This window comes from Salmo salar, chromosome 16 (assembly GCF_965601325.2).
Source record: "Salmo salar chromosome 16, fSalSal1, whole genome shotgun sequence".
NCBI classification, from domain to species: domain Eukaryota; kingdom Metazoa; phylum Chordata; class Actinopteri; order Salmoniformes; family Salmonidae; genus Salmo; species Salmo salar.
In genome coordinates this window covers 66,995,083-67,067,171 of record NC_138306.1, presented here as the reverse complement: position 1 = coordinate 67,067,171, position 72,089 = coordinate 66,995,083, and the positions used below count along the sequence as shown (strand labels likewise).

Sequence of the window (72,089 nt, the reverse complement as noted above, 5' to 3'; positions counted from 1 at the left end):
TGAACACTGAGGCTATACCCTGCTTTAAGTTACAGTTTTGACAGTGGCCAAGTAGGCTACTGTGGCTATCTGATCCTAATGTAGGCCTACCAGAGTGGCCTACCATCAAAAAAACTATGGAGAAAATGCTTCCCATAACTTGGAAATAGCTGTTCAATCATTCAGACTACAGTAGCAGCCAATGTGTGGTGCTCAATATAGGCCTACATTCCATGAGACTTTTGAAGAAGAAAAAAATGCAGGGCTTGACATGAACCTGTTTCTCCACTTGTCCTTCAGACAAGGAGGTGACTGAAAATGTTGTTGTCTTGTTTGATGCAAGAAACCACTTGACCATTATTACAGAGAATCAGACAAATGATGCTACCCTCTTAGCTTTATTTTATCCTGCCTCAAAATACAACACTGCCCCTTTTAAGACAAATAAAAGCGGTTTTCTGTTCTACCTGATAAGGAATTGCACCCACCTGGTGTCCCAGGTCTAAATGAGTCCCTGATTAGAGTGGAAGAATGAAAAAAAAATCTGTGGAACTGGCTTCCAGGTCCAGATTAGGATTTGATGGACACATAGCAACCACAAAGACAGACACACAATCACCAAGTCCAGTGGGTCTACTACTCTCTTTGCCGACGTGATGCCCGGCACCAGTACAGCACTGGCGGGTCAGACTAGTGGCAAACAAAAGACCGATGTTCTACCTTGTTGAGCAGCAAGCCCAATCAGAGACACATCTGGCTGGTAATGTGACCGCGACGAAACCCTGATGAAGGCGGCTTCGCTGTCCAAACGTTGATTGTTGTTTATTACATCTACTGCACTGGAGCCAATGAGAGGGCGTTGCCTAACTTTTCGGGTAGTGCTACTGTGTCAGTCATTCACCCTCTGTGGTTCTAAGGTGGAGGTAGGGGGTTCCTGGCTGATTCCCTCCCAGGAAAAGGAACGGCCAGCTGAGCACTCAACCTGACCTGGCTCTGCACTGCACTGCACCTGACCTGCAGTGGTGACGACACTGCACCAGTCCCACGGTACAGTCCTGGTCATAGTGACCTACATCTCTCCACCGCTCTCGATTTGAGCATGATGGATGTAGCCCTGCACTAGCACAGCGGCAGGCAAGGAAGAACTCCCTAGAAGGAAGAAACCTCGAGCGGGACCAGTCTCAGAGGTTCACTCTTAGAACAAAAGGTGCTATCTGGAACCTAAAAGGGTTCTTTGGCTGTCCCCATAGGAGAACCATTTAGATGAACCCTTCTGGTTCCAGGTAGAACCCTTTTAGGTTCCACGTTGGACCCTTTGAACGGAGGGTTCTACGTGGAACCCAAACGGGTTCTACCTGGAACCAAAAAGGGTTCTCCCTGGAACCAAAAATGGTTCTCCTATGGGGACAGCTGAAGAACCCTTTTGGAAGCCTTTTTTCAAAGAGTGTAGACAGTGGCGTCTTATCAGCCATTCATCTCCCTGTAATGGGGATACATCAACCAACATGTCCTCTGATACCATACACTGTCTGTTGAAAACAGGAGGGCCAGACAAGCTGCCTGCCACAGACTCAAAGGCCTTATTAATACCAGCCCAACATAATATATAATTCATTGAGGCTGAATGGCTACAAGTGCAGGGGCAGCTGTGAGGGATCTGTACAGAACAGGAGGCCATCGCTCTCCCCGTGTCACAGAGGATCCGGCTGGGCTAGCCTATAATACTTCATCTTCTCAGTCAGCGCTGCGGAGAGGTAGAGAGAGAGAGAGAGAGAGAGAGAGTGAGAGAGAGGAGTGAGAGAGAGTGAGGGAGAGAAAAAGATAGGGATGGAGACAGGAGAGAGAGGAAGGGAGAGAGAAAGAGAGAGGGAGAGAGAGAGCGAGAAATAGAAAAAGAGAGAGAGAGAGAGAGAGAGAGGCCAGACCAGACTGCTGAGACTGAATTGTAGGGAGACCATACTGAGGATCATTTGTTAACCGCTTTACACCACACGTGATATACAGTACACAGATAGCAGGAACTTGCACATGCATGTCTTGCATTGTTTATTCTTATTCACACTCCCATCACAAACAAACACAATGGCATGCACGCACATACACAAACAGTGTGAGGAACACTTGCTGAGATGCTAGGGAATCACACAGTGTTGATCTGAGCGGTGTGTGTAGGATCTGTTTAACGGGCACCGTGTCTCCTGGCCTGTTCACCGCACGCGCACACACACACACACACACACACACACACACACACACACACACACACACACACACACACACACACACACACACACACACACACACACACACACACACACACACACACACACACACACACACACACACACACACACACACACACACACACACACACAGTCTTCCGGCCTGTTCACTATCTCTATTAAAGAGACCGGTTATGAATCATTAAAAAGGACCACAGCACCATATTACAGACACGGGCACAACCCCCATGTTAGAATAATAACACAGGGGGGACAATCGGGAAGTGAGCAGCAACCGGCTCTGTGTCACAGAGGGGAGGAGGGAAGAGGTGACGCAGGACACTCATTTGCTTGTCTCATCATGTGAAGGAGATCGGATCATGCATGATATCGAAACTGAACATATTAGTTCCCCCCCCCAAGACAAAAACGACAACGATGTGAAAGGAATAACGTCTAGCCTGTGTTTACCCACTGAACGACTGTAACGATGTACTAACGTCATGATATTTGTTGTCTGTAGCAGGTGCTGGTTTGCTAATAACCGCGGTGGTCAAATGAGAGATACAGGGGGATCCTGTCTATTGAAACAGCATTAAAGGCATCCTGTGGTTTCTTGGCTTTGGCCAAGCATCTCCAGCAGGCAGAGATAACATTTAGGAGTCCAGTAATGAACCAGTGTCCTTTGTTCCCCGGGTTGATTAGAGTGTTGGAGAGAGATGAAGGCGGAATGGAGAGAGAGAGAGAGAGAGAGAGAGAGAGAGCGGGAGGGAAGAGTGGGACCACAGCCAGTCTTCGGAGAGAGGCCTCTGAAACCCAAACGAGCTCGTCGGCAGTAACTCCAGTCCTCAACCAAGAGGAGAACAGTGGACACAATGTACTACACAGTGACTTCTACTATTCAACTTTTTTCTCACATAATGATCACTCACATAATGATCACTCACATAATGATCACTCACATAATGATCACTCGCCCTTGTGGATCGAAGAGTTTATGTTTCTTCAGTCATTTCCGGTAAAATATTTTCAAGGTTACTTGAAATTCAACGTCTTTTGACCCACGGGCTGTGTAGCCTGGCAGAGAATTACTGGATCAACTCAGCCGTCAGTCATTCAGTCAGTCAGTCATTCCGTAGCTCTGCGCCTGCGTCGTTCCTCTGTGTGATTGCCTCAAATAGAGGAGAGCCCTCTCTCGCTCTCTCCCTATTAGCAAGTTAATGAAGTCAAGGGTAGCGGTATAGCAAAGCAGTTTGAATATAAACTGAATAATACAAACAGGCATATTTGCATATTGGTTTAATTTTGCCTTTCAGTAATGTAGACGGTGTGAAAAAAAACAAGCATTTCACTACACCAGCAATAACATCTGCTAAATATGTGTATGTGACCAATAACATTTGATTTGAAATGTTTTGCCCACTGAGCACCCGTAGCTAGTACCCGTACCTAGTACCAGTAGCTAGTACCCGTAGCTAGTACCAGTAGCTAGTACCCGTAGCTAGTACCCGTAGCTAGTACCAGTAGCTAGTACCCGTAGCTAGTACCCGTAGCTAGTACCCGTAGCTAGTACCAGTAGCTAGTACCAGTAGCTAGTACCAGTAGCTAGTACCAGTTGCTAGTACCAGTAGCTAGTACCAGTAGCTAGTACCCGTAGCTAGTACCCGTAGCTAGTACCCGTTGCTAGTACCAGTAGCTAGTACCCGTAGCTAGTACCCGTAGCTAGTACCCGTAGCTAGTACCCGTAGCTAGTACCAGTAGCTAGTACCAGTAGCTAGTATCCGTTGCTAGTACCAGTAGCTAGTACCAGTAGCTAGTACCCGTAGCTAGTACCCGTAGCTAGTACCCGTAGCTAGTACCAGTAGCTAGTACCCGTAGCTAGTACCCGTAGCTAGTACCCGTAGCTAGTACCAGTAGCTAGTACCCGTAGCTAGTACCCGTAGCTAGTACCAGTAGCTAGTACCCGTAGCTAGTACCAGTAGCTAGTACCCGTAGCTAGTACCCGTAGCTAGTACCAGTAGCTAGTACCAGTAGCTAGTACCGGTAGCTAGTGCCCGTAGCTAGTACCAGTAGCTAGTACCAGTAGCTAGTACCCGTAGCTAGTACCGGTAGCTAGTACCGGTAGCTAGTACCCGTAGCTAGTACCAGTAGCTAGTACCAGTAGCTAGTACCCGTAGCTAGTACCAGTAGCTAGTACCGGTAGCTAGTACCCGTAGCTAGTACCCGTAGCTAGTACCAGTAGCTACTACCCGTAGCTAGTACCCGTAGCTAGGCCTACATGTATGTGAAGAGGGACTTGAGTTAAACTAGAAAGGTGAGAGAGGACACTGGACAGAAGCTCAGGGAGGGATAACAGTGAGAGGCTGTGTTATATTGATGACAAGGCAGAGAGTCCAAGGGCTGGGAAGGGACAAAAGCACCGCTCTTTTCTTTGCTGCAGTGGAGAGAAGCTTTCTGGTGAAGGGCAAGAGGTTGGGAGGTCTACACTGCTCCTGTCCTGAGAGGGTTATATGATCACCCTGTCTTAAGCTCTGTCTAGTCCACCGTCCACAGCACTGATGATACATTGTTATACAAGCCAGTTGGTCATTTTAGAAAAACCCTACTAAAATGTCACACAATGGACATCTGTCAAATAAATCTTATTTTCCATTCGTTTACCCATCAGTGTTGGTGTGCCTCCCTCTCATAACCTGTTAACATGACAGCCATATACGATCATAGATATTCCACAGATAGCAATAGAACAAAGTAGCCACTATCACTTTTAATAAGTGAAGTGATGGCATTCTCTCTTTGCAGTGGCAGTGTTGGTGTTATCTGAGAAAAAGGAGAGGAGGATAGATAGAGAGAGAGAGCGAGCTTGGAGGATAGAGAGAGAGAGAGAGAGAGAGGATAGATGGAACAAATTCTTATTTACAATGACGGCCTACCGGGGAACAGTGGGTTAACTGCCTTGTTCAGGGGCATAACGAAAGATTTTTACCTTGTCAGCTCAGGGATTTGATCCAGCAACCTTTCGGTTACTGGCCCAACACTCTAACCACTAGGCTACCTGCCACCCCTATATAGCTAGCTAGAGAGAGAGACAGATAGAGAGAGGGGGAGGAGAGAGCGAAAGCCAGAGGAGGAGAGAGAGAGAGGGGAGGAGAGAGAGAGGGGGGATAGATAGCTAGAGAGAGAGGAGGAGAGGGGGAGTAGAGAGAGACAGACAGTGGAGGAGAGAGAGAGGGGAGGAGAGAGAGAGGGGGGGATAGATAGCTAGAGAGAGAGAGCGAGAGGATGAGAGGTAGAGAGACAGAGACAGAGAGAGAGGAGGGAGAGAGAGGAGAGAGAGAGAGGGGGGTAGATAGCTAGAGAGAGGAAGATAGATAAAAAGAGGATAAATAGAGAGAGAGTGGGGAGGATAGATGGAGAAATGAACCTGGAGAAGAGTCCCCTAAGCAAGCTGGTCCTGGGGCTCTGTTCACAAACACAAATAGACCCCACAAAGCCCCAGGACAGCAACACAATTAGACCCAACCAAATCATGATAAAACAAAAAGAGAATTACTTGACACATTGGAAAGAATTTACAATAAAACAGAGCAAACTAGAATGCTATTTGGCCCTAAACAGAGAGTACACTGTGGCAGAATACCTGACCACTGTGACTGACCCAAAATTAAGGAAATCTTTGACTATGTACAGACTCAGTGAGCATAACCTCGCTATTGAGAAAGGCCGCCGAAGGCAGACCTGGCTCTCAAGTGAAGGGCATTTTTGTACTTTAACTATTTGCATTACAAAACTGCATATATACATAATGACATTTGAAATGTTTTTATTCTTTTGGAACATTTGTAAGTGTAATGTTTACAATTTATTTTTTATTATCTATTTCACTTGCTTTGGCAATGTAGACATATGTTTCCCATGCCAATGAAGCCCTTAAATTGAATTGGCAAGACGCTATAATGGAGGTTTGATTCGTTATAGAAAGAGGCAGTGAGCCATGCAGTAGAACCGCACAGTACAGCCCTGCAGATAAGCAACTCTATTTGTACAATATTGTGGCTGTAAAACAAGGCAGACAGGCTAATATGCTAACAAGCGACACTAATCTTCATGAGGCTTAAATTGATTCCTTTACAACAGATCTGTTGTTGTCACCAACACTAACTCACACCCACCCACACACACAAATCCCCAATTACAATCAAATGGAGAGAAAACAAGTCACCTTGATTATAGTATTATTACATATTATATTATTAACAGTGTACAACAATGAAAGAGTGAAGGTTGCCTTATATCCCTACAAAACACAATGAGAAATAATTGAAAGAAGCCAATAACACTGTTGCCTGATGCTGAGAAATATGGCCACATTGAAATTCATAGTCGTAGCCCTGGGCCTACAATTTTTTCCCCCCCAAAAAATGGATCCAAGTTTGACAGAGTATTTTCCTTCGCACAAAACCCCCAGCTCTTATCAGTAATTACAAAGGATTCACTGTTCTGTTCTCACAAATCATTTCCTGCCATTTAAATGTCACAACGAGTGTGACAGAGTGGAAAACAACACAGCTTTTCTTCTTCATCACGTTTTACTGCTCGCTGCTGTGTGTGTGTGTGTGTGTGTGTGTGTGTGTGTGTGTGTGTGTGTGTGTGTGTGTGTGTGTGTGTGTGTGTGTGTGTGTGTGTGTGTGTGTGTGTGTGTGTGTGTGTGTGTGTGTGTACATGTACATTAACGTGTGTCTGCCATGCCAGGCCTCACCCTCAAATCAGCAAGACTGTTGAAAGGTTGCAATGAGCTGACTTGCCTAAATAAAAAGCCCCAAGTCGCCTCACTCTCGACAGCTATAAATACATCAATGACTTCCGCAAAAATGGTCCTAAGGACCACATGAAAAACACAACCTGTTATCATTCCATGACAATCTCCTCACGTAATGCTACAGCCATTTGACCAGTAGTTGTGTTTTTTTCTCCGGCAATACAATACAGCCTTTATCCATTTGACATGAGAGCACATCATGCCAGGACATTAAGAGAAAATCTACATTACGACCCGGAGAATTACAAATGCTGTGGTGCATTATAATCAGTTAATGGGGACTAGTGATGTGGGGGGGAAATCAATACAGTTACATATCGGGATATTGTTTTTGATGATTTATCTTATTGTTTTGGCAATATCTTAATATCATTTTTGCGCTAGTTTGCTGTACCTGCACCAAAACTCCAGTGAAGCTTGTTCTCCATCTTCTTTTTAAATAGAGAGCCCATTTGTTTTCAGCACTTTTATTTCCATCACTGATCAAAACACATTTTCTCATGGCTGTCTCTTGTCCGCCTGTAGCAGATATATGGTGAGCAATATGTTTGGAAAATCAAATCGCAATAAAATTACAACACATCGAATCGTGAGAGTTGCAGTACATACCTTATCGGCACATACTGTAAATATCGTGATAATATCGTATCGTGAGGTCCCTGGGAATTCCCAGCACTAATGGAGACTTCATTAATTTACTGTATAAAAGCCTTGGTCTTTAAGCTGTTAAATACCTACATGTGTTCTGCATTATTGGGGCATCAACAAATAACACCATCCATGACAAATGTATTGTTGTCTCCCTAGAAATCGCACAATTGTCCAGCAACGTGAATAATCATTTGTCCTCCATTTCTGTTCCATAAAATGGTTTTATACAGCAGAGTAGCAGGTCCCCATATTAGGGATAGTCTCATAATAATGATGAGGACTAGAAATGGCTTACTATGGAAGTTAAAGGTCAGAGAGACACATTAACTGATGGAGAGGCTTCACAACAAGTTCCTCTCAAATCCATAACCTCTAGTTCTGACTACACTCTCCCCTCCCCTAATCCCTACTTGTCCAAAGCATCCTTCTCCTCTAAAATCACTCATTTGAAGCCACTAGTCTACTTTAAAGGGGCTTATAGAATCACAGAAAAGGCCTCTCGAATGTAGGTGGAGAGGACTTTTAGCTGGCCATGTCTGTGCCTATCGACGGAGAGCTTAAGCACTTTTCAAAACATGTTTACAAACTACAATAGGTAGTCTATATATATATATATATATATATATATATATATATATATATATATATATATATATATATATATATATATATATATATATATGTATATATTTTTTTTTAATCAAACGTTCAAATCTCCAAGTCTCTCAAAATTGTTAGGAATTTGTGCCGCTAGTGTAATTCAAAAGGCTGATTGTGGACCTTTTTATTGAAGAATTTGTTTGTTTTCTATGATTTGTGTTTTGCTTTTCATGCATTGATGTTAATATTGATGTGTATAGTGTATATTGATGTGTATACTGATGAATATTGATGTGTATATTGATGTGTATATTGATGTGTATAGTGTATATTCATGTGTATACTGATGTGTATAGTGATGTGTATATTGATGTGTATAGTGTATATTGATGTGTATATTGATGTGTATAGTGTATATTGATGTGTATAGTGTATATTGATGTGTATATTGATGTCTATAGTGTATATTGATGTGTATATTGATGTGTATATTGATGTGTATAGTGTATATTGATGTGTATAGTGTATATTGATGTGTATATTGATGTGTATAGTGTATATTGATGTGTATATTGATGTGTATAGTGTATATTGATGTGTATATTGATGTGTATAGTGTATATTGATGTGTATATTGATGTGTATAATGTATATTGATGTGTATATTGATGTGTATATTGATGTGTATAGTGTATATTGATGTGTATATTGATGTCTATAGTGTATATTGATGTGTATATTGATGTGTATATTGATGTGCATAGTGATGTGTATATTGATGTGTATAGTGTATATTGATGTGTATATTGATGTGTATAGTGTATATTGATGTGTATATTGATGTGTATGGTGATGTGTATATTGATGTGTATAGTGTATATTGATGTGTATAGTGATGTGTATATTGATGTGTATAGTGTATATTGATGTGTATATTGATGTGCATAGTGATGTGTATATTGATGTGTATATTGATGTGTATAGTGTATATTGATGTGTATATTGATGTGTATATTGATGTGTATAGTGTATATTGATGTGTATATTGATGTGTATATTGATGTGTATAGTGTATATTGATGTGTATAGTGTATATTGATGTGTATGGTGTATATTGATGTGTATATTGATGTGTATGGTGTATATTGATGTGTATATTGATGTGTATGCTGTATATTGATGTGTATATTGATGTGTATACAGGGCTCATCTGTAAAAGAGACCTTGGTCTCAGCATTACTCCCTATCAAAATAAAAAATGAAATACAACTTCAATCAACAATAAACCAAGATGAATAAATTAAAGAATTTGATCAATTCACTTTTTTTTTTAAACAACAAAGATAAATCTCATTACTGAAACGATACAGAATAAAAGATGCAATTTAATAAAAGCAAGAATAAAAGCTATTTAACTATTCTACACAACAACCAGAGACTCAACCAGGTTTATAAACGCACAAAGTTTGCATAGAGCACTGACCTTGGTAACACACTGAAACACCAAATAAGTCAATTGAGGATGTTTGGAGCCCTAGGCATTAACCACTAACTGTCAAAATGCCAATAGGTTGACTGATTGAAAAAACATACATTTTTGTCCACTGGTGCTTTGTTTGGAGTGTGGCGCTGTGAAACTATTTACCCTATGTGATGTCTTCATTTCCTACTTTAAACCTGACCCAAGATAAGCCAATCATGTTTTTGATGAAAGAAAATTGGAGAAAGTGTAATAGATTCATTTCAATGTACTAAACATTGAACTTAATAGGGAATGAAATCAAAAAGCGTTTAAATAACAGACAAAAAAAAGTGCTTGAATCAACAACAAAAAACTCCTGGACCAAAGAGAAGAGGTATTCAGCAGAGTTATTCATGCTATAGCCTACATTAGTAATAACACATTTTACCTATGTTTAGTGATTCTTTCTAAAGGACAGCAATCACTTTCAGGCTACAGGGCAGCGTGTAGCCTAGCAGTTAGAGTGCTGGGCCAGTAACAGAAAGGTCGCTGGTTTGAATTCCCATTGCTACAAGGTGAAACATCTGTCGGTGTGTCCTTGAGCAAGGCACACAGTAACATTGCCATAGCATCCTAGTCGTGGATGTATACAGCACTGTAGCCTATTTAGGAAAATGTTAACTTGTATGCCCTTGTCCACACCTGCCCTTATGGAAAGTCAAACTACAGATGCAATTGCCATTTAGCCTAATAATTGTGACCTCTTCTGGTATCAGAGAACTGTTATGTGGTGAAGAGGTGTAGCAAGGTTCCTTTCAAATAAAATTAAACCATCCCATGATGACGGAGATTTGACTGAAAGTTTCTAATAGGCCTAATATCACAGTTAATCTATTTAGAATATAGGCCTGATGATCACCATGGTGATGCTAGGGGATGCTATCTCTGTAGTGATGGGAATAGCTACCTTAATTAACACTGCATGCGATGTGAAATCCAAAATACACAAGTTTTTTTTTTTTTGGGTTTGGGGGGGGGGGGGGGGGGGGTTATGCAATTTATTAAAGGACATTAATATAAACAAAGCGTGTAGCCTAGGCTACTGCAATTCACCAGAATGGCTATTTGAACAGATATGTAGACGGTAAACTATAGCCTACGTAGGATAATATAATAAAACATGACTAATCTCGTATACAATACATCATATAAGACGCCGGTACTTACAGTATCTGAGGCAACCAAAGAGGAATTGTTCTTCTCACAGCTTGATCAATCTACAGTCCCTCGTCCTCTGTCAAAACCCGCTCACTAGACAATTGACCCGTGATGTGTGTCCAGACGCGCTTACGCTGAATACCACTGAGCACAACAATGGTGATGGACCGCAACGAAACTTGGCAGGCAAAAAAAAAATCTACGCAGCCAGAAATAAAAATTAAGAGAAGCACCGACTTCATTGGATAAGGAAATGTTGGAGCGATGCTGTTGCTTCCTTATTGGACACAAGTCAGACGATGCATGTCCCGATTGGATAGGAGAAAAGAGGTGGATACGAATAAATTGGACAAGATTGGTGAACTTTGACAAATGAATTGCGCACGGCGATTGGACACAATCATCCTCATCGCTGACTGTTTTCAAACGTGTAACTATTTAAATGATTCTGACATTAAATGTCTGTATAGATCATTGATAAAGGCTTTATGCACTATACATACATGCTTCACAAATAATTTATCAGTAGTCATCATATATAAAGCATTCATAAGAGCATAGACAATTACCTATGTATATTCTGAGGCATGATATGGTTTATCAGAGCCAATTTGCCCAGAGCCTCATAAAAGGTTATAAAGGGTTTATGAATGCTTCATTATTTGGGACCATTATTCCCTGGTTGGAAAAAAAAGTGATAACAGACTGTTAAATAGTTAATAGTCAACATCCTGAACTTTTGTATGAAGTCCTTCAATGTCAAGAACTTCCAGGGCAAAAATATTTATTCCATTGCCATGGCTGTGTTTATCTTAATTATGGTTCAACATCATTCTTAAGTGAGGCATCCTCTCAATCATGTAGGCACGTGCAAAATGTCAAAATTCCCTTCCCTCCTCATAATCTCCCAAATACTGTATCTGTCATCCACTCATGAATGGAACATTTAGTACTGTGAAGCAAAATGTCTCCTGAACAGTGACACTGAATAAAGCAGAGTTTGACATTCAATTTATTTCAGTTTAATTTGAGTGAAACTCTACACTTTATAATAACTGACTATCTTTGAAGAGATCAGGTATAAATGATTGTATACTGAACAAAAATATAAAGGCAACAATTTGAAAGATTTTACTGAGTTACAGTTCATATAAGGAAATCAGTCAATTGAACAAAATTAATCTAATCTATGGATTTCACTTGACTGGGAATACAGATATGCATCTGTTGGTCGCAGATACACTACCATTGGAAAGTTTGGGATCACTTAGAAATGTCCTTGTTTTGAAAGAAAACTTTTTTTTTGTCCATTAAAATAACTTCAAATTGATCAGAAATACAGTGTAGGCATTGTTAATGCTTTAAATGACTATTGTAGCTGGAAACTGCAGATGTTTTATGGAATATCTACATAGGCGTACAGAGGCCCATTATCAGCAACCATCACTCCTGTGTTCCAATGGCACGTTGTGTTAGCTAATCCAAGTTTAGCATTTTAAAAGGCTAATTGATCATTAGATTATGTTAGCACAGCTGAAAACTGTTGTCCTGATTAAAGAAGCAATAAAACTGGCCTTCTTTAGACTAGTTGAGTATCTGGAGCATCAGCATTTGTGGGTTCGATTACAGGCTCAAAATGGCCAGAAACAAAGAACTTTCTTCTGAAACTCGTCAGTCTATTCTTGTTCTGAGAAATGAAGGCTATTCAATGCGAGAAATTGCCAAGAAACTGAAGATCTCGTACAACTTTGTGTACTACTCCCTTCACAGAACAGTGCAAACTGGCTCTAACCAGATTAGAAAGAGGAGTGGGAGGCTCTGGTGCACAACTGAGCAAGAGGACAAGTACATTAGAGTGTCTAGTTTGAGAAACAGACGCCTCACAAGTCCTCAACTGGCATCTTCATTAAATAGTACCAGCAAAACACCAGTCTCAACGTCATCAATGAAGAGGCGACTCCGAGATGCTGGCCTTCTAGGCAGAGTTGTAAAGAAAAAGCCATATCTCAGATTGGCCAATAAAAATAAAATATTAAGATGGGCAATAGAATACAGACACTGGACAGAGGAAGATTGGAAAAAAGTGTTTTGGACAGACTAATCTACGTTTGAGGTGTTCGAATCACAAAGAAGAATATTCGTGAGATGCAGAAAAAATGAAAAGAGGCTGGAGGAGTGCTTGATGCCATCTGTCAAGCATGGTGGAGGCAATGTGATGTTATTGGGGTGCTTTGGTGGTGGTAAAGTGGGAGATTTGTACAGGGTAAAAGGGATCTTGAAGAAGGAAGGCTATCACTCCATTTTGCAACGCCATGCCATACCCTGTGGACGGCGCTTCAACAGGACAATGACCCAAAGCACAGCTCCAAACTATGCAAGAACTATTTAGGGAAGAAGCAGTCAGCTGGTATTATGTCTATAATGGAGTGGCCAGCACAGTCACTGGATCTCAACCCTATTGAGCTGTTGTGGGAGCACATCAAGTCAATTCAACTTGTGGGAGGTGCTTCAGGAAGCATGGGGTGAAATCTCTTCAGATTACCTCAACAAATTGACAACTAGAATACTAAAGGTCTGCAAGGCTGCAAATGGAGGATTCTTTGATGAAAGCAAAGTTTGAAGGACACTATTATTTCAATTAAAAATCTTTATTTATAACTTTGTCAACATCTTTACTGTATTTCCTATTCATTTTGCAACTCATTTCATGTATGTTTTCATGGGAAACAAGGACATTCCTAAGTAACCCCAAACGTTTTAATGGAAATCTTTTTTAAAAAAGGAAGGGGCATGGATCAGAACCAGTCAGTATCTGGTGTGACCACCATTTACCTCAAGCAACACATCTTCTTCGCATAGAGTTGATCAGGCTGTTGATTGTGGCATGTGGAATGTTGTTCCACTCCTCTTCAATGGCTGTGCGAAGTTGGCGGGAACTGGAAAACGCTGTTGTACACATCGATCCAGACCATCCCAAACATGCTCAATGGGTGACATGGAAGAACTGGGACATTTTCAGCTTCCAGGAATTGTGTACAGATCCTTGCGATATGAGGCTGTGCATTACCATGCTGAACAATGAGGTAAAGCGCCGGATGAATGGCACAACAATGGCCCTCAGGATCTCGTCACGGTATCTCTGTGCATTCAAATTACCATCAATAAAATGCAATTGTGTTTGTTGTCCATAGGTTATGTCTGCCCATGCCATAACCCCACCACCACCATGGGGCACTCTGTTCACAATGTTGACAACAGAAAACCGCTCGCCCACACAACGCCATACACGTGGTCTGCTGTTTGTGAAACCGGTTGGGCATACCGTACTGACACGTTCCCTAAAATGGTGTTGGAGGTGGCTTATGGTAGAGAAATGAACATTCAATAATATGGCAACCGCTCTGGTGGACATTCTGCAGTGAGCATGCCAGTTACACAGTCCCTCAAAACTTGAGCCACTGTGGCATTGTGTTGTGTGACACAACTGCACATTAGAGTGGCCTTTTATTGTCCCCAGCACAGGGTGCACCTGTGTAATGATCATGCTGTTTAATTAGCTCTTTGATATGCCACACCTGCCAAGAGGATGGATTTTCTTGGCAAAGGAGAAATGCTCACTAACAGGGATGTAAACACATTTTTTCCCAACATTTTAGAGAAATACGCTTTTTGCACGTATGGAACATTTCTGGGATCTTTTATTTCAGGTCATGAAACATGGGACCAACATTTTACATGTTGCGTTTATATTCTGGTTCAGTGTATAATTTAGGCATATTTTAATATTCAATTTGGAGCTGAATAGGATGATACTTAGTCAAACAATAACTACAGTATGCTCATTAATCCTCGCATTGCACATCAATCAATAATTTTGAATATCTGTAAATATGCTGTCATGGTCACATTTGCAATCAACTGGCACACATAATATACCTTAAACGTGCTACTTTTCTAGCTCTGCTATGTCATTCATTATTGGCAGGTCTTCACTGAACAGTGAATGTGCTTGGTGAATACTGTTACGAAAAGCAGTAGGCCGATTTGCATGTTTCAATATTTACATGAAATCATTAAATAAAGGGCAGATAAATAAAGACTACAGAATAAGTGTGTGTGTGTGTCTAAGATTCACTGACTCACCTCACCTGCCTGGAGGGAGAGCGACTTAGCGACTAGTCATGTCTGCAAATAGCCCTGAAGACGTTCCACAGGAGCCAGCCAGCCAAAACACTGATGAGCAAGGAAAATGTGTTCAAACCACACACACACACACACACACACACACACACACACACAACACCGCTGGCTTCCTGTATGAATCACATAATAGCTACACTCTGGTATATGGTGAGTCACTCCCCAATGTCCTGAAGACTACAGCCGACAACAGAGAATTTGTGGCTAACAGTCACTTCTAGTTAGTTAACCATCAGATCCACTAAAGACATGGAGATATGGGAATACTTTAGTTTCTTTAACGCTGATGGAGTAATTCTGCATACTACTGTATTCAATAATGCACAATTTCCTCATTAATGAGTAGATTACTAGCAGATGACTGTGTAGTACATGAGCCTAATAAAACAGTCATGGATTATGTTTTGGTTTTTTTTTATATAGCCAAGCCTGCCCAGGATGGTACTGCAGATGCACAATAAAACGAGTCATGCGTGAGAAATAGGGCAGCTGGGCTTGAGGAACGGATATAGACACAACAGACAGACATTAAAACTTCCCGGGTCTAGAAAAACATCTACAAACCACCCAAGGATATGTGTTCACGAAAATGAATAGACAAGACAACACATCGCACATGTAGAGCAACAGATTATTTGCAGTTTAGCTGAAAAACATATCACACACTGTGCTCTCCCACTGACATTGGCCATCACAGTAACAGCCTGCTACCCAGTGTACCAGTGGAAGCACTGCTCATTTAAAGCCCCTACACTGGACGGGAGACTAGAGCTATCACTCACAAGGCTGTGAGAGTAACCCTAACCTCACACCCAGAACCTCTGTTACAAGAGGCTGGTGTAACCCTACTGACATATACAGGACAAAAATCCCACGTCTCGTTTTGAAATAGGCCGCGGGAACTGAACCGCTTTGCTTCTTGTTACAAAGTCATGCCCAGTATTTGAAATTAAAACAGGATGGATAGGTGGTGCTGAATGGTAGTGCAATTATCACAAAGACTGTAATGATTAAAACATTAGCCTGTAACCGGGGGATAATAACAACGGATATTTGCACTATAAACTGCCATAAGCCCATGTAATGCATTAACTCTTCATTGAACGCCGTAGAGGCTGACATGATTCATAACGGAGTAACCTAGACCTACTCCCTCCATCAACAAAATATAATAATAGATGCTATTTACCAGACGCTTTTATCCAGAGACAGAGTCATGAGTGCATACATTTTACATACGGGTGGTCTCGGGGAATCAAACCCACTTTCCTGGCATTGCAAGCGCCATGCTCTACCAACTGAGCTACAGAGGACCACAGGATCAGTCTACTGTCGGTCCACTGGCTATCAGTCTTCATTCTGTGTTGATATGAAGGACAGAATGTCCCTGTTACATGCAGAGTACTAAGCACGTATCGGCTACACATCTCTAATTAGGACTCGCCCAGCACTATTGTCTATAGATATTCCTCCAATCATATCATGCATTACTAATGAATGCTAATGGCCTGTGCCAGCAATAAACATACCTTCTATTAATTGGCTATTTCTTCTTCTCTCAAACGTAATCAGATTGGTGCCTGAATGGGCAATGAACCTCTAGGCCCACCCCACCATCTCTGATCTTTCTCCGTTCCCTCTGGCTGCATCCCAAATGGCATCCTATTCACTATAATGCACTATTCTTCTTGACCTGGGCCCAAAGTAGCGCAATGGTGAATAGAGGGCCATTTGGGACGTAACCTCTGTGGCTCTAACAGGCTGAAGTGTCCATCTACATCCATGTTTAGCATCAGTTCTAGGCTGAAGATGTTTCCTTTCTATTTCTGGACCTGCGTAGCACACCGCCGTTGCTACTTATGCTCACAGATATGACGGGTTGGTTTCCATGGATATGCTGCTGTTCTGAGCCTCAGGCCTTGGGATTACAGATCGCAGTTTGAATATAATGAATTCAGAACATGACTTCCAAAATGGAATCTTTCACGTTCCATATCCATCACAATCTGATCTAAATTCATACTCATCAATATCACAAAGACGTGACACATACATACTGTTATACAAAATGAAAGGCAAGTTTTAATGTACTGTATTGCATTTTTAATATTGCCTAAAAGAAATGTGGAAGAGATACTGTACAAAAATTTAAAGGAGTCATTTTGATGACAGATCTATTCTCAACATTTACAACATCAGTTTCCTCATCCACAAAAGTAACTATTCATTTTCAACTTCTCCAGAACTGGGGGCATGATCTAATTAGGTGTTGTAAACAGTGCCGTTACTCAGACAACCTGTAAGTCCTCCAGTGTTTTACTGGTATAGTGCACAATGACCAAAACCACTTCAATCAAAAGATCTCATTGATTTTGGCAGGTTTGGTAGATTGGGCACAGGGAACAGTGATGAAGGCATCAGGGTTTCCCTTAAATAAAAGGCAGGGGCTTTCTTGTGTCATGGCCTTGTTCGAAAGCATCAATTTATGACTGATCTACAAATTATAATAAGTAGTTATTTAGTATGCAAGGTTATTTCTAGATCAGTCAGCTAGTCTGCAGTTGCCGACTGTAACGTAGTCGATCTCAAACACGACCCCTGTCTCTGGGTGTGTGTGGGGGGGGGGGGGGGGGGATGCTCAACTGCAGATCCAAATGGCGTCTCCAGTCGAACAGGTTAGCTAGGCCCCTGCTCCTCTTCCTGCTTCAGTCTCTTCCTCAGATGCTCACCAATAGCTGCCAGAGGGTTAGTCTTGCTGTGTGCCAGGTTCTTCACAGCTTCACTAAACCGGCTGGTCTCACTCTCCCTGAGATCAAAACAAACCACGTAGGTCGTAAGGTAATCATTTTTAAAAAGAGTAATAATAACGGTAAAAGTAAATAGCAGATGGGCGGTTTATTATCTTGGTTGCTCTGATAATCAGCAGGATAACATTTTCATTTCAGCTCCATGTCATTTTCTCATGGAGAATAATAAGTTAGACATGTGATCATCAGTGGTGGTTTGGCCATGGTCAGGTACAGGTTAATGTGAGGTCTTACAGGAGTTTGCGTTTTTGTGCTGGCTTCATCAGGCTGAAGTCTGTTGGTTCTGGCTTCTTCTTCACTGGCCTGAGAGGGAGAGACAAAGTGATAAAGATGGTCAAAAAGTGATTGATTTCATATGGAATGATTATGGTTAAAAACAAGATACAGGTAAAAAAGAAAAAAGGCAGTTAGGACCAGAATTTGCTATCAATGTGCAATCGTTCCAGGCAGTGCCATAGTTAGGACTTTCCTGTAAGTGTTTAGTTATTTAGGATTGGGGCCAGACAGACGAGTACTTCATTTATTAATAACAGACAGAGATGGAGGCCGGCCAACTGAGCTGATCCACCAATTATCCATTTTGGCCTTTTCCAACAATTAACCATGCCAAGTTGGGATGTACAGAAAAACCTTGTTTTCTATGGCAAAATGGATGTTGAGTTTACCAAACACATCAGCAAAGACACAACAAGGGCATGACTGGACAAAACATATGCCTTCGCGAGTTGTGACAAGTTTGACAGACTAGAGTGAAAAGGGTAGACACGGACTTGCTTGCGAATTAAAACTATTTCAATCCAAAGAAATGTGTTTTTCAGCAGAGGGGTCATGGGAACTGCAGCTAGCTTGGAGACAGTGGGGAAGCCAAAGGGTCAAAGGTGAAAACAGCCTTGTGGAGTTACAGTAAACACACAGTCTAGTCTAAAAGGTCCACCAAGGACAGCTAAGAGTTGAACTCGGGAATTAATCAAATATTATCATAAATATCAACTCTGCCCATAATAACACAGATGGAACACTACTGAAAACTTGATATCTTTGGCAACTGAAGAGAGAATGTGTTGGCTGAATAGCTAGTTAGTCAATAATGCCTGAAGGCTTTGGTTTATAGCGGGGGATGGGCAACTGGTGGCCCATGGGCCGTACCCCTTTTGTAGGCCTGCGGACCAATTTAAACAAAGAAAACTCAGTGGGGGTCTCAACTTATTGTTGAGAGTTAGAATAATAGAATACACAAGGTACAATTTCCAAATTTGGTTGTGCATCAGCAGTCCAAGTCAGCCCCCCCAAAAAATTTGATTGGTAAATTAGTCTAGCGGCCAGCTATCTAAACTTGTAGTAAGCATGGTCGAATTACCGACCGGGTTGGGACCCATTCATCATCAGTGACGATATTAAAAACGGCAAACATTTGCTTCCAACCTATGGCAAAATGTGTAGAATTGCATGAAATTCCCTGTAAAATTGCATAATCTTATCTCCGCCCCATGTCAAAATGTTTGAATTGCAGGAAATGAACTTAAAATGGGAAAAATTATCTTCGCCGTCACGAGGGAGGCCACACAAGTTTTATGCTCACAAGGCTTGTGCGAGGTAAATAATTCAAATATCGATCTATTATTGCATGCTTAAAAAAAAAATGGGGAAATTATTTATTTTATACTAATACAATTGCACAGAGAAATAGATTTTGTTTAACAAGTAATACCCCAGGACCAGTGGAAGACAACATCCCTATAACATCAAAGATCCACCTCCATATTATACAGTTGGTATGGGGCTCTTTTCTGCTCATGCGTTCTCATTTCAAACCTCGGCTAACCGCCGTTTAGCAAACTCTAGCCGTCTACATTTGCTGGATGGCATGAAAATAGAGCTCTTGGGCCACGCACACCCGTGGTAGGTTTGACTTCGAAATGAGAATCCATGAGCAGAAAATAACCCCATACCTACTGTTAAATATGGTGTCGGATCTTTGATATTACGGGGCTATTTCTGGTTCCACTGGTCCTGTGGCCCTTGTTAAGGTCAACGGCATCACGCCCTTTACCCAGTACCAGGACATTTTAGCCAAAAACCTGGTTGCCTCTGCCAGGAGGTTGAAAATTGGCTGCAAGTGGTTCTTCCAGCATGACAATAACCCCAAGCACACATCAAAATCCACAAAGAAATGATTAATTGACCACAAAAATCAACATTTTGCAAAGGCCATCTCAGTCTCCGGACTTGACACCCATTGAAATCTTGTAGTTTGAATTGAAGAGGTCAGTCCATAAGCGCAAACAAAAGATATCAAACATCTGGAAGGATTCTGTATGGAGGAATGGTCTAAGATCCCTCCCAATGTGTTCTCCAACTCATAAAACATTTTAGAAAAAGGTTCAGTGCCGTTATTCTCGCAATGTGGGGTATTGAAAGGTATTGAAAAAAGGAGTGTCAATCATTTTGACCCCTACCTTCTTGCGAAAAAAATGATTACTTGTCATTTCTTTTTATTTTACCCCCCTTTTCTCCTAATTTCAATTACGATCTTGTCTCATCGCTGCAATTCACCTGCGGACTCGGGAGAGGCGAAGGTCGAGTCATGCCTCCTCCGAAACATTACCCGCCAAACCGCACTCCTTAACACAAGCCCGCTTAACCCGGGAAACTAGCTGCACCAACGTGTTGGAGGAAACACCGTTCAACTGATGACCAACATCAGCCTGCAGGCGCCCAGCCCGCCAAAAAGATTCGCTAGAGCACGATGAGTAAAGTAAAGTAAAACCCCACCCCCAGCCAAACTGTCCCCAACCCGGACGACACTGGGCCAATTGTGCGCCGCCCCTGTGACACAGCCTGGGATCGAACCCGGGCCTGTAGTGACGCCTCAAGCAATGCAGTGCCTTAGACCGCTGCGCCACTCGGGAGACACCTTACTTGTTAAACAAAATGTCTTTAATTATTTATTTTATACAGTCATTTTTGCTCATCTTTATCAAGGGTGTCAATCATTTCATTCCCCAGTGTACATACACATCTTTTTCCTAACAAACATTCTATCTACCACATACACGGCAAGAGGGTCCAAGTTGTCATGGGTAGGCCAGCATGTATAGGTAGGTGCCATCTGCACTCTTACACTGGTTGAGTTGTATAAGGAACCAGACAACCCCCATCTTCTTCTAGGGGTGTCTGTCAGTGTCAAGAAGAACAACCTTCCTCTGGGGGTGAAAGTTCAGGTACAGTTCCCCTTATTCCATTAAAAAAAACATAACAAAGACGTTTTAGGATTTTGCTAAAAGGTGGAATTGAAGGAATATTAATCTGACATTAAGTCAAACAAATCATCGGAATGGAAAAAGAACAAATGTTCCATTCCTTTAACATGATCTGCCTGATACTGTTTTTATCCACTCTGGAGAATTCCAAAATTCTAACTTCAGTCAGGGAGGATACACAGCCGGTGGTCATGAGTCTGTCTTGTTCACACGTCACACACACTTACAGTCATCGCTGACATCTCTGGCCTAGGCTTATGTTAGGATCCCTGTTTCACACTTCAAATACATCCATATGTCAGCCTGAGAGACCAGTATTAGGCCTTACATGATTTCCTTGTATGAATATACAACAGGCATATCAAAAACGGGTACAAAAGCAATACTCTACATCCAGCTCCTGGTCTTCATCAAAAGACTGCCTTTCATCAACAAATAACTTTTCTCCAAGACTTGTTCTTGACCTTCTCTATAGTGCCTGCTACTTCGGACTCCTGGAAGAACGAACTTGTGAGAAGTGAGCTAACCTCACCACTGCCTAGCAACCATGTCTCCATGGACTCTGATGGAAGGCTTTGTAAGAACCAAACGGTTAATTACATGTATTGGAACAGTCTAAAGGGCCCTTTTATACGACCTATGTGGTGCATTGCTTTTTTGAGTCTGATAAGCCTACCTCCTAACTGTAACTATGGGTGCTCAGCTGAGCTCGCCATCTTGGTTTACTTTATCTTTAAGCTGAAGAGAGAGCGAGGGATACGGATAGAAACAGACCGGAGAGAAAGAAAGAGAGACAGAGCTGCAGTAGCACATAAAAAAAACTAAAGCAAGGCATTGGCTCCAAGGCATTAAGTCATACAGACATTTATGACTGAGTGAAAATTAAAAACTGCCCATCACAATAAACAAGCTCCACTGAGGCTTTCCTGAGCTGAATTTGACTGCAATAAATAACCCTGGAAGCATCCAGAAACCAAAGAGGAATGTTAGAAAGCACAATTGAAATGTCCTCAGAACAATACCAGACTTCATTTACTTGCAGGATTGCCGTTGGAGGCGATTCCTTCCCCTCTTATTTAGTGCATTTTACGGCATAATCTCACCCATTGGTGTAGTCATTAGTCGAATTCCATTGCAAAATGTTTGGTGTGTTTACCGTTTACACTAGGAACCAAATGAAACGGGGAGGGGCCTACCTGCATTTGTCTAATAGAAAGGTTTTGTTGCATAACGTTTTCCGTTTCGAGTAAACGGTTTCTGTTGCAAAATGTTTTGACCAAATGTTTTGCAATGGAATCCAACTAATGAATACACCCCAATTCTCTTCCTTCTTCCTGTTTTGAACGGAAGTCAATTGCTTCCTTAATATCTGCAACCCTGCCACAGAAGCCAAATCTGTCCTCTACACCTCAAAATGTCTTACTAACGTCTGACTAATTCTGTGCTGAAGGCCATACTGTAGAGGTAGGGTAGTATTGTGTGCTGTGGCACTCTGATTCTGTCATAATGTACAGTGTGGAAAATATATGGGAATTTACATCCAGGTCTGTCCTGTAACATGGCTCATTAACCCCAGAGACAGGGTCCTGAAGCACTGCTGCTGGGCAGGCCCCTTCGACCAGGGGCCCCTGAGACCAACCACTGGGATATTATGAGCTCATGTATTCCTGTGACAAAAATGCTAAGAAAGACCTAAAACAGAGGATTGAAATTCCCTTGGATAAACTCAACTTGACAAAGGCAGAGAAAGGGTTGGACAGTGTGAGGAGACGACAGAGTGCCAAAAACGTAAACTATGACATAACATGGTGGTAAAGAAAACGATGACCCATTTCATGGATGAAACAAGGCCTGCTAGACAAACCAACAGCTGTAAGAAGAGTCAGTGGGTGTGAGGGGAAAGAGAATGGTGTGAAATCATAGCATTGTTGGGGTGTTCCACAGGGATGTGTACTTACACCCTATTCTTTCTGGAGGCCTTTCTGGAGGTCTTGGTGGTGGAGGGGATGAGCTGGCAGAGTTCTGGTAGGGCGTCTGCCAGCGGCCTCATGTCACCCACAACGGGCATGGCCGCCCTCTTAGCCTGGGCCACTTGTTGCTCCTTGGCCAGCTTGATGGAGCTGATCTCTAAATATCACACAAAAAAAGCATATATATCAAATAAAAGTAATTGTCACATGCGCGGAATACAACAAGTGTAGACCTTTCCGTGAAATGCTTACTTACAAGCCCTTAACCAATAGTGCAGTTCAAGAAGAGTTAAAATATTTACCAAATAAACAAAAGTATAAAAATAATAAAAAGTAACACAATAACGAGGCTATATACAGGCGGTACCGACTCAGTGTGCGGGGAGACAGGTTAGTTGAGGTAATTTGTACATGTAGGTAGGGGTGAAGTGACTATGCATAGATAATACACAGCGAGTAGCAGCAGTGCACAAAACAAATGGAGGGGGGAAGGGGTCAATGTAATAGTCCGGTGGTCATTTGATTAATTGTTCAGCAGTCCTATGGCTTGGGGGTAGACGCTGTTACGGAGCCTTTTGGTCCTAGACTTGGCACTCCGGTACCGATTGCCGTGCGGTAGCAGAGAAAACAGTCTATGACTTGGGTGACTGGAGACTCTTTATGGACAATTTTATGGGCTTTCTTCTGACACCGCCAATTATATACAGTTGAACTAGTTTACAGACACCTTAGCCAAATACATTTAAACTCAGTTTTTCACAATTCCTTACATTTAATCCTAGAAATGTCAGAATAAGAGAGAATGATTTATTTCAGCTTTTATTTCTTTCATCACATTCCCAGTGGGTCAGAAGTTTACATATACTCAATTAGTATTTGGTTGCATTGCCTTTAAATTGTTTAACTTCGGTCAAATGTTTTGGGTAGCCTTCCACAAGCTTCCCACAATAAGTTGGGGGAATTTTGACCCATTCCTCCTGACAGAGCTGGTGTAACTGAGTCAGGTTTGTAGGCCTCCTTGCTCGCACACACCTTTTCAGTTCTGCCCACAAATTTTCTATAGGATTGAGGTCAGGGCTTTGTGATGGCCACTCCAATACCTTGACTTTGTTGTCCTTAAGCCATTTTACCACAACTTTGGAAGTATGCTTGGGGTCATTGTCCATTTGGAAGATCCATTTGTGATCAAGCTTTAACTTCCTGACTGATGTCCTGAGATGTTGCTGTAGTGGAGCGGGTCGCGAGTTTCAAGTTCCTTGGTGTCCACATCACCAACAAACTGTCATGGTCCAAACACACCAAGACAGTTGTGAAGAGGGCACAACAAAACCTTTTCCTCCTCAGGAGACTGAAAAGATTTGGCATGGGTCCCCAGATCCTCAAAAAGTTCTACAGCTGCACCATCGAGAGCATCCTGACCTGTTGCATCACCGCCTGGTATGGCAACTGCTCGGCATCTGACCATAAGGCGGTACAGAGGGTAGTGTGTATGGCCCAGTACATCACTGGGGCCAAGGTTCCTGCCATCCAGGACCTACAGTTGAAGTCGGAAGTTTACACACAGTACAGCCGTTTATGTTAATGGGGGCCTGTTCGACCCACCTTTTCCTGTAGTCCACGATCAGCTCCTTCGTCTTGCTCACATTGACGGAGAGGTTGTTGTCCTGGCACCACAGTTCTCTGACCTCCTCCCTATAGGCTGTCTCATCGTTGTCGGTGATCAGGCCTACCGCTGTTGTGTCGTCTGCAAACTTAATAATGGTGTTGGAGTCGTGTTTGGCCATGCAGTTGTGGGTGAACAGGGAGTACAGGAGTGGACTAAGTGCACACCCCTGAGGGGCCCCAATGTTGAAGATCAGCGTGGCCGACGTGTTGTTGCCTACCCTTACCACGTAGGGGGGGCCTGTCAGAAGTCAAGGATGCAGTTGCAGAGGGAAGTGTTTAGTCCCAGTGTTCTTAGCTTAGTGGGCAATATGGTGTTGAACGCTGAGCTGTAATCAATGAACAGCATTCTCCCATAGGTGTTCCTTTTGTCCAGGTGGGAAAAGGCAGTGTGGAGTGCGATTAAGATTGCGTTACCTGTGGATCTGTTGGGGCGGTATGCGAATTGAAGTGGGTCTAGGGTATCCGGTAAGATGCTGTTGATGTGAGCCATGACCAGCCTTTCAAAGCACTTCATGGCTACCGACGTGAGTGCTACGGGGCGGTAATCATTTAGGCAGGTTACCTTCGCTTCCTTGGGCACAGGGACTATGGTGGTCTTCTGAAACATGTAGGTATTACAGACTCAGTCAGGAAGAGTTTGAAAATATCCAGGTAATGGATTACCAGGCAAAAGTCCAGGTAATCCATCTGGCCCCGCAGCTTTGTGATTGCTGACCTGTTTAAAGGTCTTGCTCACATCTGCTACCGAGAGCGTTATCACACAGTCATCCAGAACAGCTGGTGCTCTCGTGCATGCTTCAGCGTTGCTTGCCTCGATGCAAGCATAAAAGGCATTTCGCTCGCCTGGTCAGCTCGCGTCACTAGGCACCTTGGTTTCCCTTTGTAGTCCGTAATAGTTTTCAAGCCCTGCCACATCCGACGAGCGTCAGAGCCGGTGTAGTAGGATTCAATTTTAATCCCGTATTGACACTTTGCTTGTCTGATGGTTCAGGGAGGTTACTATGTTTCCATCATGGCACAAGCAGCAGAGATTTATTGTATGTCAAAGATGTACCTCCGCAACAATAAGTAGCCTTACCAAGATTACCTAAAACCCTTTGTAGAGTGGCATTGATACAATACATGAGCAAAAGTATGTGGACACCTACACGAACATCTCATTCCAAAATCATGGGCATTAATATGGAGTTGGTCCCCCTTTGCTGCTATAAACAGCCTCTACTCTTCTGGGAAGGCTTTCCACTAGGTGTTGGAACATTGCTGCGGGGACTTGCTTCCATTTATCACAAGGGCATTACTGAGGTCGCGGCACTGAGGTTGGACAATTAGGCCTGGCTCGTAGTTGGAGGTAGCGTTCTCCTGGCATCCGCCAAACCTAGATTTGTCCGTCGGACTGGCAGATGGTGAAGCGTGATTCAGCACTACTCAGAACACGTTTCTACTGCTCCAAAGTCCAATGGCGGCGAGCGTTACACCACTCCAGCCGACACTTGGCATTGCGCATGGTGATCTTAGGCTTGTGTGCGGTTGCTCAGATGGAAACCCACTTCATGAAGCTCCCGACGAAAAGTTATTGAGCGGTCGTTGATCCAGAGGCAGTTTGTTACTTGCTACGGCAGTCCCGTTCTGTGAGCTTGTGTGGCCCACCATGTCACGGCTGAGCCATTGTTGCTCCCAGACGTTGCCACTTCACAATAACAGAATTTACAGTTGACCGGGGCAGTTCTAGCAGGGCAGAAATTTTACGAACGGACTTGTTGGAAAGGTGGCATCCTATGACGGTGCCACGTTGAAAGTCACTGAGCTCTTCAGTAAAGCCATTCTACTGCCAATGTTTCTCTATGGAGATTGCATGGCGGTGTGCTCGATTTTATACACCTGTCAGCAACAGGTGTGGATGAAATAGTCGAATCCACTAATTTCAAGGGGTGTCCACATACTTTTGTATACAGTATATAGTGTATGAGGAGAATCTCTCTTTCTTGAGATTAAAAAAATATGGTTAAAAGCATGGTGGTTTGGGCCTCATGGCTTTCATCATAGAGTGGTGTTGATCCCATCCATTTCAGCCATGAGTTATGATGACTATGAGCCATATGGTTTCTTATGTGCAGACTTGCCCATGTAACTGACTGTGAGTATCAACTGGAGTATCAGCAGCAAAACACTAAACCCTACATCACCACAGACTTTAATAAATACTGTGATCAGAGCCAGGGAGGAATATGCAAACAAGATGTCAACGGTACAGACGTACAGTTCGTGAACAGTTGAAAATTGAGGTGCATTAAACTTTATGGCTTTAAGTATGAATTCTGACTTTAGTGGATACGATCAGATCATAGACAGGATGTGTTGAAGGTATTAAAATGTCTGCTGAAAAATTATTCACTATTCATGTCATTTAGGCTAATCCTTAGGCTATTTCCAGATTGTGCAGAACTGTAGGATAGATACTCGTGCAATGCGGCTTTGATTGAATTGCCACCTCTGTCTCTTATTTAGGCTAAATGAAGTAACACATTGGGCATTAGATCACCTCTGGAATATACAGTCTGAATAATAACCCTTATTCGTCAACACATATTTTGCACATCTTCATCAGTACAGATCCAGAGGACGCCACGCTGCAGATACAGACAGCCCTGCCTCTTCCTGGAATACAGTTGGTCTACGACAGAAAAGCAATTATCCAATTTTTTTTCTTTCTCCTTTCTCCTTGTTAATTTCCGAAAACTGCAGAGGTCTGAGGCTCACAGCCTGTCTCTAATTTCAGACGGAGTCAGAAGGACCATTAGCGCCTAATGATATGCATAGAGGAGACATCTTGTGTTACACAGAGAATTGATTGGATCAGCAGATTGGGTTACTAAGTGATCACAATTCTAGAAGAGTAGGTGGTGGTGTTAAAAGCGCAATAAGGGATCTGGGAATCTGTTCAATGGTTATTTCAGAGGGCTGCTGTTTTGCTGGATAACAAATGCCAGACTGTAGCTTTAAAAGGGGTTGTAATTACATAGACACAGCTAGCTCTGTCCTGGGCTGGACTGGCACAGCGCAGAAGCCTCAGCTTCTCAGTAGAGATCAGTGGGGATGGGGCTCCTCATTGCACCAACCTAATGCTGTTATGTCCTGAAGGCATCTATATCTTGCCTTTCAAACATTTTTGAACACAAAAGGCATAATCCTTCATTTTATAAATTCAAACGCTTTTGGGAGAGAGCACCAATGTCAGGATTACGGAGTGTCGAAAGGTAAAAACATGAAGGCTGAAATTGTCAAAGACTCCAGCTATCCAATTTATAGACTGTTCTCTCTGCTACCGCTTGGCAAGCGGAACCGATGCACCAAGTCTGGAACCAACAGGACCCTGAACAGCTTCTACCCTCCAAGCTATGACTGCTAAATAGTTAGTTAAATAATTAACCAATAGCTACCCTGAATATCTGCATTGACCCTTTTTTGAACTAACTCGTTTGACTCATCACATGCGCTGCTGTTACTGTTTATTATCTATCCCGTTACCTAGTCACGTTATCCCTACCTATATGTTCACATCTACCTCGTACCCCTGCACATTGACTCGGTACTGGTACCCTGTGTATATAGCCAAGTTATTGTTACGCATTGTGTATTTATTACTTGAGTTATTATTTTATTTCAATTTCTTACTCTATTTCTGTTTTATTTGCATTGTTGGGAAGGGCCCATAAGTAGGCATTTCACTGTTAGCCTACACCGGTTGTTAACGAAGCACGTGACAAATAGAAATTCGTTACGGAGTCCCCCGCCTGTGGCTTCCCTGTGGCTCAGTTGGTAGAGCATGGTGTTTGCAACGCCAGCATGGTGTGTGCAACGCCAGGGTTGTGGGTTCGATTCCCACGGGGGGCCAGTACAAAAAAAATTATAAATGCATGAAATGAAATGTATGCATTCACTACTGTAAGTCGCTCTGGATAAGAGCGTCTGCTAAATGACTAAAATGTTAAATGTCTATGAGTCCTATCACTTAATGAAGCTCACTCCACCAATCCCCAAACAGTGCCAGAGATCAGGGGGTCATGAACTGGCTCCCCAATCTCCTAATGACCTCTGTGACCAGGCCACTGATTGGTTGATAGGGTCTGGTGATTGCTATGGAACCGGACACAGTCCTCTCGCCTGCTCAGAGCCTCCTCAGTCTCTCTCCAAGTGGACATGCGTGATGGTGTGTGGGCAGAAGTGAGTACCACTATCACTATACAGCCCATATTATTATTAATGCTCTTGTATCTGCTTAGTCATTCATTATCATGATATGTTTATTAAGTACAGTATATTCACTCATCATCTCTCTTTGTACGGAACCAAATGAGTCACATATGTTCCCGCAAATAAAGTTCCCGATTATGTGTCACTCTCTGCGAAGGTGCCTTATTCCTGCTGACAAAGGAAAGGTGTCAGTGGGTCACACACCAGTCAAATAGGAGGGTATCCCTCATAGAAACAGTACGAGTCAGGTCTATGTTAAGTTGTGGTAATACTCACTGTTTAGCCACCTGTCTCGCCTCTCCTTCATCTTCTCTTTCTTCGTCTGCTGCTTCTTCTCATCGGGGACTGTAGACAGACAGACAGACAGACAGACAGACAGACAGACAGACAGACAGACAGACAGACAGACAGACAGACAGACAGACAGACAGACAGACAGACAGACAGACAGAGAGTGAGTGGATGTGCATCCGCAATGTCAGACAGACAGACAGACAGACAGACAGACAGACAGACAGACAGACAGACAGACAGACAGACAGACAGACAGACAGACAGACAGACAGACAGACAGACAGACAGACAGACAGACAGACAGACAGACAGACAGACAGACAAGAGAGTGAGTGGATGTGCATCCGCAATGTTGCACTGGTACTTCACACATTCACTAGAGAAAACACACACTGCAGCTTCTCCTCGTGGGTATGTGAAGAGGTCATCGTCAACAATAGAAAATAACATTCAAAGCAATTCAATCCATCAACATTCAAAGCAATTAAATTCATCAACGATAAAGGAAGAGTGACGACTTTTTATAATGCTTTGGAAATTGAAATTTGCCAGATCTTTTTCCACAAGATAATTGGAACTAGTAAAACGTTCCCATTGCCAAATAAATAATTCACAGTTGAATAGATTTGAGTTCGGGGTGTACATTTATTTTATTTTTTTCCCCCAACGAGAGCTTGATTTGACAGGAAAAATAAAAACCTGTAACATGTCATCTTTAAAACAAACCATGGCTAAAAACTTTAAGCTCAAGGGGAGAAAGTAATCACAGTAGTGTTGTGAGTGCCTCAGAAGAAGATATGGCTAGATCAGGACATGTGGCTTGTCTTTCCTGGTTCAAAGGCATGGAGAAAGTCCACAGTCCCGTGTGGCTCAGTTGGTAGAGCATGGTGTTTGCAACACCAGGGTTGTGGGTTCGATTCCCACGGGGGACCAGTACGGGATTTTTTTTTAATGAAATGTATGCGTAAGACGCTCTGGATAAGAGCGTCTGCTAAATGATGTAAATGAGAAAGGGGAGAGATACAGACAGAGGGAGGGGGTTGAGAACAGAAAACACTACCTACTATCTATTTTCCCTCTTTAGAAAAACATCCTGTCCTGAGATGGAATGTTTTCAGCAATTGGGAAAACCACGGTGAGCCCCCCTATGCATGGGGTAGCCCCAGTGGTGTGTGTGTGTGTGTGTTCCCATCTCTGCCCTTCCTGACAAAGAAAGAGTTATCACTGACACTGGGCGATAAGAGCAGAGGTTATCACACAGGCAGTTGCTTCCTGTAGCACAATGACAATAACAGATGCTGGACAGTATGCTTATTGACACTGTCTACCATATCACTGGAGTGTCTAGTGAAAAATGTATACATTTTAGAGAGAGAAAATGAGATGGAGTTGGTAAAGAAAAGCAAATCACTAATTTGAACTACAGCACAACGGTTGAATTGCTTTGAACACAAAACACGACCTTGATTTCTGAAAGGGCAGGTGACAGTATTTTGTGGTGCGTTTTATTTTTTTTAATCCCCCAACCGTGATTTTACTCTCTGTTGACAAAATCGAGAGAAACAGGATCGATGCGCTGCTCCATGACTTTGGGAAAATGAAGTGTCAGTGTTGCAGCCTGGCCCTATATATAGCTAGCAGAGCCTACTGACGGAATTGGCTTTGTAATTAGCAATGCAGCAGTCCTTGACTGGCATGTCTGAGATGAGGATAGAGTGGAACTCAATGGGACCCAAACGCTACACGCCACAGCATCTCTAGTAGGGACTTTTCTTACTCTCATCTTCCTTATGTCAACACACAGTGCCACAACTGATTTTCTCTGAATCGTAACCTGGGACAACATTTTCTGAGGATCCTACAGCACTTTGTGGTTCCCTATTCAGTGATAATATATTATACCTGCCAAACTAAACAAGGGGATCTGTTTAGTTTGGTAGATGTTGTTTTAGTCTGCAAATGACAATAACCATGATGATGGATCAATAACTAGACCTATTCATCCAGGCTCTTTAAGATAAAACACATTACATCATCATCATTACCATGACATTTTAGATGTAGTATCTAGAGTTGAAGTCGGAAGTTTACATACACCTTATCCAAATACATTTAAACTCAGTTTTTCACAATTGCTGACATTTAATCCTAGTAAAAATTCCCGGTCTTAGGTCAGTTAGGATCACCACTTTATTTTAAGAATGTGAAATGTCAGAAAAATGGTAGAGAGAATTATTCATTTCAGCTTTTTTTCTTTCATCACATTCCCAGTGGGTCAGAAGTTCACATACACTCAATTAGTATTTGGTAGCATTGCCTTTAAATTGTTTAACTTGGGTCAAACGTTTCGGGTAGCCTTCTACAAGCTTCCCACAATAAGTTGTGTGAGTTTTGGCCCATTCCTCCTGACAGAGCTGGTGTAACTGAGTCAGGTTTGTAGGCATCCTTGCTCGCACATGCCTTTTCAGTTCTGCTAACAAATGTTCTATAGGATTGAGGTCAGGGCTTTGTGATGGCCACTCCAATACCTTGACTTTGTTGTCCTTAAGCCATTTTTCCACAACTTTGGAAGTATGCTTGGGGTCAGTGTCCACTTGGAAGACCCATTTGCGACCAAGCTTTAACTTCCTGACTGATGTCCTGAGATGTTGCTTCAATATATCCACATCATTTTTCTCCTCATGATGCCATCTATTTTGTGACATGCACCAGTCCCTCCTGCAGCAAAGCACCCCCACAACATGATGCTGCCACCCCTGTGCTTCACGGTTGGGATGGTGTTCTTCGGCTTGCAATCCTACCACTTTTTCCTCCAAACATAACAATGGTAATTATGGCCAAACAGTTCCATATTTGTTTCATCAGACCAGAGGACATTTCTCCAAAAAGTACGAACTTTGCCCCCATGTGCAGTTGCAAACCGTAGTCTGGCTTTTTTTTACGGCAGTTTTGGAGCAGTGGCTTCTTCCTTGCTGAGCGGCCTTTCAGGTTATGTTGATATAGGACTTGTTTTACTGTGGATATAGATACTTTTGTACCCGTTTCCTCCAGCATCTTCACAAGGTCCTTTGCTGTTGTTCTGGGATTCATTTGCACTTTTCACACCAAAGTACGTTCATCTCTAGGAGACAGAACCCGTCTCCTTCCTGAGCGGTATGACGGCTGTGTGGTCCCATGGTGTTTATACTTGCGTACTATTGTTTGTACAGATGAACGTGGTACCTTCAGGTGTTTGGAATTTGCTCCCAAGGATGAACCAAACTTGTGGAGATCTACGATTCTTTTCCTGAGGTCTTGGCTGATTTCTTTTGATTTTCCCATGATGTCAAGCAAAGAGGCACTGAGTTTGAAGGTAGGCCTTGAAATACATCCACGGGTACACCTCCAATTGACTCAAATTATGTCAATTAGCCTATCAGAAGCTTCTAAAGCCATCATTTTCCAAGATGTTTAAAGGCACAGTGAACTTAGTGTATGTAAACCTCTGACCCACTGGAATTGTGATACATTGAATTATAAGTGAAATAATCTGTCTGTAAACAATTGTTGGAAAAATTACATGTCATGAACAAAGTAGATGTCCTAAACGACTTGCCAAAACTGTAGTTTGTTAACAAGAAATCTGTGGAGTGGTTGAAAAACAAGTTTTAATGACTCCAACCTAAGTGTATGTAAACTTCCTACTTCAACTGTATCATTAGCGTTCAATTAGAAACTTCCAATCATTGAATGGCAACTTGAGGTTACAGCATTGTGCAGTGCAGAGACAGAGAGCCTAGAGATGTTGTTTAATGGGGCACCACTCCCTTCACCTCCCCGATCAATAGCATCTCATTTAAAGACGCAGATGAGGTTAGATGAGCAGGCAGCAGGATAGAACACGGATGTTGGATAAAGCCTACATGGAGGCCTACAGACAGGTGGTACGAGGCAGTGACATGGGGTGCATCAGCAAAGTATTCTGTTAAAGCTAAAATCGTTCAATCAACAACAACAAAAACAAAGTGGCACCCCACCTCTGTTTTGGTAAAACACGCAGGGATGGGCCTGGAGAAATGTAACCACTCTCAAACTCATAGACAGAGCTAGGGATGCAAAGGCTGACCATTCATTATCATTTCACTTGGTTTGTTTTAACCATGTTTTGAGGCAATCCAGTGTTTGTTCATATTTACATTCTTTACAAACATTGGAGTAAACAAGCTTGTATTTTGGGTTCTGATGGGGTATGATAGTTGAACTAAGCTCATTAGGCATAGATAAGTTATATTCTTCAATGGGTATATTATTCATTATATTAAGTCCAAAAATGGATGACGCAACTAAGGATTCTAGCTTTAAGGTACTTCCAGTTGAAATGTAAGCTTTGAAAACACAGTCCTCGAGTTGCATTTCGAAAACAGACATTTGGTACAACAGACAGACATTAAAAACACATGGGAATGTACGTGTGTGCTGGAATTGGCCTTGGGGTCCTAATCACTGTACTGGGTTGAGTGTAGCTACTACGTTACTGGCCGTGACCCCACAATCAGAGGGTGTCTCAGCGAGAGGTCGGATACACTTTTTTTCTTTTAAATGTCCAATTCACACATGCGTGAAATAGGACATATATAAGAACCCACCTAATTATTATTCATCATCTGTACCGTGCCTGTCCACCTCTGAATCTAGCTGTAGAATTGATTTGAATAGGTACTGTAATGTGTTAGAAATGGATATGGCTTATCAAGAAAAGTGAGGAGGAAAGGCAGCAAAGAAGTAGTTATAATACAATACAGTAAAGCCATTTTTTGGGGAATGACTCTCCGCTAATAATAGCAGGAAGGAAAAAAACTAAAGGAGAGGAGTGGGCAGCGCTATTGGCAGGGAGAGCTGGCAGGGATGTTCGGGTTGTGTGGTGGTAGCTAATATCATTCTGCGGCAATGAAACTGTCAGTGTGGGACAATGTGAGTCGGTCACACATGAGGGAATTCATAGTGTTTTGTTTATCATTCCCCTGCCACCTCCTGGCCTATTCACTGCTATTAAAAACATCCTACAGCTTCTCTCTTTATGCAAACAAACATATTATGGTATGGACTAGGGTTGGGGTCAATTTCATTTAAATTCCAATCCATTTTGAAAGTAAAGCCAATTCAGATTACACATTTTTTTCATTGAAACGCACTGGAGGAAAAAATACCTTTCACAATAGTATTTCAAATTTAAATTATGCCCAGGGGAAAATAATGTCCTCCATATCTGAGTCATGCTCCAGCTAACATGGTTAAAAGTGCTCATGGTGGGTGAGTGTGCTGCTGCATTGGTCTGCTTTCTACTCTGTCCCTTATCGATCTCCTGCTGTCCCAGCCACAAGGTTGAAAGGTTAAACAACAGTCAGCCAACAAATAGAATTCCAGTCATTTCAATGACCGCAGCACAGTTGATGAGCAATGTGGATAAAACCATTGGGCCTGGCAAGCAGCAGTTATGTAAGGTATTGATCGGTAGAGTGACAATTGTACTCTGCTCTCATTGCTTCTTTACCCGGGAAGCAAATACTGACGGATCCCAACCAAAGCTCATCCTTTGGATAACAGCAGCAACTGGTTCACAAAGAGATCAGAGTTGTGTACTACGAATCTAGATAGAGAAGTTAGTGAACTAACTTCGGTCCACTCTTGAGTTCAACTCGTGATAGCCTAACGGGAGACATGAAAGTGGGTCACCTTTTAGCCAGGTACATTTCTATGGCAACAAATCCTTCAGAATTAACCTGCTGTGGGGCAGGCTAACTCCACTTACCCTGAATGAAGTGTTTGAGCCGTGAGTTGAGGACCAATGAAATTAGATTCCCTCTTGCAAAGAATGCATCATCGTCATCCCTTCAAGCCGTGGATGTTGATTAAGGCATCTCCACCCCTCTGATTCAGAGGGGTGGGTTAAATGCGGAAGACACATTTCAGTTGTACAACTGAAGTAAGACTGGGGCGGCTGGTAGCCTAGTGGTTAGAGCGTTGGACTAGTAACCGAAAGGTTGCAAGATCGAATCCCTGAGCTGACAAGGTAAAAATATGTCGTTCTGCCCCTGAACAAGGCAGTGTTCCTAGGCAGTCATTGAAAATAAGAATTTGTTCTTAACTGACTTGCCTAGTTAAATTAAAAAATAAACAAAAGACTGATTCAATATTTTATTAATCTAATGTACTTACATTTATTTTATTTTCAAATACATGACACATTTAGTAAATCAAGGATGAATTCGAAACTTCACGCATAGTAAAACTTTCGTATGACTTTATAAAAATTGCTTAAAATTGATAGGAGTGGGGGGGAAAGGGACTCGTGCATTCATAAGCACACCAAAACACTTCTAAAAGGCCATTTCACACAAAAGCTCTTATTGCTCCTGTAAATCGCTCTGGATTTGGGTTAAGTGCCTTGCTCAAGGGCACACCGTCATTTTTTTCACCTAGTCGGCTCGGTATTCGAACCAGCAACATTTTGGTTACTGGGCCAACGCTCTTAAACGCTAGGCTAACTGCCGCCCTATATTCCACACTGTAGTATCCCTTGATCATGTGTAGTACTTACTATATCATTTTGTAGTATACTGTGGAATACTATACTAGACACTGTAGTATCCGTCGAATCTGTAATCCTTACTATAGAATTGTGTAGTACACTATAGAATACAATAGTAACTATTACAGTATTATCCACACAAAAAAACACTGTAGTAAATACTACCGTAAAACACTACACTTTAACAACAGTAATACTAAAACAGCATTTAATTTGCATATACCCCACCTATTCCCCAGCCCCCAATTTGTGGCACCCATGATTGAGAAACTTACATGCCAAGTATGTTGTGTTCCCTACAGGTTATAGAAGAGCAGAAGCGCTGAACTATCCATTCAGACTTCAGTCCTACCTACTTATAGGTTCTGAAAAATGTGCTTGTTTAGTATTTGTCTAGTAGGTTTCGTCAAGGAGAAAGAAGTGGCGGCTATTTCAAAGACAAAACAAAAACACTATAGTAAATACTACAGTCGTCACTGTAGTGTTTTGGAAATTTCGGTAAATTCCCCCATCACTATTACAACTTCGGAAGACTAACCTCAGATACTGTATATATGCCATTTAGCAGATGCTTTTATCCCATGACTTACAGTCATGTTCGCATATATTTTCCACATGGGCGGCCCCCAGCGGGAATGGAACCAACGATAATTGGCGGTCCAAGCACCATGCTCTACCAACTGAGCCACACCGAACCACAACCTAGATCTACTGATGTTACTGACTCGCTTCTCACTGACAGGATGACCTCACCAATTCCCAGCCACCCACACTGCTGTTGCTGCTGCCATGGCGATAGACGGGTCAGGACAAGACCTCGCCACCACATCACAAATCAGGGTCATTCTTAACCCCCGGGGTGTATCACGGCAACTAATAAATCCTTGCAGAAAATGTGTCATCTCTAACCCTATGTTGGATACGGCTTCAATATCACAGAGTTTTATCTCAAGCCAAAACACGGTGGTGTAAAATTAACTATCAAACCAAGAAAAAGTATTTTCATCGCTCTCTTTTCATTTCTATGTGCACCTTCAGCCCATGCTCAGATACAGCTCTTCCAGCAGCGACACACACGCCACCTTTCATCACAGGGCAGTTAGTTCCTTCCTGCCGGGTCCAATCTTTAATCTGCCACCACAGTGTCAACAACATGGGTTGTCCTGCTGTAGCAGCAGAGGTACAGGGGCCAGATAGGCATCTCTACTCCTGCTGCATCCGCGTCCCTGACAGCCCTGGTCCTGGACTGCTGATGGGTGAAACCCAACCCGACCTGGGGCTGTTTGTGGTGGGGAGAGAGCCTTACTTACCACCTCCCTGGTCCTCCCTGTACCCCCAGAGAGGATCGGGTTCTCAGCACACAGTGAAATAGATAGCACCGATTAGATAGCAAGAAAGGCATTTCACTGTACTCGTGCACGTGACAAAAACTTGAAACTTGATTAGGCTTTATTGTGAGTGGTTGGGAAAATTCCATATTTCCTTTCCTGCTTGGGTTTGCCCCCGCTTAGCCTCTCCGCTTTCCCCTGGCATAACTGACAGGCAGCTCTCTGTTAGGTGGAGGAGAGGAGGTGTAGTGCCTTTCGGGAGCTGACAAAAAGATGAAGAGGTGGTTTCACAGGGTCCCAGCTCAGATACTGATATCCCCAATTAAAAAATGCAGAGAGGGCTCTTTGTCAAAACAGAGGTGGTCACTGAATGATCAATTGCCGCAGTCATCACTTTTAACATCACGCTGTGGTACGGCAGCAAGGAGTTCTGCTCTTTGAAACAGAGTTTTCTGCTCAAGACTAATGTAGCACAGAACACATTCGCAGAGTACGACCCTGCCTCACACAGGAAGCGGCGCAGGTCCTAATCCAGGCACTTGTCATCTCCCGTCTGGATTACTGCAACTCGCTGTTGGCTGGGCTCCCTGCCTGTGCCATTAAACCCCTACAACTCATCCAGAACGCCGCAGCCCGTCTGGTGTTCAACCTTCCCAAGTTCTCTCACGTCACCCCGCTCCTCCGCTCTCTCCACTGGCTTCCAGTTGAAGCTCGCATCCGCTACAAGACCATGGTGATTGCCTACGGAGCTGTGAAGGGAACGGCACCTCCATACCTTCAGGCTCTGATCAGGCCCTACACCCAAACAAGGGCACTGCGTTCATCCACCTCTGGCCTGCTGGCCCCCCTACTTCTGAGGAAGCACAGTTCCCGCTCAGCCCAGTCAAAACTGTTCGCTGCTCTGGCACCCCAATGGTGGAACAAGCTCCCTCACGACGCCAGGACAGCGGAGTCAATCACCACCTTCCGGAGACACCTGAAACCCCACCTCTTTAAGGAATACCTAGGATAGGATAAAGTAATCCTTCTAACCCCCCCCCCCCCCCCCCCCCCCCCTCCTTAAAAGATTTAGATGCACTATTGTAAAGTGGTTGTTCCACTGGATATCATAAGGTGAATGCACCAATTTGTAAATCGCTCTGGATAAGAGCGTCTGCTAAATGACTTAAATGTAAATGTAAACACATGGAAGTGTGACCGTTTTACTCGCTCATGAGCTTAAATATTTTGCTCTGCGACCTGGAATTTTAATTTAGGAGCACCAGTGTGACTAGAAAGAAAAATATCCTAGACAATTGTTGCAATGATTACTTCACTGTACCGTAGCCTTGGAGAATACACTGAGTGCAGATCCATGCTTGCACCGTTACTACAAAGAAAACAGCTTGTTGCCTTAAATATTTTTAAATTGTGCTCCTAAAATTGTTTAACTTAGGTGCACACGGGTTCCTTGTAAAAAAGGTCAGCGTAGAGCCCTGGTGAAGACTATGAACTAAGGCAATTGAATAGGCCTAATAGAAAATCAACTGCAGAGTCAGATATTCAGTGAGGAGGATGGGGAATTATTTATTTTTATTTAACTAGGCAAAAGGCACACACAAACATGCACACACAAAGTGTGCATTTGCTGCCAATGAATATGCCAAGCACCAACAGTAAGTGTGCAAAATAATACTAATTAAGTCAATCGAATTAAAAGTGGCAGATAAGAGTTTTATATCTGCTGGGATACAAGCCCCCAGGGGGGCCTACAAGAGGCAACGGATGAAAAGACATGACACACTCACAGCATTTGCTTGCTTCTTTCTGCTCTGGCAAAGAGAACAGAGTATTTTATAATTAACAGCATAGTAGAGTGGCTAGCTGTATAGATGCCTGAACAGAAACCAGAGGGCTTTAATCCCTGTGGGCAGAGACAGACAGCGCCAAGGACGGGGTGCTCGCGAAGACGAACCAAAAGAAATGTAATATTAATGTAGTAGAGTCAGTGAAAGTGAATTTGGGATCATTCAGGTGAAATACCCCTATTAACACGACAACGTGACAGCGTTTAGCTGAAATGATAAGCTGTCGGCTAAAATAATTGCTCTCTATAATGCCGGCTCCCTTCCGTTCCCTCATTGTTAATGTGTGGAAGGAGGCAGTGCTTTAATCACAGCAGCTTTCACAGCTAGAAGAGCCTACAGCTCTCAATGTCTGTCTGCTTAGATGAGATGGTAAAAATCCAATTCATACCATTTCCGTGGACAGGATTTAAAAAACGCATTCTTATTAAACCCTTACTTATATAGCTTCAATTTTATTTTCCCACTAACATACTGTCAAATTAGATTTTGCTTTCCAGAACCTACCTACCATTTCACAAAGAGGTCAATATAATTGTCTACTGACACTGTTTTGGGAAAACAAGAGCACACTGACAAGTATTTCACCATGGCAACAGATGGAATACTGCATCTCATTGCCCTGTCCTTTTTTTATTTAATACATTTGTCAGCAGCCAGGAAAGCACTTGCTTTAATTAGTTAGCCTAATCAATAGACACAGCTAAATATACCCGTCGTTAATAGATCACACACATCCAACGTATTAAACACCCTTTTAGCTTCAATGCAAGAAAAGGCTGAAGAGTGAGAACTCATTAGCAGTGTGTGTGCGTCTGCAAGCGAGGACGAGAGAAAGAAGAGAAAAGAAACAGCAGAATGCAGAAACTGAAGCTATTTAAATACTTGCTCACTAGCTACAGGGAACAGCCAGGCACTATCTGCAGAGGTTGTGTGAGCCAGCCAGGGACCTGGCACCCCTGAACACCTCTCCCACCATGCACTACAGACAAAAGCCTAAACAAGCAAGAGACAACAAGACATTGGAACAACCTTGATGAGAAATCCAAACCGTAAAAGTGACACTCAATTCATCTCTCGAACAGTCTTTCTGACAAAGAGTCAGGGCAGACTACTACACACCATCACTATTACACTGTAATACACAAGGGACAGGACCACCTGATGCTTTCCCATGGGGCCGCAGCGAGGTACCCTACCAAGAAAACTACACCCTGCAGCACCAGCCTCCTCTGTGCGTCAGCGGTGCCACGACTCATCTAGTCAGGGAGAAACACTGATGCAGGGGAGCTAGGCAACTGAACTGAACCTTGATTTCATGCATGAACTATTTATGCTGCAGAGAGGCTATAAATAGAACCAGTCCTCTGTTGTCGAATAAGGAAGATGGGCTTCTTGCTGCAGCTCTGCCACTGCAGCTGGAGTAGCCGCTCTGACTGACTGACTTACATTGGGCTTAAACTTACTCGAAAAAGCCTAGGTTTCAAGATGGAAGAGATTGGCAGGTGCATGTAGCATGGAAACATCAATGGAAAAATATATACTGTTAAAAACATGTCAGAATGAATAAGTCAATGAAATAGGGTTCCAATAAGCCTCCATATAAGTAATCATTTGGATGGTTAGTTTCTTATCTATAGGTTACCATCATACTTACTTTTCTTCATTACACCTTTTATACCAATGGCAAGCAATATACTGCATAGACTGAGCTGTTGCCATCATCACATCACAAGTCACTTTCTGTCGAGTGATTCCTTTGTATTTTCTGCCCTCTTGTGGTAGGAGAGAATGACATAACGTGCACAGAAAAATACTATGTGCCTGGTTGATTTTGCTGGTAATAAACAATGTCTCCAGGACGTTTTGGGGAGCTAAAACGTCACGAAAATTAAATGCATGTACTTGAAAGTAGAATATGATTCATTATTGAGACACACAGACAAGTACTCTCGTGCAGATTTCCACGGATTAACGAGCTAAATATTTGGTTGACAATCAAAGTGTATTTACCTTTCTGTGCAGGTGTACCAGTGTCGTTGGATGGTTCTTCAAACGTCAGAGTTTGCACGAGGGCTTCAGGGCTGATTTGTGTGCCAGCAAAGATTCCACTTGGAAAGGAACTCAGTGGGGTCTGTTGGAAGAGAACATCCACATTGACACCCAACATAAATATAATGCAAAAAAAATACACACTTCATACTAATTTCTCTATAGCCAGCTAAATGTATACATTATGATCCTAACTAGCTGACAACTAGCTAGCTAGTGAAATAGCTAACTGTTAGCTAGCTAACGTTAACTGTTCTAACAGCTTTAGCTATAACGTTAGCTAAACCATCTAAAAGAGACGGAGTTGGCAAGCGAACGTTAAATTATGTGTTGATAAAATACCTTCGCATTTTCATACTTCTTTATGTGCAGCTGTGCATTGTTTGTCTTATTTACATCGAAGATGAATGAACCACTTGTAATCACAGGAATCGGTGCCTTTTCTAAATCTGTGGATCTTGCGCCACCGAACGGCGGACTGTCAAGTTTAACCGCAGCCTGGTGAAGCTTTTCGCGGACCCGCTTTATCTTTCCAACCATACTGTCTCTTAGTTACTGAGTTAAATAAAGATACAATCTGTCTCCGAAGCCACACTCATGCTCGAGCTAACTAACAACGTGGAAAATCTTTTGACAACAACAAAATGCGCGTCCCTGTGATATGTGACCGGGGGAAACAGTTTTGTGCAAACTATAGTTCCGCCTCCTCCTCACAAAGTCCCGCAGTGACTGATGGAGTGGCCAAAAAAATAGGCCTACAAGAAAACAAGATGGGTGAAGTAAATCAAGACCGTATATCTAAATTATTAAGATGATAAAATGTCATATGTACTTTATCTTTGTATATATAGATCCATGATCTAATCTCACCAGTCTCTGAACTCCTTAGATAAATGAAAATGATCTTTATTTGCAAATGGATATGGCAAATAACTAACTACTGTAGTGCATGCATACATAGCTAATTACATATACAAATAATACAGGTATATGAAGTCTGAACTGGACAATATTACAAAAAGAGTTAATAGATATGCTATAACACAATATAATAGGCTATACATCAGGACTCACCAACCCTGTTCCTGGAGAGCTAACGTCCTGTAGGTTTTCACTCCAACCCTAATCTAGCATACCCGATTCTAATAATTAGCTGTTTGATAAAGCTGGTTGTTAGTTACAACTGGGATTGGAGCGAAAATCTACAGTAGAGTAGCTCTCCAGGAACAGGGTTGGAGACCCCTGCTATACATCACAAACACACACAGTGTGTGTACAAAAATATACAACTATTAACCCAGCAGCAAATATTTCTATCTATAAAATGATCCAAAACAGATGACACGAATTGAGGCATTTTTGAGTTCCGCTATAATTGCTGTTTATACTAAACAGATTGTTCAGAATATTGTTCATGGAAATGATAATATGCATTAGAGAGAGAGATGAGGAATGGAGTATATTAGTTTTCATTGGCATCATAACCCATTTTAAACCAAAACTTGCCAATAGGCAAAAGAGGGAGGAAATGTGTCCTACAGTAAGCCTAGGCAACTCTAACCAAACAGCCTCATCAATGGTACGTTCTTGAGGAACTTGGTTCATAGAAAATAATGTGGTGTGGATAAGAAGACTGACTGAAATTATGTTCAAATGTGTCATTACTCTTGATCGGTGGTGGCACATTTCTCAGCTACATATCATTGCAGCAAAACAAAAAATAATCTCAAGTACAGTTGTGTAGTTGACTAGCATTTGATGACATAGAGTTGGAAAAACAGAATCATCCCAGAGCCAGTTCTTCAGTAATACATCCGATTGGGAATACACACTATAAATATAGAATTGTAGATCACAAGTGAAAACCACACCAATCATACTTTCTAAAAGTACATTAATACCTACAAAAAACATTTGGCTTAGTATATGCACAACATTACATACTATTTTGAGGAAGTAGCTACAGAAAGTATTCATTACATAGTTTGTGAAACTAGATCTTGAACGTCAAAACTGTCTGGTAAAACTATGAACGAAAGTTTGTTCTCTTTTAGTCACGTCTTCCGCCTTCAGCATCTTTCACCATCAGTGTCTTCCACCTTCAGTGTGTTCCATCTACAAGTCTTGTAAATGCCAGAGAGGTAAGCAGCGACTGGAATCTCTAACATTAAGCTCATACAAGGTTAGTGATTCTAACATGTACAAATAAGGAGGCGGAAGGAATACTGGTTCCGTCCTTAGACAGGAGGTGGATGTGACGGTATCCTGGAAATGGGAGTAAAACAGCTGTAGTAGGTCATTGATCCCATCGTATTACATGCTATTACGTACACTGCCGTTCAAAAGTTTGGGGTCCCTAAGAAATGTCCTTGTTTTTGAAAGAAAAGCAAAACATTTTGTCCATTAAAATAACATGAAATTGGAAACGGCAGATTTTTAATGGAATATCTAAATAGGCGTACAGTGGCCCATTACAGTGCCTTGCAAAAGTATTCACCAATTGGCGTTTTTCCTATTTTGTTTCATTACAACCTGTCATTTAAATTGATTTTTATTTGGATTTCATGTAATGGACATACACAAAATAGTCCAAATTAGTGAAGTGAAATAAAATAAATAACGGAAAAGTGGTGAATGCATATGTATTCACCCCCTTTGCTATGAAGCCCCTAAATAAGATCTGTTGCAACCAATTACCTTCAGAAGTCACATAATTAGTTATATAAAGTCCACCTGTGTGCAATCTAAGTGTCACATGATCTGTCACATGATCTCAGTATACATACACCTGTTCTGAAAGGCCCCAGAGTCTGCAACACCACTAAGACTAAAGTTCCTCTGTCCAGTGTCTGTGTTCTTTTGCCCATTTTAATATTTTCTTTTTATTGGCTAGTCTGAGATATGGCTTTTTCTTTGCAACTCTGCCTAGAAGGCCAGCATCACGGAGTCGCATCTTCACTGTTGACGTTGAGACTGGTGTTTTGCGGGTCCTATTTAATGAAGCTGCCAGTTGAGGACTTGTGAGGTGTCTGTTTCTCAAACTAGACACTCTAATGTACTTGTCCTCTTGCTCAGTTGTGCACCGGAGCCTCCCACTCTTTCTATTCTGGTTAGAGACAGTTTGCACTGTTCTGTGAAGGGAGTACTACACAGCGTTGTACGAGATCTTCAGTTTCATGGCAATTTCTGGCATGGAATAGCCTTCAATTCTCAGAACAAGAATAGACTGATGAGTTTCAGAAGAAAGTTCTTTGTTTCTGGTCATTTTGAGCCTGTAATCGAACCCACAAATGCTGATGCTCCAGATACTCAACTGGTCTAAAGAAGGCCAGTTTTATTGCTTCTTTAATAGCACAACAGTTTTCAGCTGTGCTAACATAATTGCAAAAGGGTTTTCTAATGATCAATTAGCCTTTTAAAATGATAAACTTGGATTAGCTAACACAACGTGCCATTAGAACACAGGAGTGATGGTTGCTGATAATGGGCCTCTGTAATCCTATGTAGATATTCCATTACAAATCTGCCGTTTCCAGCTACAATAGTAATTTACAACATTAACAATGACTACACTGTATTTCTGATTAATTTTATGTTATTTTAATGGACAAAGAATGTGTTTTTCTTTAAAAAACAAGGACATTTCTCAGTGACCCCAAACTTTTGAACGGTAGTGTATGACTGTCATATTAGGAGGTTATATATTGAGTTTGTACAAAATGCTTAAATACATGGATGAGCCTTACCTTGCTGAATACATGAGAAAGGCAAGGTATACTGTCCGACAAAATCATTCCTTGCCGCCTTGTCGTAGTCCTCCACCACAAAGCGTACCAGGGCCAGTTCAGGCGCATGGATGGTGAACCGCAAAGTGTCATACCACACTGGATTGAACCCTGAGCAAACACAATTCATTAATATATAAAATAATAGAATATAATACTGTAATATACTGCTTTTATGTATCAGCATTTCTGTAAAAAGTTACATTATAATCATTTATGTGATTGGAATTGGTGTGTACCATTGTTGTCTATGTATCTGGTCTCCTGCTTGGCCTGGTCTAGAGGAAGTCCATGGATCTCCACTCTCACAAACGGGTCCACAACGGAGCTCTCCTTGATATTCACTTTGGGAAGCTGCTGTCCACTGATCACCTTGAAAACACACACAAATATATACACACACACACAATGAGAGAGTTTGAGGTCAGATTGGTAGGTTAACATTCCACTTGGTTTCTGTAGTTTTTCTGTTGTTGCTCAGGTTGTGTCTTAGGTAGGTCTCAGTTTGTTATTTGTACCTGAATGCAGAGACTGCGGGGTTGGTAGCCTTCCCGGTTCTGTGAAACCTCAGGATCGAACCTCCTCTCTGACATCCTCATGAAGTCAGGTTTGAGGACATAGCCACAGCTGCCATTTTGACTGAACAGTCCATCGTTGAGGTCCATCTCAACCCCTGCCGTCTGGAAATTCAACGCAACTGAGGTAGCAAGGAAAACAGAGAAATTAACCAACTGATCCGAATGAACAGAAATATGAGCTTAACTAGCTTCACAAAGTCATGTTTGGAAATTGGACATTTATATTTTGTTTAATCATTGTTTCTTGCCTTAGAACAACCTAAAATGGCCCTCACCTATTTGAGTCCCTGTGTTCCACATCTCCTGTGGGTTGAAGTTGGAGGAGTCTGTTCTGAGGCCACTGGGATAAACCCTGGTCAGCTGCCTGGCATTGTGATGCACAAATTCTTCCCCTGGGAGAGACAGGCAGTTAACCATACATGAGATGAGCTTGAGGAACCATGCATTTGAACAGTACACAGACAAAGCACTGCGTCTTCTAGTTGTTCTGCCTCTGTTTCAGCCCTTGCCACTGAATGAATAACTGACTAAATCTCACTAATCAGACAACATTTCCTTTTAGTAAATCAACAACTTTTGGCTTCTGTTTTGAGGTCCAAACAGAATGACACAAACTGTCCTGAGTGAGTGAGTTAGTGACTGGTTGACCCTGACTGATGATGTCATGAGTTACTGTAGGGATTCAAGCCCCACCTGCCTCTCTCAAGTGTTTGCGGGCTTTGGACTCTGTGAAGGAGGATATCTCGTAGAACTTGGAGTGAATGCGGGAGTGCTTGAAGCTGCTGAAGTGGACACTCTTGCAGTAAACCACGCAGTCTGACAGCTCCTTTGACAGACGCTGCTTCGATTTCTGACGAAAAGAAGGAGAGTTGAATTGAATAAACTCTATTGATCCACAGCGGGGAAATTGGAGTGTTGACCTTACTAAGCTACATTCAACTCAACTACATATACATTGGGCAATGGCTTGGGGAAACTGCTCTAGGAGGATTGGATATATACAGTAAAACCCTAGCTTTGACAATATGGCACCCGTAAAGTTCGAGAGGAGGAGTGGAGTGTAGCTAGCCATGGGTGAAAGCTGCAAGTGGACCGGGACAACCCAATATGGAGCAAGTGATACTTCACTATGAAGCCAACCACAGTAGGTCTGCCAGTGCCAATCAGGCTTCGATGACCGGAAGGTTGAGGTATGCAGGCGGGCACAAGGCCAGACTAATTAGCGATGCAACCAGGTCTCCCCAGTCCTAGTGCACACCTGGGCTGCCTCTATATGAAACCAGATCCGGAGCCGAACACAAACAGAGACTCTGAGCTACAGTCTGTCTTTAGGACAGGACAGCCATCATCAGAGTAGTTACACCAGGGCCAAGGGTATCCCAGAACTCACTGCTCCTGTAGACTACTGGCTTTACCCCTGATTACCATATTGATCAAACCATGTCAACCCTAGTATGGCATTCTAATTTATGCCGTTCATTAAACATAGAGTATCAATGTTAAATGATGTCTTAGACCCATGGACTCCTATCTAATCTGTTAATGGGCACTACTTGTTATTGACCGATATCATGAAAGAACCAAGAATAAGGTCAGAGGTGCTTCAGTGTTTAGCTACATAGGTGATCCCTGACTTCAAATAAGTGTCTCATTTTAGAGGGCTCTCTACCTCTACCCAACAGTCAGTCAGCCAGTCAGTCAGTCTTCTCTCTCAAGACAGTAGTACAGTCTTGAAAGAGTGTTGGTGCCATCGGCTCTCTCTGTCTATGGCTATCTCTGGTGTTCGTATGGCACCGCTAGGAGGCTCACTTGGTCTAGTCGCTGGCTTTAGCCCTATATCTTTCATGAGCGATGTCAGAGTTGAATGCAACCCTTGGACAATATCAGTTCTTTAACAGTGTTATCACTTGGTTAAGTCAACACATCAGCAGATTCAGACTAAGATGATACACTTTTGCCCTGATGGATTTGAGGGACAATGGAGGAGTGAGTGAGTGACATCTTATGCTAAGTGGATATGAGAGCGGGAGATGGAGTTGTGACGGAGTGACTGAAATATATACGACTACATCCAGGTAGGCCCAGAGTTTAGTGACAGGACTAGGGTTGCAAAGCTACCGGTAGTTTACCAAAGTTACCGGAATCCTCAGTAATTTTGGTAATTAACAGAACATCTATGCCAATCTATTGTAACTTTAGTAATTTATACTTGAATAACTTTAAAAAAAATGTATTCATATATAGTATAAATTGTTTTTTATTTGTGTCCATATTGTCCTTGAGTTTCTAGTAGATAGACCACATGGTTCAAGAGAAAATAGACTAATTAATGAAAAAAAACATCTATTCAACAATGGCATTATTTTCAATGAACTCTGCAAACTATTTTTCCAGTTCGGTTGGCAAAACATTAACAACAAATATTGACATAGTAAAATACCAAAAAGTGTGCAAAAAAATATATAAAGGATATTTCACACTCATGTTAAATACCAATGGTATTCACAAAGTTGATGGTTTATATGTAGGATAATGTTTTACAGCTTTGTCATTCTATCATCTTGAATTATTTCCTATATTTTCCTATATTTTACATGTGATAGGCAACACAGAGGAACAGAGATAATTACAGACACCTGTGATAACTTGAAGTACCCAATATGGTGAAAGATACCAAAATTCTGGTAGTTTACTGGTAAACTTCTAAACTGTCCAGTAATATACCCTCCCTTTGAAACCCTAGACAAGACACACAGACAAACGTCTCGCAGGTCAAACCCTAGACAAAGTGGGTTTGTTTTCCCTTGCCACCTTGGCTGTGACTGCAGAGGTTACCCTCATCAATGTCGCATGCACAATTCCGCACACAGGCACCCCACCACACCCCCCCACCCCCCACCCCCACCCACACAGACACACCAGTAGCCTACCTTGGCCGTGCGTCGGAGGCTGTTGCTGTGGAGGCTGTCCTCATCGATGTCAGCCGCCTCGTCCTCGTCGCTCACCTCTCCTGTCAGGGAGTCGTCTGGCTCCACCAGCCCGTTCAGACTCTCCTCCAGACCTCCGATCTTCTTCCCCTTGAGAAGAATCTTCCCCTTCAGCTCCTGTTAATCAGAACAATGGATCTAGATCGTTTCATCACCAGGGAATAGATATCATGCTTCTGTACCAGGGCATGTTTCAGAAAGCCTCTCGACTGCACCTCTCTCTCAACCTATCTCTCTATTGCATATTGATAATGGAACATAATAGATATTTAGAGTCACCTGCGTACTTGATGATTGTGGGCACAGTATTCTACAATCACTGAGGCAGAACAAATATACATCATGCACAGACAGACCATCGTCTTTGCATTGAGATGCAGGGCATATAAAGTCTTTGCATTCATTGTCCTACATGGACCTGCCGGTCACGCCCAATACAATGTCGAAAGACTAGGCTGAGAGAACAATCAATCATATTCTATTCAGTGATGAGGGAACAACATTGTGGCTTTTTAAAAGTTCACGGTGCCAGTGTTGCATCTTAAAGCACAGATCATATGGCCCGGGCGGTACTGACAGAAAGGTAGGTAAGCAAGACAGTCTATACTCACTCTACAGCAGGGTTTCCCAAACTCGGTCCTGGGCCCCCCCCACTCTTCCTTTAATCTGGGTTCTATGTTAAAACTGCATTATTTATATGCATTATTTATTTTTGCTTTCTGCCACATATTCAGTATTTGCATATCTCAAATGAGTATTCATTATTCTTTTGATTACATGTAATGTATTGGAATACATTTAGATTTTGTACAATTCACTTTTGGGCAGGTCAATCTGTTTTATAGCCTTATATTAATATGATAAAACAGTGATTATAAAAACATAATCTGAAATTCTGTGTGAATTCTAATGAATGTGCTCTTCAATTATCTTTGAGGCATTCTATCAACAAGATAAACTGGCTTAATAATGTACATACTGTACACTGACTCCACCCTAAAGTGTTTTGTTGAGGGCGGCAGGTAGCCTAGGTCCAAAGTTGTTCATTCGCTCCCTCGAGCTAAATTGAGGGCCGAGGGGGGCAACGTTAGTGAATTGGACTTCCACTTAAGATGGCAATCAAACTGCATCCAGTTTCACCTGGGATTCCCCCGAGGGAAAGTGGATAGCGCAATAGCTGAGGGGGTCAAAATAACGTGTTTGGACTGCAGCCCATAGCAATTTGACATGGGTAAACTCAATATGGCCGCCGGTCCACCCATTGCAGAATGCTGGCTTGAATTGGAATAGTAATGTCCGTTGTAGTAATTTTATTTCTGTGGGACAATTCTGTCCCATCACCACCACCATCACGCTATGTTTTCCCTTGCCATGACGTGGTGAGAGTCAGATCAGAGCAGATTACTTGGCAACTGTTCCTGGTGCCTGCCTCACCTCAGGAGAAGGAAAGCTGACGGGTATCTTTCCATCCAGGGTGGTTTTCAGCAGCTTGTCCCCAAGGATGGTGTTGAGGTGTTGGGCCATGACTCGCTGCTGTTCAACACCGCAGTGGTTCTCGGTGGACAGGATGACCGGGTACTCTGATACCTGGGAAGGGAGGAAGGGGGGAGTGAATAATTCAACACTGGACTGCAGCATTCTCAGTGTGAGGAGAAAGGCTATACCTGCTACCAGTCTCTGTTGTCGTGGAGGAATCAGAATTAGTTGGGTAACATAGATAATTAAGATGTTTTATTAGTATAATATGCTTATTTGAGGTACTTGTCATTAGAAAGTGTCCATTGGACTCTGGTGTCTTTTCAGTTGCACGTCTCCCTTAGCTGGGTCTCAGACACTTGGGGCCCAGAGAGGGGAGAGGTCAGACTTGTCATCATGGGAATGTGTCTTTACCTATTTCTTAAACCATGTGAAGGGATGCGTGATTAATGGGGAACCAATGACTTGTCTCCACAATGTCTGTGAGCAAGTCACTCCCTCCTTTTCTTTATTGTGGGGAGGATTATGGCAGTAAATGGACCCTTGTATGTCCTCTCTTAGATCTCACACTTATCCTGTGATAATATATGGCCTAGAGGCTCACTCCCCAGTGAGCCTGTCCAGGAGTGGGGTCAAGAGGGGGTTTGCTTGAGATGGGAGTATCTAGAGTTGACAATTGATATATGCCATTGGATGAAATAGTTCTGTTCAATACCGTACCAGGGAGGGACGGTTCTAAGGAGACCAGATACTGGGTTATACCATTAATCCTGTTGACATAGCAGTTACTGTCTGATGTGTTTTATGGATATCTGTCATACAAAACGTAACCTTTGTGAACTGTTACTAAGTATCTGTGGTTTGTCAATGTACGTTGAAGGGGGTATCGTTGCTATAAAAGATCCCTGTAGCCATTCTGTAATCACCTTCCTGGTTCATTCGAGAGAATGCATTAGTGGGGTCAAGAACTTTTGCAAAAGTATCTTAATTAAGTATTAAAGATGTAGTTTTAACTCGGACTGGTGTGTTTGTAACTCCTCATTTGGTAATGCAGAAATTAGCCACCACACTGTACACCAGCAGCTTCTCCACTCAGGCAGACAGGACAGGGGTCGCATGGAGCAGCCCAGGCCACCATCCAGTTGCAGACAGACAGAGAGTGTGTCCCAAACGGCACCCTCTATGTAGTCCATCCACTACATTCAGGGCTGTCCTGTATGAGTGGCTGTATCCCAAATGGCACCTAATTCCCTATGCAGTGCACTACTTTTGACCAGGGCCCTGAAGCCCTGACACACATGAACCTGGCGGCACGGAGGACCGTTTTGGCACAGAACAGGATAAGTCTTTGACAGGCCGGTCATGTGCTGGTTGACTGTGTGAGGGCTCTGCTTTCTGAAAGGGCCGTGGCTTTGGGATATCATGACAGAATGATCCCCCTCCTGACTCATACACATATAATGAGGTGTTGAGTGAGGAGTGTGTTGATACTACAAGGTACTGCGAGTTCTTGGATTCCTGTGTGCAAAGTACTGCCTGGTAAATGGACCATGAAAATGCTAAACAATGATTGGATCTGAATAGTTAAAAACACCCCTGTATTCTGTACTGATATGTAAACATTATGTCATGATAGTGCAGAGAATACTTGTGAAGCATACCATACAAAGAGGTTAAATCTTGTCATTACAATTTCTTCGGATTAAATAAATACCTTGAAGGCATAGTTTCTCAGTGCATTCACAACATCTTTGAAGAGGATCTTGGAGGTGAAAGTGTGTCCGTGGTAGACGATAGGCTCTCCATTGGGACCGTCCCAACAGTCTACTTCTACACACCGACAGCCTCGCTTCAAAGCCCTAACGAGGAAGAAACAAGTTAGCATTTTTGGACTTTGTCCCAGAGTACATTAATTTGAATGGACAACAATCAATCCCTCAGATTCTGTCTTCCAAAAGTTGTGTCGTAATTCACCTCAAGACAGAGATCAAGATCATCTCTCAAGAACGGCTTACTAAGCCTTCCCATCAGCCACCACTGGTGTAGAGTACATACCGTATGTATCCCTCGACACTGCTGTGTCCTAGAAGCTGGTCCTCCATCAGGTATGTGTTGTGTGAAGAGGAGATGAAGTAGTGGTTGAGGGGCTGGGTCATGTCCTGGTACAGGCTCTGTTGTCTGGGGTGGAAGATGGAGCCCTCAGCCGACGCCAGGTACATCAGGAAACCGTCGATAGACATGGCCTTCAGCATCTTGGCTATGAAACACAAAAACAAAGACAAAAAAAAAAGAATTGCTATCAGTTCAAACCATATATTTCTATTTTTCACTACAACCATCACGATGTTCATTAAAATATATTTGTTCTTGGTTGAAATAACAAGAACTGCTTGACCATGATGTTGACCGGATGATATGGTTATTGACCTGATCATTCGTAGGGTGTGATTGTTCAGCTATAGCCACAAATCATGCCAGGGTCAGAGGTCAGTACTACCTGTCTCAGAGGGTTCGTAGCGCTCGATGAGCTCCATGGCCAGCTGCTGAACCCCGTCCACCTCCTCCAGTTGTTCATCTCTCAGGAACTCCTCCAGGTCCCGCAGAGACAGCTTCTGTCCGTCGCCAGAGTAGTCCTGGAACACCCTGAGAACGTCCTCTCTCTGGGTCAGCATCTTGTAGAACAGGACAAACTCATCATCCTCCAGAGTCCCCGTCTGAGACTTGTCTGCCGTCTGTGGATAAAATGGAGAAAGGTCTTCAGGCCTCAACAGACACTAGCAATGTACAAGAATCAAAGATATACGGCCTTATTAAGATGATCTCAGGGCCTTTACCATGAAGAGTCGGTGAGCGTGATGTTCGTTCATGTCCACGTTCATCATCTTCAGCAGGACCCTGATCTCCCGGAAGTTCATTCTGCCGTCGTTGTTCTTATCAGCCTTCTTAAACCATTCACAGATCCACCTGGAAATGTCGCTTAAGGGAAACGTCATCATGCTACAGCGAAACTATAGAAGCTATAACACAAACGATACTCTGCTATACACGTGTATAGTGCACTTCTTAACTTCATTAAGCAAACTAGCTAGGACTATGTGTTGTATTTGCCCAGGTTCCTGTTAAGAACTGTTGATATAGTATACAGGGCTTTGTAAATACATTTGATTGATTGGTTTAGCTTGTCAGAAAGGATACTGGTCAAGCTTCTCACTCTCGGCCATGTTCTCCAGGTTCTCGATCAGCTTCCTCATGCCTTTGATCCAGGACTGGGCCTCATCCGCCGAGTCTGCCACCAGGTCCAGGTTGCCACGGCGACCACGGAACACCAAGGTGAAGCAGCGTCCCGGGGGAAACTCGTCTGCGATGCTTAGCAGAACCTCTGACTGGTGGCCCTCACGCACCGTCTCCACGTCACTCACAGAGACTGTTGAAAGGGAGAAGAGAAGCTGAATACTATCTACTTAGGTATCTCTTTAGGTATTCAGCTATCTTCTTTAGGCCCTTTGCTCCACTCGTGGCCAAAGGGAATAAGACAAGTCTTTAGGTACACGGTGAACCCTGTAGCCCAGTATTATCACTAACTTCAGTGATGATAAAACTAGAGCCCTGCAACGACAAAATTACTCAAAGGAGTGTACAAAACATTAGGAACACCTGCTTTTTCCATGACATAGACTGACCAGGTGATTCCAGGTGTCACTGACCAGGTATCACTTGTTAAATCCACTTCAATCAGTGTAGATGAAGGGGGGAGACAGGTTAAAGAAGGATTTTTAAGCCTTGAGACAATTGAGACATGGATTATGTGTGTGTCATTCAGAGGGTGAATGAACAAGACAAAAGATTTAAGAGCCTTTGAACGGGGTATGGTAGTAGGTGCCAGGTGCACTGGTTTGAGTGTGTCAAGAACTGCAACATTGCTAGGTTTTTCACGCTCAACAGTTTCCTGTGTGTATCAAGAATGGTCCACAAACCAAAGGACATCCAACCAACTTGACACAACTGTGGGAAGCACTGGAGTCAATATAGGGCAGCATCCCTGTGAAACGATTATGACACCTTGTAGAGCCCATGCCCCGACAAATTGAGGCTGTTCTGAGGGCGAAGGGGGGTGCAACTCATGTTTTGTACAATCAGTGTATAGCCTGCTGCCGAACATAATCTTGATGTGGACAATGATATAATAAGTGTCAAATGTGACAAAATGTGTGTCTGTCAGTAGGTGATGTTGTCTAAACGTTGCCCAAACATTGTCTAAGCATGTACTGTAAATGTCACTACTCACATGTGGAATGGGTGTTCCCGGCCTTCTTGGACTTGTACCAGATGGTCATGCAGTCCTCCTGCAGCTTGAAGTAGCGCTGCTTCTTCCAGGTGCGAGACTTAATCTTCCTCATCACCGTGCCAACGATCATGGACTGGAGGTTGTCATCCCCTTGGATACCTGATCAGAAACATTAGGGAAAGTAGGAGTCAGGGGCCAAAGTCGAGTAGGAGTCAAGGCCCAGATAACTGTCCTGTCCTGACATACATTATGGCAACCGCTCAATGTCAGTCAACAGTAGCCTGGTCCCAGATCTGTTTGTGCTGTCTCGTCAACTCGTACAGATCTGGGATCAGTCCAAGTGAACGGGACATCCACCTCAGTCTCGCACAGACCCAGAGATTCATACACACTACACACTGGGCATACACTGGTTCAATCAACGTTGTTGGAATGTCATTTGTCAACATATTGTGATGTGGAATCAACGTGGAAAACGTAGAAACATTAAAAAATCATTTTCATCCTATATTCAATATATATTGGGTGGTTGAAATTATGTTGAATTTCATATTTGATAGACATATTTTATTTGACCTTGTTTCAATGTTGATAGTAAAATTGTATTTTTGAATCAACGTCATTGTTTCAACATCATGCCATCAACCTAAATAACGAGGTATATCAAAATAAAATGTGAAGGCACAGTCCAACGATTCCTGCCTGAACAGTGACTCCTACTGGTATATGAGGGGGAAATGCACTTCAGTGAGAACAAGTCTACAATCCAGATGGCTACATCTTAACTCAGCAAAAAAAGAAACATCCCTTTTTCAGGACCCTGTCTTTCAAAGATAATTCGTATAAATCCAAACAACTTCACAGATCTTCATTGTAAAGGGTTTAAACACTGTTTCCCATGCTTGTTCAATGAACCATATACAATTAATGAACATGCACCTGTGGAACGGTCGTTAAGACACTAACAGCTTACAGACGGTAGGCAATTAAGGTCACAATTATGAACACTTAGGACACTAAAGAGGCCTTTCTACTGACTCTGAAAAACACCAAAAGAAAGATGCCCAGGGTCCCTGCTCATCTGCGTGAACGTGCCTTAGGCATGCTGCAAGGAAGCATGAGGACTGCAGATGTGGCCAGGGCAATAAATTGCAATGTCCCTACTGTGAGACGCCTAAGACAGCGCTACAGGGAGACAGCTGATCGTCCTCGCAGTGGCAGACCACGTGTACCAACACCTGCACAGGATCAGTACATCCGAACATCACACCTGCGGGACAGGTACAGGATGGCAACAACAACTGCCCGAGTTACACCAGGAACGCACAATCCCTCCATCAGTGCTCAGACTGTCCGCAATAGGCTGAGAGAGGCTGGACTGAGGGCTTGTAGGCCTGTTGTAAGGCAGGTCCTCACCCCCCGTTGCTGGACCAGACAGGACAGGCAAAAAGTGCTCTTCTCAAGACAAGTCGCAGTTTTGTCTTACATGGGGTGATGGTTGGATTCGCGTTTATCTTCAATGAGCGTTACACCGAGGCCTGTACTCTGGAGCAGGATCGATTTGGAGGTGGAGGGTCTGGGGCGGTGTGTTACAGCATCATCGGACTCAGCTTGTTGTCATTGCAGGTAATCTCAGCGCTGTGCGTTACAGGGAAGACATCCTCCTCCCTCATGTGGTACCCTTCCTGCAGGCTCATCCTGACATGACCCTCCAGCATGACAATGCCACCAGCCATACTGCTTGTTCTGTGCGTGATTTCCTGTAAGACAGGAATGTCAGTGTTCTGCTATGGCCAGCGAAGAGCCCGGATCTCAATCCCATTGAGCACATCTGGGACCTGTTGGATTGGAGGGTGAGGGCTAGGGCCATTCCCCCCAGAAATGTCCAGGAACTTGCAGGTGCCTTGGTGGAAGAGTGGGGTAACATCTCACAGCAAGAACTGGCAAATCTGGTGCAGTCCATGAGGAGGAGATGCACTGCAGTACTTAATGCAGCTGGTGGCCACACCAGATACTGACTGTTACTTTTGATTTTGACCCCCCCTTTGTTCAGGGCCACATTATTCAGTTTCTGTTAGTCACATGTCTGTGAAACTTGTTCAGTTTATGTATCAGTTGTTGAATCTTGTTATGTTCATACAAATACTTAAACATGTTAAGTTTGCTGAAAATAAACGCAGTTGACAGTGAGAGGACGTTTCTTTTTTTCCTGAGTTCATGTACTGTACTTAGCTTTGGAAACAAGCTGTGTTCGTTTCAGCTGAGCTGTTATGTAAACACATTTTGACACTGATCAGCTTCCATACTCATTTGCGTACACTACCTAAATAACCCTAACCCTAACATATCAATCATTCATTTGTAGACAAATTGGATATTGAATTGTGAACGCAATGGATATGTTGGATTCACATCTCCATCTCAACCAAAAATCTAAGTTGAAGAATAGCACTAAATCAAATCAAACTTTAAATGAACTTCACATAAAGTTTGATTTAGTCCTATTCTTCAACTTAGGTTTTTGGTTGAGATGGCAACATTAATCCAACATATTAATAACTTGTAGATTAAATTAGAAATCAATCAACCATCCTTCATATAAAAGACAATGTCCAAAGGTAAAAGTATATTTTTTATATAATGAATTTGGCATCCTATTTATAGGGCTAATGGTAACTACTTCCAAAGATCCAATCAACCATGGATGAATGAAAGTATACCTAGGTACATGTTGAAATTATGGGCTGCATTTACACAGGCAGCCCAATTCTGATATTGTTTCCACTAATTGGTATTTTTACCAATCACATCAGCTCTTTTTCAGAGCTAATCTAATTGGTAAAAAGACCAATTAGTGAGAATAAAATATCAGAATTGGTCTGCCTGTGTAAATGCAGCCAAAGTGTCCTTTGTTGGGCAAATCAGGTGTCAATGTTGCCTACATAAATAAACTCAGCCTCACTCCGAATTGACTTTCACATACAGCTTGTGTTAGAAAAGTTAGAGGAGTTACTTTAAAAACTATTTAACGTTATTTAGGTAGTCAACACAAATGAGTATGGAAGTCGATCAATGTCAAAATGTGTTGAGATGATAGCTCAGCTAAAACGAACACAGCTTGTTTCCAAAGCTAAACAGGGTATATAGAGGTAGGCATCTGAATGGTGGACTTGTTCTCACTGAAATGCATTACCCCTCATATACTAGTAGAAGTCCCTGTTCAGGCAGAAATTGTTGGACTTTGTCTTCACGCGTTATTTCAATATACCTCTTTATTTAGGTTTAAACAATGACGTTGATTCAAACATAGCATTTTACTACAACATTGAAACAAGGTGAAATAAAATATGTCTAATCAAATCTAAAATTCATAATTAAATAATAAAGACATAATATTAATCACCCAATTGAAAAAACAATCAAAAATATCAATTTCAACGTACACATAGTTCTGATGATTATGTTGAAATTAGATTGATGTAACAACCTGTTAATCAGGTTAAGTCAATGTATTTCAGTTTAAGTTTTACCCTAATTTCAATGTTTTTAAAGCTGGTTGAAATTAGATGACATTTTTCAAATCCAATGTATTTTCATGTTGATTCCACGTGACAAATTACGTTGAAACAACGTTGATTCAACCAGTGTGTGCCCAGTGGGTATTGTTTTGATCAATTTATTTAGATCAATGTGCATATATTTGATATTTTTAGTATCCAACTTTAAGTCTCAAGAATAAACTTACGCAGGTCACTTCCCGTATAAGCCATTGATGGTTGTTTTACGCTTTTTCCATCTGCTGCCCAGCAAAAAAGGTTGGCAATAAAATGTATGGTAAGACATCAGAACGTGTGAAGAGAGGATAGGTGCTAGGATGAGATGGGATGAAAGCAAAGTTGTAATATTTTACAACCAAATGATAGTTCACAGTGGTGTAAATGAATACTTAGAATGTCATATTCAAACTACAGCAGACTTGATATAAATAAATAATACATATTTTGTATCACTCCCTGACTTTGCCAGAGCAGTTTTTGGATTTGACTCTTAACCTGTTGGGTTCAATTACATTTCTTGAATTTAAATGGTACTGACCCCAATTTTATGGGTTATTCTCACGAAACTGACATTTGACACACAAATTCTCAAGATATCACTGAGATTCTCTTGGATCTATGATCACTGATATTTTCTTAAAAAGGCATTGTTGGTTAAGGGCTTGTAAGTAAGCATTTCACGGTAAGTTGTTGTATTTGGCAGATGCGACAAATCAAATTGAATTTCATTAGGATCTTTACTTATCTATTTCATCATAATTATTATCTTTTCTCTGTATTTATGCATTTTATAACAATTTCCACAACTACCAATGTAACAATTGTCATTACCGCAACAGTTTTGGATGGACTCACTTTGTGTGGAATAATAGTGTTTAACACGAATTTTGAATGACTACCTCATGTCTGTACACCACACACATCTGTAAGGTCCCTCAGTCGAACAGTGAATTTCAAACAGATTCAACAACAAAGACCAGGGAGGTTTTCCATTGCCTCACAAAGAAGGGCACCTACTGGTAGATGGGAATAAAAAAAGCAGACATTGAATATCCCTTTGAGCATGGTGAAGTTATTAATTACACTTTGGATGGTGTAGCAATACGCCCAGTCACTATAGGCATCCTTCCGGACTCAGTTGCCGGCGAGGAAGGATTTCCCCATGATTTCACCATGAGGCCAATGGTGACTTTAAAACAGTTAGAGAATTTAATAGCTGTGATAGGAGAAAACTTAGGATGGATCAACAACATTGTAGTTACTCCACATTGACAGAGGGAAAAGGAAGCTTGTACAGAATACAAATATTCCAAAACATGCATCCTCTTTGCAACAAGACAATAAAGTAATAGTGCAAAAAAATGTGGAAAAGCAATTAACCTTTTGACCTGAATACAAAATGTTATGTTTGGGGCAAATCCAATATATCACATTACTGAGAACCACACTCCATATTTTCAAGCATAGCGGTGGCTGCATCATGTTATGGGTATGCTTGTAATCGTTAAGGACTGGGGAGTTTTTCAGGATAGAAAATAAACAAAATGGAGCGAAGCACAGGCAAAATCCTAGAGGAAAAGATTAATTCACCATTCAGCAGGACAATAACCTAAAACAAACACAAGGCCAAATCTACACTGGAGTTTCTTACCAAGAAGACAGTGAATGTTCCTGAGTGGCCAAGTTAAGTTTTGAGTTAAATCTGCTTGAAAATCTATGGCAAGACCTGAATGGTTGTCTAGCAATGATCAACAACCAGAGGTTATTCTAACATGTATTGACTCAGGGGGTTGAATACTTGCACTTTGACATGAGTATTTTCTGTAGATCGTTGACAAAAAAGTACAATTAAATCCATTCAACTTTGTAGCAACATTTTGAAACAGTCAAGGGATGTGAATACTTGCTGACGGCACTGTAAGTACTGAAAATACATGCATGTATTTTCAAAAGTCAAAAGTAACAAGAAAAATAATGTATCCAAGGTCTTTACAGGTAATATTGGTGTATTAGGATATCTGTGGTTCAATGTATTATAGATACATTTCTGGATTGAATTACATTTTAGTCATTTAGCAGACACTTATCCAGAGTGACTTACAGTAGTGAATGCACACATTTCATACTTTTTTCCCTCCGTACTGGTCCCCCATGGGAATCGAACCCACAACCCTGGCGTTGCAAACACCATGCTCTACCAACTGAGCCACACGGGATCCTTTGGGCAAACATTATAACACAATATGCCTATAAAGTATCTAAATATGTGAGATATGAACCAAAAACTGTCTTGGGATAGATTTAAGTCATCCTAGTAAATAAATAAAGTTACCAGCACAACCATTGATTATACTGAAATGAAGGTTCTCTTTACAGAAACAGACCAAAAAATGACATGGTAATGGGACATTTTGTTTTGGTAATGAGAGCCCCTTAGCTCAATCTGCAAATAATAGGTGACAGCTAACATGACCACATCAATAAAGCCCATTCAAGCATCCATGTTGGCAAGGTAATGGTTCTCAGACATTTCCCCAATTTTAGCTTTTAAGCCATTTCGAAAAGTGGGGTAAAGGGGGTGTTTGAGAAATAGAACCTCATTCTGAAGGCATATAAGCGAATAAATTACCTTAACTTTTGCTCATCTAAGGACTACTCCTGTAGATGATGCGTCATAGGTGAATAAAACTTTATTTAAAAATTGGAGTTATACAGGAACTTGAAAAAGTGTTATGGTAATGAGACATGTCCACAGACACTGTTTTTGTGTAACAAATATTATACAAACACTACCGTTCAAAAGCTGGGGGTCACTTAGAAATGTTCTTGTTTTTGAAAGAAAATTTAAAAAAATTGCCCATTAAAATAACATCAAATTGATCAGAAATACAGTGTAGACATTGTTAATCTTGTAAATGACTATTGTAGCTGGAAACAGCAGATTTTTTATGGAATATCTACATAGGCGTACAGAGGCCCATTATCAGCAACCATCACTCCTGTGTACCAATAGCACGTTGTGTTAGCTAATCCAAGTTTATAATTTTAAAAGGCTAATTGATCATTAGAAAACCCTTTTGCAATTATGTTAGCACAGCTGAAAACTGTTGTTCTAATTAAAGAAGCAATAAAACTGGCCATCTTTAGACTAGTTGAGTATCTGGAGAATCAGCATTTGTGGGTTCGATTACAGGCTCAAAATATCCAGAAACAAATACACTCGTCATTCTATTCTTGTTCTGAGATATTAAGGCTATTCTATGTGAGAAATTGCCAAGAAACTGAAGAGCTTGTACAACGCTGTGTACTACTCCCTTCACAGAAAAGCGTAAACTGGCTCTAACCAGAATAGAAAGAGGAGTGGGAGGCCCCTGTGCACAACTGAGCAAGAGGACAAGTACATTAGAGTGTCTAGTTTGAGAAACAGACGCCTGACAAGTCCTCAACTGGCAGCTTCATTAAATAATACCCGCAAAACACCAGTCTCAACGTCAACAGTGAAGAGGCGACTTCGGGATGCTGGCCTTCTAGGCAGAGCTCCTCTGTCCAGTGTCTGTGTTCTTTTGCCCATCTTAATCTTTTATTTTTATTGGCCAGTCTGTGATATGGCTTTTTCTTTGCAACTCTGCCTAGAAGGCCAGCACCCCGATCTTGATCCCAAACTTTCGAACATTAGTGTAGTTTCATGTAAACTTCAACTAGTATACAATTGTTAGGATTTATGGACAAACTACAGCATAATTATTTGTGTTTTATTAAAATAAGTAAGGTTTTTGTAAAGTAGAATTTTATAAAATGACCCAAGAATTTAATCCAGACGCATATCAGTAACGAGAATTTGGGGTGAATGTGTACAAAATCCAGGCACATTTTTATAGATTGATTTAAAACAAGAAACTGCCAAAAACTAGACATCTTAGTCTTCAGAATGATAGATGATTTTTGCAGATGCAACATGGTTTTGTAACAATTTACTACAGACATGTTTAAACTGGTTTCATGAGAATCACCCCAATGCTGCACAGCACAGCACTTTTTAAGTCCAGGATCAGCAGCCTCTTTGTCCAATCCTCATCCTCCTAACTTCCTCCATTAAGCCTGTACCAGCCGGGTGGAAAGCACCAACTCTGTTTTGCTGTGTCATGTTTTCACTGAGTAGTCAGTCTATGACTTTGTCCTCTTCTTGTTTTGAGAGGAGGAATTCTGAGGGCAACAGACACACCTGTTTTATCATCTCTGCCATTGTTTGGAATGGCATTCCATTCACTCATTTTAGCAATCCTATCTAGGTAGATTGATGAACAATGAATAAAAATAGTTTATAATCCGCTTATCAACCTTTGCAGTGGTACTCAAACCCATCTAAAATAATGTCTGGTGGGACAAGAGTTTAATCCCTGTCCCAGGAAATGATCTCACACCTGGCCACGTTCATGACTGATAACATCATCACACCAAAAAAACAAATGGAAACACTTCTGATAGCATTCTCACTGAGAAACATTCGTTGAACAATGTGCAGTAAGTATATGGTTGGTTTGCATATTAACACACCTATCAAACCTTTGAACTTCCAGAGCCAAAAGCAATACAAAGTTAATGTAAAGCTATTCCATTTGCTTAATCTCATTTGAATGAACTGTGTTATTGTGATCAATAACACACCCGCCATCACAACACTCAAGCATCACTTATGCTATGCTGTTCTATTTGCAGTATGTTTAGCAATTGAGTTTCATTATTCATGTCCCCTGTTGCTAATACCTTTTTAAAGTCTTCCTGTCCTCTTCTCATTCGGTCACCAGTTATACACAAGTATAACATACTGTGTGTGTATATACAGTACCAGTTAAAAGTTTGGACACACCTACTCATTCAAGGGTTTTTCTTAATCTGTACTGTTTTCTACATTGTAGAATAATAGAGACGACATCAAAACTATGAAATAACACATATGGAATCATGTAGTAACCAAAAAAGTGTTAAACAAATCAAAATATATATTATATTTGAGATTCTTCAAAGTAACTACCCTTTGCCTTGACAGCTTTGCACACTCTTGGGATTCTCTCAACCAGCTTCATGAGGAATGCTTTTCCAACAGTCTTGAAGGAGTTCCCACATATGCTGAGCATGACCTCAAACCATCTCAATTGGGTTGAGGTCGGGTGATTGTGAAGGCCAGATCATCTGATGAAGCACTCCATCACTCTCCTTCTTTGTCAAATAGCCCTTAGACAGTGTGTGTTGGGTCATTGTCCTGTTGAAAAACAAATGATAGTCCCATTGCTGCAGAATTCTCTGGTAGCCATGCTGGTTAAGTGTGGCTTGAATTCTAAATAAATCACAGACCGTGTTGTCACCAGCAAATCATCCCCACACTACCTCCTCCATGCTTCACAATGGGAACCACACGTGCAAAGATAATCCGTTTACCTACTCTGCATCTCACAAAGACACACAGTTGGAACCAAAAATCTCAGATTTGGACTCATTAGATCAAAGGAGAGATTTCCACCAGTCTAATGTCCATTGCCTGTGTTTCTTGGCCCAAGCAAGTCTCTTCTTCTTATTCGTGTCCTTTAGTCGTGGTTTCTTTTCAGCAACTGTGGCTCAGTTGGTAGAGCATGGTGTTTGCAACGCCAGCATGGTGTGTGCAACGCCAGGGTTGTGGGTTCGATTCCCACGGGGGGCCAGTAAAAAAAATACAAAAAATAAAAAATCCATGAAATTAAATGTATGCATTCACTACTGTAAATCGCTCTGGATAAGAGTGTCTGCTCAATAACTAAAAAATAAAAAAAAATAAATAAATAAAAAAATCGATCATGAAGGCCTGATTCATGCAGTCTCCTCTGAACGGTTCATGTTGAGAGGTGAAGCATTTATTTGTGAAGCATTTATTTGGGCTGCAATTTCTGAGGTTGGTAACTCTAATGAACTTATCCTCTACAGCAGAGGTAACTCCGGGTCTTCCTTTCCTGTGACGGCCCTCATGAGAGCCAGTTTCATAATAGCGCTTGATGGTTTTTGCGACTGCACTTGAAGAAACTTTCAAAGTTCTTTAAATTTGTTGTAAAGTAATAATAACCTGTCGTTTCTCTTTCCTTATTTGAGCTGTTCTTGCCATAATATGGACCTTGGTCTTTTACCAAATAGGGCTTTCTTCTGTATAACACTTTTTCACAACACAACAGATTGGCTCAAACACATTAAGGAAAAAAAAATCCACAAATGAACTTTTAACAAGGCAAACCTGTTAATTGAAATGCATTCCAGGTGACTACCTCATGAAGCTGGTTGAGAGAATGCCATAAGTGTGCAAAGCTGTCATCAAGGCAAAGGGTGGCTACTTTGAAGAATCTCAAATATAAAGTATATTTTGATTTGTTTAACACTTTTTTGGTTACTACATGATTCCATGTTTTATTTCATAGTTTTGATGTCTTCACTGTTCTACAATGTATTAAAAAATATATATATATACAGTTGAAGTCGGAAGTTTACATACACTTAGGTTGGAGTCATTATAACTTGTTGTTCAACCACTCCACAAATTCCTTGTTAACAAACTATAGTTTTGGCAAGTCGGTTAGGACATCTACTTTGTGCATGACACAAGTCATTTTCCAACAATTGTTTACAGACAGATTATTTCACTTATAATTCACTGTATCACAATTCCAGTGGGTCAGAAGTTTACATACACTAAGTTGACTGTGCCTTTAAACAGCTTGGAAAATTCCAGAAAATGATGTCATGGCTTTAGAAGCTTCTGATAGGGTAATTGACATAATTTGAGTCAATTGGAGGTGTACATGTGGATGTATTTCAAGGCCTACCTTAAAACTCACTGCCTCTTTGCTTGACATCATGGGAAAATCAAAAGAAATCAGCCAAGACCTCAGAAAAAAATCCTTGGGAGCAATTTCCAAACTCCTGAAGGTACCACGTTCATCTGTACAAACAATAGTATAAACAAGTATAAACACCATGGCAATTCGCAGCCGCCATACCGTTCAGGAAGGAGACGTCTTTTGTCTCCTAGAGATGAGCATGCTGTGGTGCAAATCAATCCCAGAACAACAGCAAAGGACCTTGTGAAGATGCTGGAGGAAACAGGTACAAAAGTATCTATATCCACAGTAAAACGAGTCCTATGTCAACATAACCTAAAACGGAGCTCAGCAAGGATGAAGCCACCGCTCCGAAACTGCCATAAAAAAGCCAGACTACGGTTTGCAACTGCACATGGGGGCAAAGATCATAATTTTGGGAGAAATGTCCTCTGGTCTGATGAAACAAAAATAGAACTGTTTGGCCATAATGACCATCATTATGTTTGGAGGAAAAAGGGGGAGGCTTGCAAGCCGAAGAACACCATCCCAACCGTGAAGCACAGGGGTGGCAGCATCATGTTGTGGGGGTGCTTTGCTGCAGAAGGGACTGGTGTGGATATAGTGAAGCAACATCTCAAGACATCTGTCAGGAAGTTAAAGCTTGGTCGCAAATGGGTCTTCCAAATCGACAATGACCCCAAGCATACTTCCAAACTTGTGGCAAACTGGCTTAAGGACAACAAAGTCAAGGTATTGGAGTGGCCATTACAAAGCCCCGTGTGGCTCAGTTGGTAGAGCGTGGTGTTTGCAACGCCAGGGTTGTGGGTTTGATTCCCACGGGGGACCAGTACGAAGAAAAAAAATGTATGCTTTCACTACTGTAAGTCGCTCTGGATAAGAGCGTCTGCTAAATTAGTAAAATGTAAGCCCTGACCTCAATCCTATAGAAAATGTGTGGGCAGAACTGAGAAAGCATGTGTGAGCAAGGTCTACAAACCTGACTCAGTTACACCAGCTCTGTCAGGAGGAATGGGCCAAAATTCACCCAACTTATTGTGGAAGGCTATCCGAAACATTTATAAATCATTCTCTCTATTATTATTCTGACATTTCACATTCTTAAAATAGGTAATTTTTACTAGGATTAAATGTCAGGAATTGTGAAAAACTGAGTTTAAATGTATTTGGCTAAGGTGTATGTAAACTTCCGACTTCAACTGTATATTTAACTAAGTAAGTCAGTTAAGACAAAATCTTATTTACAAGGACGGCCTACCCTGTAGAAAATGTAGAAAATAGTAAAAATAAAATAAAACCCTTGAATGAGTAGGTGTGTCCAAAGTTTTGACTGGTACTATATATATATATATATATACACACACACATACATTTTGTTGTCCGAACTATCCTCTCCACTGATTCCATTTCTTCTACGTCTTCTAAATCTCTCTGTCATACCGTCTGACCACATCATTTCACTGGGTTCAGAAAAACTAAAACAAAACCATTTCTCACAAATAATTGAATTCATCCTCACCAAGAACCCTGCAACACATTTAAATTATGTTACTAATTGAGGCTTATATTACAGGGACAGCAGGTAGAGAGAGGATAGCTACTGACTCACCCGATGGAGGGGCATCTCAGCTGGGTCCAGGTGGGTGCTGTGCCTGTTGTGGTTCTGGAGCTTCAGACAGGGAGGGGAGCTGGCCCTGTCTGTCTGGCTGGGTCAGCTCTGACTCTGCATGCCGCTGTAGAGCGCTGAGAGAGAGGCAGGCAGGGATAGCTGATCCTTACTGAGTGAACAGTTGCCAACAACACTCTGACACACCCTCTATCCCTCCCTCCATTCATCCAACCTCCTCTTTGTTTCGGTTTTTTTCCATTCAAAGGGTCCTCTTTAGTGTTAAATGGCCAGTCAGTTTGAAATGTAATGAGATGTACAAAGATCAAGTACCTGAGCCAACAGCCAAGATGTTATTACTTTAAGCTTCAGCTACACATTTTAGGTCTTTTGATGAATAAAAAAGGCACTATTCATTCATAAATGAGGTGAAAGTTTATGTAGGTGCCCCAAACTGAACAACTGGGGTCATGACTAACCCCATGATACCAGTATATACAGTATACCACACATCATTGTGCTTATTTTGTATACACTGTTTAAGGACTTTTAAAACAGACAGACAAGACAACTAAACCTGCTGCAATGAGCCCAAGTGAACCCACACGAAGAAGCTTCAAGCTACCAACAGACAGGGGCCAAGTACATCATCAAAGATGCAGTACCTAAAACACTTGGCACATCAGGTCAGTGTTTTTAGAACAATGCATAATCCAGCCTAGAAGGTGGGTCAGAGGAGAGTTTAAAGAGCAAAGACGCATTACTCAATGTTTTTTTTTTTTTTTTACCTTTATTTAACTAGGCAAGTCAGTTAAGAACAAATTCTTATTTACAATGACAACCTACCGGGAACAGTGGGTTAACTGTTCAGGGGCAGAACGACAGATTTTTACCTTGTCAGCTCGGGGATTCGATCCAGCAACCTTTTGGTTACTGGCCCAACGCTCTAACCACTAGGCTACCTGCCACCCCAAGTTCACATGGTTTACCACTGACAGAGAACAAGGTTGTGTTGAGGCCGGAGTTACCTCTACAGTTGAGCACTGAGAATATTAACTTATCTTTCTGACCGAGTCTCCACTCAGGTTCCAGAGCATCAATAATGCACTGCAGCAGCTCAGGTTTCACATAGATAGACAGGGCCAAGGATCAAATGGGGGGTCCCTTAATCTGTCAACACTGAAGCACACCAACACGTTTACTTGCAACCTCTAATGTACACAATAAAGAAGCAGCTTGATTTCAGTTCATTTCCATACACTAGCCTATTTGAGATGTGTATATCAATAACACATCCATGTAACTACAAAGCAGTAACTTTGTAATATGTTATTACAATTAATTATTACACAAGAGAAAGTATGCCACATATCGCATATGTCAAGGTGTAACATTTTATTGTGCCGTCTACTTCAATTTCAGAACACTTAGTGAAGTGAAGACTCCAAATGTCCTTGAGAAAAAAAAAGATATAACTAATAGTTTGAGACCAAGTGAAAACGCATTCATACACTTCTGAAGATAGGGCAGGCAGTTTGATCTGAATGAAAGATACTGTAAGAAAAAGGCTGAGTATAGGGCTTTCATTCAATACGGTCTTTCTTCACAAAATAAGTGCCCCTTTATGAGTCCGTCCGTCATTCAAACTGGTGGCTTTTTCCTGTTTCTGGAAGCTGGGTCCTTGCTGGTGGGTGTCACTCAGTGCAGCTGCATGGTAAGTAGGGTTGCAAAAATTCCAGTATGTTTGGCAAAATTCCAGGTTTTAAATAAATCTCATTTGGAAAATTCCCAGGAAAGTCTTGGTAAATGTGGGAATCATGGGAAAGTTACCATAATTGTGCAACCCTGCTGAAAAGGTAAGGGGAGCTACTGTGTGGGCAGAGGGATGCCCCTGGGATCTGTGACTTGGCCTTCCTGTAGGTTCTTCACCAGCTGTGCCAACCAGCGTTTGGTGGTGGTGTCGTCCTTCAGGACCTGGGCAAACGTGGTGTCTTTAAGCTGGTCTGGTAGACACTGACGGAGGGCCTCTCGGGCTCTGGTGTGGGGGCAGAGGTGAGAAAAACAAAGTCATGTTAGTTATGATAGTGAGTAAGCCACTTTCAGCAGAATATATTATCTATCAAGATAAGACCATGACCACATCCACTGTTTTCAGAGTTCCCAACATCATTTCCCCAATATGTTTTTTTAATAGTAATTCCTGGAAAATTGCTTCAAAACACTGAAGGATTGAACACAGACTAAATGAGACAAGCAACAGCAGGTCGAAGAGTTGATTTCAATACCTGGAGTTGTCTGACAGGCGTAGGTAACAGCGGACAACATGTTTCAAAAGACGAGCGGAGGGCTCTTTGGAAAGCTGAAGAACCATTTTGCCCTGAAAAAGACAGTTGTATAAAAAATTATTTAGGAGGCAACCAATGTCTACAAAAGTATAATATTTTGAATATTGGTTATCCTTGAACTTACAAGTATCATGGCCACATGGGAGAAGCGTTCATATGTTTGGCAAATGTATGCCAGCCCTGTGTCATCAAGGAGTATTTTCTGTAGTATAAAAGTTGCTACCTGTGGAACAAAAAAATGAGGGTTGAAATACATGTATCTTTAGAGAGACAGAGCAGAGCGAAAGAGAGATACAGCGTGCGAGAGAGAGATACAGCGAGCGAGCGATACAGAGAGCGAGAGAGAGATAGAGAGTAGGAGATATGTACCGTTTTGGAAAGCTCACTGCCAGACTCCATTATGCGAAGGCACAGGGGAATGATTTCTGTTGTCAACAGGAAGTTGATCACTTCCTGCTCATCTGTTTTGACCAAGGCACCTGCCAATCAAACAGGAACAAGTTATAGAGAAACATACATGACACATACTGTATTGTCAAAGTAATTGGATCATTTCATTACTTAGGCAATGACAACATCAGAGAGTGAGATAGAAGAAAAGACAGAGAGAAGGCATCATAGCAATAGAATCACAAAAATGATATAAAGGATATTTACCGATGACTCCTAGGCTGGTGAGTCGGAGGTACTCAAATGGTCGTGTTTTGCTGACAGTGTGTAAGAAGGGGTACAGGAATAGAGGAATGTGTGCTGCCAGAAATGCCGATCTGTGAAAGACAACAGTAAATAAGTTAGACATTTCACATCATATAGAAGAAAACACAGACTGTTTTTGTTAATTGCACTGTACAATTCAATCATGATGATAGAAAATCAAGTGACCCACCTTGTCTCTGGATGAGAGGCTACACACTGCAGAAGTGCTAATGCATTGCATACTCTGTTGGACTGGTGAGCGGTGAGGGTTGGGGGGTTTATTGAGGGGTAGATGTTGACAATTTCCTATTTATGAAAGAGTAAGAAGAGGGTCATCATCAAGTTTAAAGCCACACTCACAGAAAGGAAAACCATGCTACATCCTGCTAGAGACTAGCCAGTGAGTGATGTCCACAATCTTACCTGCAGGAGAGCAGCTATAGTTCCACAGGAGTGCCATAGCATTGGAGCCAAATCTGGCACGGACTCCCGTTTTTTACTGAGCTCAAGCAGGGCATTCTCGCGGGTCTCTGGGCTGGACAGCTCGTTGATCCACTGGTAGATCTTTTCCCTATCCACTTGGGCCAGAGCCGTGGTTACAGCCTGTTTTACAGGAGAGGTGGACACCGTGAGCTAAACTGACATTGTGTTGGAATTATTCCGTTTACAACAGGGTTAACCATGTGTTTCTTGCCAACTTAATGAATGAATAAGTTAGCTAGGTAGCTAGTGCTAGCTGGCTACCTAAACGGTAACTAACAGTCAACAACAATATGTAAATTAACGTTACTTTCATGGATACGGTAACTTTCCCACAAATAGTAGTTAGCTACCATAGCTAATAGCTGGCTCATTCAAATGCGAATATTATCCAAACAGTTTGCCACATGAGGGGTTCAAAACAGCTCTGTAACAAGTTTAGCATTAAAGCTAGCTAGCAACTATACTGCTGGCCATATTCAGGCCAGGGATTGGCCTTGTGTTAGCAAAAACAAAAGCCTTGTACTAGCTATTGTTAACCTAGCTAGCTAACGTTAGCAACAGATTTCGTGTACTTACTGCTCCTGTAGCCAGCATTCTATGCAGCGCTTGGATATTTTCGAAAAACGTCTAGTAAAATCTAAAAAGGTGTTATGTTGTGAAAACAGAGAACGAGGCTCGCGAGAGCGCAACTGCGTTCAACCTTTCAACTCAGACGTGCCTCATGTGAAACGCCGGGAAAGTGACGTCACCATTTCCCGTCTTTTTCAATTTTTGACCACTTCAATATTATGCACATTGCAGCCAACCGACTGACAGATCTACAAATAATTTAGCACCATAAATAACTACTCATTATTATTTGTAGATAATTCAGTCACTCACCATTTACCTACATTGCGTCATGGATTTGATGCTCTCCAACATGATCCAATTCATGAAAAAACTATATATGCTATATATGTATAATTATATAGGTATTTGTGGATTAATTGACATCTACTGAAGTATTTCATGAAGGCATTCGTTGTCGTTTTTGCGTTATCGTTTTTGTGAATTTTGAGGTCCATTAAAAACACGAGGGCGTTGATCCACATGCTCTCAATTGAGCTATAATATCCCATTGCTACATGCCTAAATAGAAACCTTTGCTACATTGATTTTTTTTTAAATTGAACATTTATTTATCTAGGCAAGTCAGTTAAGAACAAATTCCTATTTGCAATGACAGCCAACACCGGCCAAACTCAGATGACGCTGGGGCAATTGTGCGCCCTGCCCTATGGACTCCCAATCACAGCCGGTTGTGAAACAGATTGGATTCAAACCAGGTTGTCTGTAGTGACACCTGACACTGACACTGAGATGCAGTGTCTTAGACCACTGCACCACTTGGGAGCACCAAAGTAATAACAATAATGTCAGAGTGGTAATCTTTGATAATATTCCATTTTATTATACGCACATTTGTGATGTGTGTACATAACATGAACACCCTTTTCTGATGATCTACATCCTACACATTGAGCAACTAAAGATTGGGTTGAGCACAAAGTGAAACAAGGAGTTAGACTTTTTCATTTCATTTAAACGATTATCTGTTTTTATTCATAGGCAGTGAAGTTAACGCCATGTACAGTACCAATGTATGTCAATAGGACCAGGTAGTAAATCAAATTTCAAATCAAATTTATTTTTATATAGCCCTTCGTACATCAGCTGATATTCTCAAAGTGCTGTACAGAAACCCAGCCTAAAACCCCAAACAGCAAGCAAAGCATGTGAAAGAAGCACGGTGGCTAGGAAAAACTCCCTAGGAAAAACTCCCTAGAAAGGCCAAAAACCTAGGAAGAAACCTAGAGAGGAACCAGGCTATGAGGGGTGGCCAGTCCTCTTCTGGCTGTGCAGGGTGGATATTATAACAGAACATGGTCAAAATGTTAAAATGTTAAAATGTTCATAAATGACCAGCATGGTCAAATAATAATAATCATAGTAGTTGTCGAGGGTGCAACAAGCACGTCCGGTGAACAGGTCAGGGTTCCATAGCCGCAGGCAGAACAGTTGAAACTGGAGCAGCAGCACGGCCAGGTGGACTGGGGACAGCAAGGAGTCATCATACCAGGTAGTCCTGAGGCATGGTCCTAGGGCTCAGGTCCTCCGAGAGAAAGACAGAAAGAGAGAAAGAGAGAATTAGAGAGAGCATATTTAAATACACACAGGACACCGGATAAGACAAGAGAAATA

General features: G+C 42.0%; 3 protein-coding genes across 4 annotated transcripts; all 3 read right to left on the bottom strand.

Annotated features, from left to right (window-relative positions):
* Positions 1-17,205: 17,205 nt before the first annotated feature.
* Positions 17,206-41,854, bottom strand: LOC106574280 (ribosome biogenesis protein SLX9 homolog). Its single transcript, XM_014150074.3, has 6 exons — positions 41,533-41,854; positions 41,152-41,272; positions 29,381-29,449; positions 23,177-23,345; positions 18,193-18,261; positions 17,206-17,957 (listed from the first exon to the last, which is right to left on the bottom strand). The coding sequence occupies exons 1-6, from the start codon at positions 41,728-41,730 to the stop codon at positions 17,828-17,830; spliced, it is 756 nt and encodes a 251-aa protein (XP_014005549.1). The 5' UTR covers positions 41,731-41,854; the 3' UTR covers positions 17,206-17,827.
* Positions 41,855-42,080: 226 nt separating this feature from the next.
* LOC106574281 (1-phosphatidylinositol 4,5-bisphosphate phosphodiesterase delta-4) lies at positions 42,081-57,064 on the bottom strand. The gene is made up of 14 exons (XM_014150076.3): positions 54,302-57,064; positions 53,212-53,440; positions 52,851-52,980; positions 52,514-52,748; positions 52,072-52,273; positions 51,731-51,875; positions 49,975-50,127; positions 48,484-48,657; positions 46,247-46,403; positions 45,829-45,945; positions 45,494-45,672; positions 45,215-45,347; positions 44,937-45,086; positions 42,081-43,455 (listed from the first exon to the last, which is right to left on the bottom strand). The coding sequence occupies exons 1-14, from the start codon at positions 54,429-54,431 to the stop codon at positions 43,364-43,366; spliced, it is 2,226 nt and encodes a 741-aa protein (XP_014005551.3). The 5' UTR covers positions 54,432-57,064; the 3' UTR covers positions 42,081-43,363.
* A 10,637-nt stretch (positions 57,065-67,701) lies between these two features.
* Positions 67,702-70,558, bottom strand: LOC106574282 (CCR4-NOT transcription complex subunit 9). Of its 2 annotated transcripts, none has more exons than XM_014150078.3 (8): positions 70,422-70,558; positions 69,786-69,965; positions 69,553-69,668; positions 69,324-69,433; positions 69,036-69,145; positions 68,791-68,889; positions 68,607-68,698; positions 67,702-68,356 (listed from the first exon to the last, which is right to left on the bottom strand). In XM_014150078.3, the coding sequence occupies exons 1-8, from the start codon at positions 70,437-70,439 to the stop codon at positions 68,188-68,190; spliced, it is 894 nt and encodes a 297-aa protein (XP_014005553.1). In that variant the 5' UTR covers positions 70,440-70,558; the 3' UTR covers positions 67,702-68,187. The 2 variants fall into 2 exon arrangements, with proteins under 2 accessions (XP_014005553.1, XP_082818958.1); XM_082962832.1 differs by having other exon boundaries at positions 67,702-68,369; positions 68,608-68,698.
* Between the last annotated feature and the right edge of the window lie 1,531 nt (positions 70,559-72,089).

Bases quoted from the DNA above. Each gene is read 5' to 3' on its own strand.
- LOC106574281 (XM_014150076.3), bottom strand. From the start codon at position 54,431: ATGATCGTTGGCACGGTGATGAGGAAGATTAAGTCTCGCACCTGGAAG. The intron at 52,274-52,513 runs GTAGTACTGACC...TGTGTTTCATAG, and splicing joins CTACGAACCCTCTGAGACAG to CCAAGATGCTGAAGGCCATG. The intron at 46,404-48,483 runs GTAGGCTACTGG...TCTTTTCGTCAG, and splicing joins GCCTCCGACGCACGGCCAAG to AAATCGAAGCAGCGTCTGTC.
- LOC106574282 (XM_082962832.1), bottom strand. The intron at 69,146-69,323 runs GTAAATATCCTT...TTTGATTGGCAG, and splicing joins CACCAGCCTAGGAGTCATCG to GTGCCTTGGTCAAAACAGAT. The intron at 68,890-69,035 runs GTACATATCTCC...TTTGTTCCACAG, and splicing joins GCAGTGAGCTTTCCAAAACG to GTAGCAACTTTTATACTACA.
- LOC106574280 (XM_014150074.3), bottom strand. From the start codon at position 41,730: ATGGTTGGAAAGATAAAGCGGGTCCGCGAAAAGCTTCACCAGGCTGCG. The intron at 23,346-29,380 runs GTGAGTATTACC...TGTGATATTTAG, and splicing joins GCGAGACAGGTGGCTAAACA to AGATCAGCTCCATCAAGCTG. The intron at 17,958-18,192 runs GTAAGACCTCAC...TTTTGATCTCAG, and splicing joins GCACAAAAACGCAAACTCCT to GGAGAGTGAGACCAGCCGGT.